Source organism: Staurois parvus, unplaced genomic scaffold (assembly GCF_062004578.1).
Source record: "Staurois parvus isolate SC_StPar_1 unplaced genomic scaffold, SC_StPar_1.0 ptg000905l, whole genome shotgun sequence".
Classification (NCBI taxonomy): Eukaryota; Metazoa; Chordata; class Amphibia; order Anura; family Ranidae; genus Staurois; species Staurois parvus.
Genome location: NW_028318701.1, coordinates 224,182 through 290,006, shown reverse-complemented (window position 1 = coordinate 290,006; position 65,825 = coordinate 224,182). Strand labels below are relative to the sequence as shown.

The 65,825-nt window shown below is 53.9% G+C and overlaps 1 protein-coding gene across 2 annotated transcripts; it reads right to left on the bottom strand.

Moving 5' to 3' along the window:
- Window positions 1–18,801: 18,801 nt before the first annotated feature.
- On the bottom strand, window positions 18,802–61,769 carry LOC149442167 (rho-related BTB domain-containing protein 2-like). 2 transcript variants are annotated; one of them, XM_089656437.1, is made up of 11 exons: window positions 60,368–60,393; window positions 59,740–59,751; window positions 51,677–51,878; window positions 51,443–51,546; window positions 42,476–42,661; window positions 39,750–40,729; window positions 37,507–37,625; window positions 33,264–33,414; window positions 31,170–31,258; window positions 29,154–29,259; window positions 18,802–25,524 (listed from the first exon to the last, which is right to left on the bottom strand). In XM_089656437.1, exons 3-11 carry the CDS (start codon window positions 51,866–51,868, stop codon window positions 25,352–25,354), a joined length of 2,100 nt encoding a protein of 699 aa, XP_089512563.1. In that variant the 5' UTR covers window positions 51,869–51,878; window positions 59,740–59,751; window positions 60,368–60,393; the 3' UTR covers window positions 18,802–25,351. The 2 variants fall into 2 exon arrangements, with proteins under 2 accessions (XP_089512563.1, XP_089512562.1); XM_089656436.1 differs by lacking the exons at window positions 59,740–59,751; window positions 60,368–60,393 and adding an exon at window positions 61,648–61,769.
- Window positions 61,770–65,825: the final 4,056 nt, after the last annotated feature.

Below are 65,825 nucleotides of genomic sequence, written 5' to 3'. Positions count from 1 at the left end.
CACCTTCACATGTATGAAGAGTTTTCTCACCCGTGTGAAGTGGCGTGTATCACCATTACTGCCCATTGAGTGTTACACCTGCATGTTGTCCTGATTGGGGACTCTTTTATGTTTTATGTCCCCGGAGTGACTCCCCGGCTCCCCCTATGTGGACTGATACATTTATATGTTTTATGGTTCATGTCTTTGTTTGTGACTTTCTGTTCCATTTGGGGGGTTTTGTCTGGTTTTCAGCAGCTATTTATGTATTTATTATTTATTGTTTTCAGCGCTACAACTATTAGTGGTTTATTTTATTTATATTCTGACTTTTTTGGTATAAAACGTGGTGTCAGCAGCTTTGATTCGTTTTATCCATCTAAGCGCAGGAGATTTTCTATTGTTTTTTTCATAGCATCATGTGGTGGGGATGTTTTTCTTCAGCAGGGACAGGGAAGCTGGTCAGAGTTGATGGGAAGATGGATGGAGCCAAATACAGGGCAATCTTAGAAGAAAACCTGTTAGAGTCTGCAGAAGACTTGAGACCGGGGCGGAGGTTCCCCTTCCAGCAGGACAACGACCCGAAACATCCAGCCAGACCTACAATGGAATGGTTCCAATCAAAGCATCTTCATGGGTTAGAATGGACCAATCACAGTCCAGACCCAAATCCAATGGAGAATCTGTGGCCAGACCTGAAAATTGCTGTTCCCAGACGTCCTCCATCCAATCTGACAGCTTGAGGGATTCTGCAAAGAAGAACGGGCAGAAATGTCCCTCTCTAGATGTGCAAAGAGACATCCCCAAAAAGACTTGCAGCTGGAATGGCAGCCAAAGGGGGTCCTACAAAGTATTGACTCCGGGGGGCTGAATACAAATGTCCCCCACACTTCTCATGGATTTATTGGTCACAAATGTTGGAACCATTTCTCATATTCCTTCCACTTCACAATTATGTGCCACTTTGTGTCGGCCAATCACATCCAATCCCGATAAATACATTGTAACATGACAACATGGGGGGGGGATACATTGTAACATGACAACATGGGGGGGGATACATTGTAACATGACAACATGGGGGGGGAATACATTGTAACATGACAACATGGGGGGGGATACATTGTAACATGACAACATGGGGGGGGGGGGATACATTGTAACATGACAACATGGGGGAGGGATACATTGTAACATGACAACATGGGGGAGGGATACATTGTAACATGACAACATGGGGGAGGGATACATTGTAACATGACAAGATGGGGGGGGGGGATACATTGTAACATGACAACATGGGGGAGGGATACATTGTAACATGACAACATGGGGGAGGGATACATTGTAACATGACAACATGGGGGGGGGGGATACATTGTAACATGACAACATGGGGGGGGGAATACATTGTAACATGACAACATGGGGGGGGATACATTGTAACATGACAACATGGGGGGGATACATTGTAACATGACAACATGGGGGGGATACATTGTAACATGACAACATGGGGGGGATACATTGTAACATGACAACATGGGGGGGGGGGGAATACATTGTAACATGACAACATGGGGGGGGGGAATACATTGTAACATGACAACATGGGGGGGGGGAATACATTGTAACATGACAACATGGGGGGGGGGATACATTGTAACATGACAACATGGGGGGGGATACATTGTAACATGACAACACGGGGGGGATACATTGTAACATGACAACATGGGGGACATTTCAGGGAGGGGGGGAATACATTGTAACATGACAACATGGGGGACATTTCAGGGGGAGGGGGATACATTGTAACATGACAACATGGAGGACATTTCAGGGGGGAGGGGAATACATTGTAACATGACAACATGGGAGACATTTCAGGGGGGAGGGGAATACATTGTAACATGACAACATGGGGGACATTTCAGGGGGGGGGGGAATACATTGTAACATGACAACATGGGGGACATTTCAGGGGGGAGGGGACTTTTTCAAGGCACTGGAGGGTGAGAGGGGAAGTACAGCCGTGCCTAGCACTTCCCTAACCAATCAGGATGCATTCTGGGTCGGGGATGAATTTTAAGGGGAACTCCAGTGAAAAACACATTAAAAAAAATAGCATTGTCTCCTAAAATCCAAACCAGAGTCTTACCTGAGCACGCCGCCTGCCTGGTCCCCCCGGCCCCTCAACATCGGGGGGGAGGGGCTTCTTCAGGGGTCCTCCCTGCCAAGGCATCTTGTCCCTATGTTGGTGAGGACGAGGGTCTCATCTGCACAACCCTGGTCTGGTGGATGTTGAGGTATGTGGGGGAGGGGACTGTTCAGTTCTAGAACCCTGCTTTCAGAAAGGGAGCCCCCAGATCTGTGGTCCCCTTCATACATGAATGAGGAAGGAGTATTGCGCCCCCCTCGCTGCTCATTCATAAATCACACCATGATAAATAATTCCAAGCCGTGGCCAATCAGGTCGTCCAGAGATGTAGATCTGCCAACCAATCACAACGAGCAACACCTCATGGAAATAAGGACCATACCAAGACTGCCCTCCCATGCCCCCCCCCCCCAGGAACCCCATACCAAGACCGCCCTCCCATGCCCCCCCCCCCCCAGGAACCCCACGCCAAGACCGCCCTCCCATGCCCCCAGGAACCCCACGCCGAGACCGCCCCCCCATGTCCCCCAGGAACCCCACGCCGAGACCGCCCCCCCATGCCCCCAGGAACCCCACGCCGAGAACGCCCCCCCATGCCCCCAGGAACCCCACGCCAAGACCGCCCTCCCATGCCCCCAGGAACCCCACGCCAAGACCGCCCTCCCATGCCCCCAGGAACCCCACGCCAAGACCGCCCTCCCATGCCCCCCCCCCCCCAGGAACCCCACGCCAAGACCGCCCTCCCATGCCCCCAGGAACCCCACGCCAAGACCGCCCTCCCATGCCCTCAGGAACCCACGCCAAGACTGCCCCCCCACGCCCCCAGGAACCCCATAGACTTCAGTTGGGTTCGGGGTTTGTAGGATTCCTATTGGGTTTGGCAAATGTTCAATAAACCCAACTTTGCTCAGATTGCTGATCGTTACTCAGCACTTGTATTGAAATATTTCAGCAAGTTCACCGCTATGACTCCTTGTGTAGTGGGGGGGGGGAGGGGGAGGGGGGGTGCAACTGCTCTTTAACCTATTCCTTCCCAGACACAGGAGTAATGACCTTGTATTGGCTGCTTACCATGAGTATGCCCCCCCCCCCCCCCCCACAGGAGGACAACCCTACTCTCCTTAGCATGTGGGGATGCCTGCGGGCTGAGCTGTCCTGACCTAACCGGTATCTGCTGACAGTGCTCCTGCGTCAGTCCTTACATAACAGACCCCACTCTGCCCCTTGGGCACATGCTTTGTTTCCAGGAGACATCTCCATATAGAGGTCAGAAGGAGGCCGCTACACCAAGAATGAAGGAGGCCCCCACACCAAGAATGAAGGAGGCCCCCACGCCAAGAATGAAGGAGGCCGCCACGCCAAGAATGAAGGAGGCCGCCACGCCAAGAATGAAGGTGGCCGCCACGCCAAGAATGAAGGAGTCCCCCACGCCAAGAATGAAGGAGTCCCCCACACCAAGAATGAAGGAGGCCCCCACACCAAGAATGAAGAAGGCCCCCACACCAAGAATGAAGGAGGCCGCCACACCAAGAATGAAGGAGGCCCCCACACCAAGAATGAAGGAGGCCGCCACACCAAGAATGAAGGAGGCCCCCACACCAAGAATGAAGGAGGCCCCCACACCAAGAATGAGGGAGGCCACCACACCAAGAATGAAGGAGGCCCCCACACCAAGAATGAAGGAGGCCGCCACACCAAGAATGAAGGAGGCCGCCACACCAAGAATGAAGGAGGCCCCCACACCAAGAATGAAGGAGGCCGCCACACCAAGAATGAAGGAGGCCCCCACACCAAGAATGAAGGAGGCCTCCACACCAAGAATGAAGGAGGCCGCCACACCAAGAATGAAGGAGGCCGCCACACCAAGAATGAAGGAGGCCGCCACACCAAGAATGAAGGAGGCCGCCACACCAAGAATGAAGGAGGCCCCCACACCAAGAATGAGGGAGGCCGCCACACCAAGAATGAAGGAGGCCGCCACACCAAGAATGAAGTAGGCCCCCACACCAAGAATGAGGGAGGCCCCCACACCAAGAATGAAGGAGACCGCCACACCAAGAATGAAGGAGGCCGCCACACCAAGAATGAAGGAGGCCGCCACACCAAGAATGACTCTTAACAGTTTAGTGAATCAACAGAAGCAGAAGCATCTCCACACCTCGGCCATCTCTTGAAGGTTGCGGTCACAAGCGGTCTCCTATAGTTCAGAGAGGTCCCCAGAGTCCAGCATCCCATAACAGGAAGGAGGGGCAGAGTCCCCAAACATTCATCAAGTCCCTCCACTTCTCCCAGCATCACCCAAGTGGAATAATCCCCAACTGTCCACAAGTTGTTCTGGTCTGACCAACCCTCAGAAAAATGATCCTCATCATGGTGACCCAACCAGCTCTCCACTTTCCCAATGTAACCATATCCAGAGTCACACTCACCTGTCCCAAAGTTCGGGGTTCCGGTTCGGGGTTCAATTCCGGGTTCCGGTTTGGGTTCCGGTCCGGGGTTCCGGTTCGGGGTTCCGGTTCAGGAACGCTCTCCCAAAGTGCCATCTCAGAGTATGAGCAAAGCACCAGCAGCCGGATCCCTGAGGGCTCCTTTACACTGTGCAGTGCAGAAGGCACGCCCACGCAGGGGCCACCAATGGCACGTAAGGTGCACAGAGAACAATGGCGGAACACCGACAGTGCAGAAGGCACGCCCACGCAGGGGCCACCAATGGCACGTAAGGTGCACAGAGAACAACGGTGGAACACCGACAGTGCAGAAGGCACGCCCACGCAGGGGCCACCAATGGCACGTAAGGTGCACAGAGAACAATGGCGGAACACCGACAGTGCAGAAGGCACGCCCACGCAGGGGCCACCAATGGCACGTAAGGTGCAAAGACAACAATGCTAGAACACCAACAGTGCAGAAGGCACGCCCACGCAGGGGCCACCAATGGCACGTAATGTGCAAAGAGAACAATGGTAGAACACCGACAGTGCAGAAGGCACGCCCACGCAGGGGCCACCAATGGCACAATAGGTGCAAAGAGAACAATGGTAGAACACCAACAGTGCAGAAGGCACGCCCACGCAGGGGCCACCAATGGCACAATAGGTGCAAAGAGAACAATGGTAGAACACCAACAGTGCAGAAGGCACGCCCACGCAGGGGCCACCAATGGCACGTAATGTGCAAAGAGAACAATGGTAGAACACCGACAGTGCAGAAGGCACGCCCACGCAGGGGCCACCAATGGCACGTAAGGTGCAAAGAGAACAATGGTAGAACACCGACAGTGCAGAAGGCACGCCCACGCAGGGGCCACCAATGGCACGTAAGGTGCAAAGAGAACAATGGTAGAACACCGACAGTGCAGAAGGCACGCCCACGCAGGGGCCACCAATGGCACATAAGGTGCAAGAGAACAATGGTAGAACACCGACAGTGCAGAAGGCACGCCCACGCAGGGGCCACCAATGGCACGTAAGGTGCAAAGAGAACAATGGTAGAACACCGACAGTGCAGAAGGCACGCCCACGCAGGGGCCACCAATGGCACGTAATGTGCAAAGAGAACAATGGTAGAACACCGACAGTGCAGAAGGCACGCCCACGCAGGGGCCACCAATGGCACGTAAGTGCAAAGAGAACAATGGTAGAACACCGACAGTGCAGAAGGCACGCCCACGCAGGGGCCACCAATGGCACATAAGGTGCAAAGAGAACAATGGTAGAACACCGACAGTGCAGAAGGCACGCCCACTCAGGGGCCACCAATGGCGCGTAATGTGCACAGAGAACAATGGTAGAACACCGACAGTGCAGAAGGCACGCCCACGCAGGGGCCACCAATGGCACGTAAGGTGCAAAGAGAACAATGGTGAACACCGACAGTGCAGAAGGCACGCCCACGCAGGGGCCACCAATGGCACGTAAGGTGCAAAGAGAACAATGGTAGAACACCGACAGCGCAGAAGGCACACCCACGCAGGGGCCACCAATGGCACGTAAGGTGCAAAGAGAACAATGGTAGAACACCGACAGCGCAGAAGGCACACCCACGCAGGGGCCACCAATGGCACGTAATGTGCAAAGAGAACAATGGTAGAACACCGACAGCGCAGAAGGCACGCCCACGCAGGGGCCACCAATGGCACGTAAGGTGCAAAGAGAACAATGGTAGAACACCGACAGCGCAGAAGGCACACCCACGCAGGGGCCACCAATGGCACGTAAGGTGCAAAGAGAACAATGGTAGAACACCGACAGTGCAGAAGGCACACCCACGCAGGGGCCACCAATGGCACATAAGGTGCAAAAAGAACAACGGTAGAACACCGACAGTGCAGAAGGCACGCCCACGCAGGGGCCACCAATGGCACATAAGGTGCAAAAAGAACAACGGTAGAACACCGACAGTGCAGAAGGCACGCCCACGCAGGGGCCACCAATGGCACATAAATACAGTGTTACAACACCCACAGTGGAGCAAACCAAAGGAAGATATCTACTGCCTCACAAAAATCAGGCAAAGACAAAGAGGAAAAAAAAGAGTACGGAAAGAAGACGAAAACAAGACCAGCTGTATACTGTGGCCCCCGCACCGCAGCTTTATGCGCCTTCCACAAGGGCACTGCCCACGAAACAGATCCTGAGTTATCCGTAAAATATGGTTTTGAAGTTATGAAAAACTTTGGACCGCTTCTGAGGCGATTAAAACCTTCTATATTTTGTGAATGTACTTTCAAAAGGGGGCGAAGCCACGGCAGATTCGGGGTGATCCGCTCAGCAGAAAAAGGCCAAGGTCGGCCAACAATTTCCTCTCCCGAGGACAGCCGGTCCATGGTGTCCTGAAACCAAGAAAACAGGAAAGCCAGAAAAGAAGAGAAGACAAGAAGGCAGGAAAAAAGGGAACACAAAGAGAACGTACAGTGGCCTGGCCATACCACACCTGTGGTGAAACGCACCCTACACTCAACGGACACCAGCTTGGGGTGGCTCTACCACGGAACACATGGCTTCAAATGGATACATCAATAACATAGGCCCCCAGGGGGCACAAAGGCAACAAACATTAAAGATGAAATGGTCAATAACATAGCTAAGTCCCATGTCAGTAGATATAGAAGTCCCCAGGAAGTGGGTCACATCCATGGAGGCCCTCCCGCAAGAAACCCAACTAAGCGGTGGGACCCAACGGGGGAATGACTACAGACAGCAAGAGAACTCAATCAACTCAGCCCAGATGATTCTCTACCCCAATACCCCAGCAAGGCTTTCAGCATATTACCAAAGAAGGGCCAATTCGAGCCCAGGGTTCAGGGCTGGGTTCTCTGCACGCTCAGGTTCCTGTTCTGTGCACGCTCAGGTTCCTGTTCTCTGCACGCTCAGGTTCCTGTTCTCTGCACGCTCAGGGCTGGGTTCTCTGCATGCTCAGGGCTGGGTTCTCTACCTGCTCAGGGCTCTGTTCTCTGCCTGCTCAGGGCTCTGTTCTCTGCCTGCTCAGGGCTCTGTTCTCTGCCTGCTCAGGGCTCTGTTCTCTGCACGCTCAGGGCTCTGTTCTCTGCACGCTCAGGGCTCTGTTCTCTGCACGCTCAGGGCTCTGTTCTCTGCACGCTCAGGGCTCTGTTCTCTGCTCGCTCAGGGCTCTGTTCTCTGCCTGCTCAGGGCTCTGTTCTCTGCATGCTCAGGGCTCTGTTCTCTGCACGCTCAGGGCTCTGTTCTCTGCTCACTCAGGGCTGGGTTCTCTGCTCGCTCAGGGCTGGGTTCTCTGCATGCTCAGGGCTGGGTTCTCTACACGCTCAGGTTCCTGTTCTCTGCACGCTCAGAGCTCTGTTCTCTGCACGCTCAGGGCTCTGTTCTCTGCTCGCTCAGGGCTCTGTTCTCTGCTCGCTCAGGGCTGGGTTCTCTGCTCGCTCAGGGCTGGGTTCTCTGCATGCTCAGGGCTGGGTTCTCTACACGCTCCGGTTCCTGTTCTCTGCACGCTCAGGGCTCTGTTCTCTGCCTGCTCAGAGCCTGGTCCTCTATATGTTCGGTGCTCAGGCTTCAGTTGCCTGCCTGCTCGGGTTCTCTGCACTTTTCCACTAACCACCAATGTAAATTAAGGCCTTCACTGATCAGTAATATAAAAGGACCTTCTTGGGGTCCCCTACCCCACTGATAAATTTGAGGCCCTTTCCCTGAAAAACACCAGTGTAAGGGGCCCCATCCCTCTGCCCATTTCCATAGGGGGCATGTCTACACCAATGTAAGGGGCCCCCTTACCTCTGACCTTTAATATAGGGAGACATCTACACCGAATGCCAATATAAAGGGCCTCTTGCCTCTGACCATTTATATAGGGGGCAAGTCTACACTGAATACCAATGTAAGGGGCCCCTTACCTCTGACCTTTAATATGGGGGGGGACATCTACAAGGAACACCAATGTAAGGGTCCCCCCTACCTCTGACCTTTAATATGGGGGGGGGGACATCTACAAGGAACACCAATGTAAGGGTCCCCCCTACCTCTGACCTTTAATAGAGGGGGCGTGCCTACAACAAAAACCAATGGAAGGAACCCCTTACCTCTGACCTTTTTATATGGGGAAATATCTACACCAAGCTCCAATGGAAGGGGCCCCTTAACTCTGACCCTTTATATAGAGGGCATGTCTACAATGAACACCAATGGAAGGGGTCCCTTCCCTCTGTTCTTTAATAGAGAGGGGCCTGTCTACACTGAGCACCAAAGGGGCCCCTTGCCTCTGACTTATAATACAGGGGGCCCGTCTACACTAAGCACCAATGGAAGGGGCCCCTTACCTCTGACCTATAATACAGGGGGGCCCGTCTACACTGAGCACCAATGGAAGGGGCCCCTTGCCTCTGACCTATAATACAGGGGGCCCATCTACACTTAGCACCAATGGAAGGGGGCCCCTTACCTCTGACCTATAATGCAGGGGGCCCGTCTACACTTCGCACCAATGGAAGGGGCCCCTTGCCTCTGACCTATAATACAGGGGGCCCATCTACACTGAGCACCAATGGAAGGGGCCCCTTGCCTCTGACCTATAATACAGGGGGGCCCATCTACACTGAGCACCAATGGAAGGGCCCCTTACCTCTGACCTATAATACAGGGGGCCCGTCTACACTTCGCACCAATGGAAGGGGCCCCTTGCCTCTGACCTATAATACAGGGGGCCCATCTACACTGAGCACCAATGGAAGGGGCCCCTTACCTCTGACCTATAATACAGGGGGCCCGTCTACACTTCGCACCAATGGAAGGGGCCCCTTGCCTCTGACCTATAATACAGGGGGCCCGTCTACACTAAGCACCAATGGAAGGGGCCCCTTACCTCTGACCTATAATACAGGGGGCCCGTCTACACTGAGCACCAATGGAAGGGGCCCCTTGCCTCTGACCTATAATACAGGGGGCCCATCTACACTTAGCACCAATGGAAGGGGCCCCTTACCTCTGACCTATAATGCAGGGGGCCCGTCTACACTTCGCACCAATGGAAGGGGCCCCTTGCCTCTGACCTATAATACAGGGGGCCCATCTACACTGAGCACCAATGGAAGGGGCCCCTTGCCTCTGACCTATAATACAGGGGGCCCATCTACACTGAGCACCAATGGAAGGGGCCCCTTACCTCTGACCTATAATACAGGGGGCCCGTCTACACTTCGCACCAATGGAAGGGGCCCCTTGCCTCTGACCTATAATACAGGGGGCCCATCTACACTGAGCACCAATGGAAGGGGCCCCTTACCTCTGACCTATAATACAGGGGGCCGTCTACACTTCGCACCAATGGAAGGGGCCCCTTGCCTCTGACCTATAATACAGGGGGCCCATCTACACTGAGCACCAATGGAAGGGGCCCCTTACCTCTGACCTATAATACAGGGGCCCATCTACACTGAGCACCAATGGAAGATCTTACAGATTTCACCGTCTGCTTTTCTTGTCACTTTTTCTCCACTTCCTGGTAATAGAAGTCTATCTCCATCGCTCTGGCCAGGATCTTCCACCTCGAGGCGTAGATATATTTAGGAGGGGTTTCCTGAGCCCTGAAAATTAGTTCCGGGGTTCCTCTGAGGTGAGGCCAGACACCCCGTCCTTCCTATGCTCCACGTTAGTTTCGCCCCGTTTTCGAGTCAGAATGTTTTATTGCTGAAAGGCTTTTGACCTCGAAGCTGAACCTGGAAATCATCCTGCAGCATGAACATTGGCGAACGTTCCCCGAGTCTTCTGGGGGAGTAGCCACTGCCTGTGGATGATGATGAGCCAGCAAGTTGCCACACTGCCTTACATAGACTGGGTCTCCGGAGACAGGACCGCTGACAGCAGCATTCAAAATGGAATCTTTCCCCCACTTCTGCGCCAGATCCAAAATCAGACACTGCCTGCCCATTGAAGTCTTCCACACGGGCAGTAAAAACACCATTGCGGTTGACCGGCATTGGAACCGCCCTTTCCGCCCCACCGAGATTGGAACTGCCCTTTCCGCACCACCCGGATTGGAACCAACCATTCTCCCACCCGGTATTGGAACCTCCCCCTTTCCCCCACCGGGATTGGAATCGCCCCCTTTTCTTACCTGGATTGGAACCGCCCTTTCCGCACCACCCGGGATTGGAACCTCCCCCTTTCCCCCACCCGGGATTGGAACCTCCCCCTTTCCCCCACCCGGGATTGGGACCGCCCTTTCCCCCACCCGGGATTGGGACCGCACTTTCCCCCACCCGGGATTGGGACCGCACTTTCCCCCACCCGGGATTGGGACCTCTCCTTCCCACCACCAGCATTGGAACCGCCCCTCAGCCCCCTGGGATTGGAACTGCCCCCCAGAGATTAGAACTGCCCCTCCCCCCAGAAGAACAGACAGACACGAAGGGGTCATCATACAAAATGTTTATTGTGTTGCAGGCAGCTGGAGGCAAAGTCTCGATCTGCGACGTACAAAGGTAGAAAACGGTAGAAACAGCCCTTGAGTCAGGAAAAATCTCCTCCGGAACTCCCCAAATCCACAAGTCTGTGCCGGGGGGAGGGGACACACCCATACATCCTCCATACCACTGCATGTCCTAACTCCCGCATCGGATCCCTGGAATCCCTATCGGCACCCACACACCGTCTACCAGCCCTCCAGGGCACTGCGCACGGCTGGAAGAACATGGAACCCGCACTGATTACTATGCAGTGCTGCACACCCCTCCTAGCGGCTATACAAACGCCATATAACGCATCCCATTGGGTGACACTTTGGAGTCTATTACATAAAAAAAAAAAACTACAAAGTAACAATTCTAGAGAAGTCCGGATTCAGCAACTCAATGTAACATTGGTGATCATTGGTTCCATCCATCTGCCCATTCCCTCCCGCGTTGGCTCCATCCATCTGCCCATTCCCTCCGGCGTTGGCTCCATCCATCTGCCCATTCCCTCCGGCGTTGGCTCCATCCATCTGCCCATTCTCTCCGGCGTTGGCTCCATCCATCTGCCCATTCCCTCCGGCGTTGGCTCCATCCATCTGCCCATTCCCTCCGCGTTGGCTCCATCCATCTGCCCATTCCCTCCGGCGTTGGCTCCATCGAACTGCCCATTCCCTCCGGCGTTGGCTCCATCGAACTGCCCATTCCCTCCCGCGTTGGCTCCATCGAACTGCCCATTCCCTCCCGCGTTGGCTCCATCGAACTGCCCATTCCCTCCCGCGTTGGCTCCATCCATCTGCCCATTCCCTCCGGCGTTGGCTCCATCGAACTGCCCATTCCCTCCCGCGTTGGTTCCATCGATCTGCCCATTCCCTCCGGCGTTGGCTCCATCGATCTGCCCATTCCCTCCGGCGTTGGCTCCATCGAACTGCCCATTCCCTCCCGCGTTGGTTCCATCGAGCTGCCCGTTCCATCGATCTGCCCATTCCCTCCAGTTGTGAGCCCAGCTCCGCCTAGTGGCTGGACGACGGTACTTTCTACAGCTTTTTATCGAAGATCATTCGCTCAGCGGAAAAAATAAATAGCCGAAGAACATTGGATTGTTACCCCGGTCACACAGATCGAACTTCCATGCAGATTCGCCGGACGAACGGCTATACCGATTTTAATAAATAGACCCCTCCGCTCTGCTGAACTGTAAACGTTTCTGACGCAGGAAGCCGCCGAACATCGCGACGCCAAGGAGCAAAAAGGCTTCATAAAACAATCGCCAAACAAGTCCAACCAGAAGAGTTTCTTCCCAAAAAGAAAATAAAAAAAGTGAGTGGGGCACCGATATGAAAATTCTGGTGCCGAAACCGAAAATTCAGGACGCACTTGGCTGAAAAATGGACCGCTTGTAAAAATGTAATTATTGTGGATTATCTGCGCCGAAGACACTAGGGGGCGCCTTTGCACTGAAGTTTTTGGGGTCTCGACTTGCAAAAATCGCATCTCATAGACTTTCATGCAAAGTCACTAGAGAGTGATTCTGCCTGAAAGTCTATGGGACGCCATGCTGCCTGAAAGTCTATGGGACACCATTCTGCCTGAAAGTCTATGGGACACCATTCTGCCTGAAAGTCTATGGGACACCATTCTGCCTGAAAGTCTATGGGACACCATTCTGCATTGAAGCCACTAGAGGGTGTTTTTTGCATGATAGTCTATGAGACGAGACTTTCGTGTGAAATTGCATCTCGTAAACTTTCATACGGTCTATGAGATGCAATTTTGCACTGAAGTCACTAGGGGGCGCAATTTTGCACGAAAGCCTATGAGACACGACTTAGCATGAAAGTCTAGGTCACGCAATTTTGCATTGAAGTCACCAGGGGGCTGTTTTGCATTAAAGTCTATAAGACTAGAGTTTTTCATGTAAATTTGCGTCTCATAGACTTTCATGTAATCTATGAAATGCAATTTTGCATTGAAGTTACTGAGGGATAGTCTTTCATGAAAGTCTGAGACGCGATTTTGTACTGAAGTCACTAGGGGCGCAATTTTGCATGAAAGTCTATGAGACGCGACCTTACATCGAAATCACTAGGGGGCGTTTTTCCATGAAAGTCTATAAGATGCAATTTTGCATTAAAGTCACTAGAGGGCGTTTTTGTATGAAAGTCTATGAGACGCAATTTTGCATTGAAGTCACTAGGGGGCAGTTTTGAATTCAAGTCACTAGAGGGAATTTTTTGCATGAGAGTCTATGAGACGTGGCTTTGCATGAGTCTATGAGACGCAATTTTACACTGAAGTCACTAGGGGGTGTTTTTGCATGAAAGTCTATGGGACGCAATTTTGTACTGAAGTCACTGGGGGGCGTTTTTGCATGAAAGTCTATAAGACATGTCTGCAAAATGCCGATAACACTATTTTCGGGCGACATATTTTGGGCGCCGATATATCGGTGCATCCTGAAAAACTGTAAACTATTATTTCCAGCCTTCGATCGATCAGACCTCATGGGTTGTGTAAAGCAGAACTCTGAACTACATCGTCTCGCCTCATTGGCTTTGCTTGCACTCAGTCGCCGTGCTCTGTCTTGTACAGGCTCTGGAACTATCCATCACACAACATGCAGAATTGTGCCTGGCGGTGCTCCAGAACTGCAGACTGACAACACGCCGTACAAGATCTGTCCCTTTAACAGCTGAATATTAGGTTTCCCATGGTGCTCTGGGGTATCCTTCTTCATATATTGAATATCATTATTCGATACACAAAGTTCTGCATTATCATTGAAGGGAACCTGTCATTAGAAGACCCCAGACAAGGATTGCAGCACCAATATAAAACCCAGAGTGGGCCTCTAACAGGGTCAATGGTCATCCCACCACCAGCGGCTTCTACTTCCATCTACTAGGACAGGAGAGAAGTTCTGTGGGAGGCGTGGCATTGTCTGCTATGGGTTCCTGAGCTGCCAATGATTGGTGCTGTCACATGAGAGGATGGGGGTGGGTCTTATGACCTCCATACCCAGCAGTACAAGCTAGGTCTCCTCCCTCCCAGAGCAGGAGGGTAAATACAAGCTTCTGGTGGCACCACCGTTGGAGATATTTGGCTTCGGTTTCAACTGTAAATCTAATTCCAGAATGTTTCCCCAACACCAACCTTCAAGGCCCAATTCCAGCTGGACAAATACCCCTCCCCGGAGGCTCCACCCACAAAGCTATTATCTTTTAGCAGGCGTGTCTGGTCCAGTCATGTGATGTGGAGGCCCCTCGTCCTCAGTGGTGGGTGGATTCTGAATGCTGCTGAGAATGCGCCTACACAATACAGTGAGCGTTCCCTCTAGCATTCTCCAGGGAGGACAGCCTGAGGACACACCCCCAGGGGGGCAGGTCCATGACTCCCCAGGGACACACCTCTAGGGGGCATGTCCATGAAAACCCCAGGGACACACCTCTAGGGGGCAGGTCCATGACTGCCCAGAGACACACCCCCAGGGGCATGTTTATGAAAACCTCAGGGGGACATGTCCATGACTCTCCAAAAACACACACCCTGGGAAGGTCCAGGACAACCCAGAAACTCAACCCCAGGGGGCAGGTCCATGGCACCCAGGGATTATCATTCAACCCAGAATTAGAGCAGTGGATACACCCCCAGGAGGCAGGTCCATGACATCCCAGGGACACACCTCTATGAGGCAGGTCTATGACACCCAGGATTTACAGACCCCAGGGAGGCATGTCCATGACTTCCTAAAAACGCACACCCTGGAAGGTCCATGACACCCCAGAAACACATCCCAGGGGGGCAAGTCCGTGACACCCAGGGTTTACAGGAAAAGGGTTGAATAGAGCTGGTTATTCAACCCAGAAGAGGAGCAGCGGACACACTCCCTGGGGCAGGTCCATGACATCCCAGGGACACACCCCCAGGGGGCAGTTCCATGACACCCCAGGGACACCCCACCCCCCCCCCCAGGGGGGCAGGTCCATTATTGCAGTCAGAGCCTTTATTTCTTTATCATGCAGGTCAGAATTTTTTTGTGGAAAATGCTAGAATTGGGCTTTCAATTTCAGGTCATAATGACCCCATCAATGCAACCCCAGAGGCAGACCGCCGCTTCTGAAAAACCGTGCGATTAAAAAGATCGCCAAATCATCAGACGCGAAGCCCGCGCCAAAAAAAAATGCGTAAAGACAGAAGGCAGGTTGTCGCACAATGTGGCGGCGGGTGAGTGCACACCACTGGCCTTTATAACTCAAGTGATACCCATCATGCAATGCGAGAGCTTCCTGCATTACATTGTTCAATGTGGGGTGAGAGGGGCGGAGCTTACACAGCGATGTTTGCACACGGGACAATATGGTAATGGAACCATGCCTCCTAGGCTATACCATTCGTGTTAATAACAGGTTCTCTTTAATTGCCAATTGAAATGGGAGCACCAGAACGCAGCGACTGACAGCAGCTTGGGGGGGGGGGGGTCACCAACCCTACAGATATCATTCCATAGAAATACATAAAAGAGATCAAATATCAATCAGAAAAATTCAGACATTATTATTGGACCCGAAGACACTTAAAGGAAAACTCGTCTTTTTTCATCTTCGTTCTGGGAATGTAATTTTAGGAGTTTATATAGATTTTATTTCTTAGGGGTACCTGGGCTCAGAGATGACCTTCAAGGGGGGGGGGGGGGGGGTAGGTTGGACATTACTGTGGAGTACGGCTCCACTAGGCCAAGAGAAGCAGCATTCTGTGGAACGGACCTTCTTCCTTCAGCCTGAGGCTCAATCTGTAATGGGAGTCATCCGATCTCACAGGGCTTTGTGCACCAAAAACCACCAGAGATGGAAATATGGAACCAAGGAGGAGAAGGAGGAGAACCGCCCCAAGAGAACCCATTCATAGTCCCACCTGGATGTTCTCTAGTAGACTGTATATGTAAAAACCAAACGTGAGGTCCAACGTGTCCTCTACATGGACCAGCACACCCCTCTCTAGATGTTAAATCATATATACAGTACCCTGAAGAAGTCCCCCTCCCCCCTGAAATGTCCCCCATGTTGTCATGTTACAATGTATCCCCCTCCCCCCTGAAATGTCCCCCATGTTGTCACGTTACAATGTATCCCCCTCCCCCCTGAAATGTCCCCCATGTTGTCACGTTACAATGTATTCCCCCCTCCCCCCTGAAATGTCCCCCATGTTGTCACGTTACAATGTATTCCCCCTCCCCCCCTGAAATGTCCCCCATGTTGTCACGTTACAATGTATTCCCCCTCCCCCCCTGAAATGTCCCCCATGTTGTCACGTTACAATGTATCCCCCCCCCCCATATAGTCACGTTACAATGTATTCCCCCCTCCCCCCTGAAATGTCCCCCATGTTGTCACGTTACAATGTATTCCCCCCTCCCCCCTGAAATGTCCCCCATGTTGTCACGTTACAATGTATTCCCCCTCCCCCCCATAAATGTCCCCCATGTTGTCATGTTACAATGTATTCCCCCTCCCCCCATAAATGTCCCCCATGTTGTCATGTTACAACCAGAATCATCAATTAATTTTCTTGGGAATTTTCATTGACGGTTCTGGTTATAACATGACAGAATGTGGAAAGTTTCAAGGGGGAGGAAGACTCTTTCAAGGACCTGTACACACTCACTGGCCACTTTATTAGGTCCACCTTGCTAGTCCCGGGTTGGACCCCCTTTGCCTTCATTCTTCGTGGCATAGATTCAACAAGGTGTTGGAAACATTCCTCAGAGATTTTGGTCCATGTAGACATGAGTTACTTTCGCCTTTCTATCATCTGGAACCAGTCTGCTCATTCTCCTCTGACATAAACAAGGCATTTTCCTCCACACAACTGCCACTCGCTGGATATTTTCTCTTTTTCGGACCATTCTCTGTAACCCCCAGAAATGATTGTGGGAGAAAATCCCAGTAGACCGGCAGTATTTGAAATACTCAGATCAGCCCGTCTAGCACCAACAACCATGGCATGTTCAAAGTCACTTGAATCCCCTTTCTTCCCCATTCTGATGCTCGGTTTGAACTTCAGCAAGTCGTCTTCATGTCTACATGCCTAAATACACTGAGTTGCTGCCATGTGATTGGCTGATTAGCAAGCAATTGAACAGGTGGACCTAATAAAGTGGTGGTGCGTGTATACTGTAGGCAATAGCAAGCTGGGAAACAGCTTGTCTCTACATACAGCCACGCTATATGTCCAAATGGCTGACCTCACATCTACATGACTTTACTGGATTATCCTGTTCCAAAACCATGGCCATTAATATAGGGTTGGCCTCCCTCCCACTCCTTGCAGCTATAACAGCTGCCACAAGTCTTTTGTGGGAATTGGTAAAGTCAGGTACTAATGTTGGACAGAAAGACCTGGCTAGCAAATGGATATCCAGTTGAACCCAAAGGTGTTCAGCAGGGTTAAAGTCAAGGCCCTGTGCAGGACACTTGAGCTCCTCCCCATCAAACAGATCATACCATGTCTTTATGAAGCTGCTCAGTAGGGTTGAGGTCAGGGATCTTGTGAAGGACACCTGAGTTCCTCACCATCAAACTGGTCAGACCATGTCTTTATGAAGCTGTTCATTAGGGTTGAGGTCAGGGATCTTGTGAAGGACACCCGAGTTCCTCACCATCAAACTGGTCAGACCATGCCTTTATGAAGCTGTTCAGTAGGGTTGAGGTCAGGGATCTTGTGAAGGACACCCGGGTTCCTCTACAGCAAACTGGTCAGACCATGTCTTTATGAAGCTGTTCATTAGGGTTGAGGTAAGGGCTCTGTGAAGGACACCCGAGTTCCTCACCATCAAACTGGTCAGACCATGCCTTTATGAAGCTGTTCAGTAGGGTTGAGGTCACGGATCTGTGCAAGAGACCTGAGTTCCTCTACACCAAACAGATCATACCATGCCTTTATGAAGCTGCTCAGTAGGGTTGAGGTCAGGGATCTTGTGAAGGACACCCGAGTTCCTCACCATCAAACTGGTCAAACCATGTCTTTATGAAGCTGCTCAGTAGGATTGAGGTAAGGGCTCTGTGAAGGACACCCGAGTTCCTCACCATCAAACTGGTCAAACCATGCCTTTATGAAGCTGATCAGTAGGGTTGAGGTCACGGATCTGTGCAAGAGACCTGAGTTCCTCTACACCAAACTGGTCAAACCATGTCTTTATGAAGCTGGCTTGGTACAGTCATGGTGGTACAGAAAAAAGGTCTTCCTTAAACTGTTACCACAAGGTTGGAAGAGCACAATGGTCTACAATGCCTTGTTACGCTGTAGTATTACCAGTATCATTCACTGTATGCCTGCACTACATTATCAGGCGGGTAATCCACAAACGTTTGGCTATAGAGTAGGTGTGATAGTTCAGGTCTTGCTAAAATATTGACCATCTAGTGTATGTAGTCATGACTGTGCCGTCTAACTGCCACTAGGACCTGAAGAAAGGATCCCACCAAAGCCTTCATCACACAAGGTATGGAGTTTTCCTGAGCTGCTCGAGGACAATAGGTCTTCAAGGAGGTCTTCAGGACAGAAAGATCTATTTTTGGTCTGGGAATAGTTGAAAAACATCAGCAAAAACCCACCTTCGTTTCATTGACTACAATATGCTGCTTGATTTTTGATCTAGCATAAAAAATCCTGACACAAAAGAGACAAAGGTCTACAATAATCCCACACTAATGGGGATAAACGGACTAAAAACTAAAATGGGGGCCAAAACTGCAGCACAAATAAATGGTTAATTTCTATTGAAATAATGACTTACAACATGATTAGAGGGATAAAAATTCACAGGAAAGTCTTTCAAGATGCCTTCATAAAACTAGCAAAACCTACCTACAAAGTACGTCTGAAATATTGTGCAACGATTAGACCGATTGTACTTACAAAATGAGTGTTCATTCACATTACAAAAAATGGTGCATGTTGAGTTTTTGAACCACTGACTGGAACTGCCTAATCTAAGTGATAAGGACCTTCAATATCTGTAAGAAAAGCTCACTTGCACGCCAAAAGGAGCACATCTAAAGCAAAGGCGGCCTACCAGTGGGGCCCATGCTGTAAGGTGATGCTCTAGTGAAGGGCACGGGACTGTCCGCTAGGCTATGTACAAGCAGTAAATGTGAACACACTAATGTCAGCAATCAGTCTTTGGTCAGTGAAAGCGTGATTCCATTAAGAGAAGACCATCAAATACAGAAACCAACTCAACAAGCTGAACGTCTACTCAAGGAGGCATTCTCACTTGACAGGATGGACACTGGATTATGTGAACCACATCAAAGTGGCCATCTGCCAGGTCTTTGCATGTAGCCAACCACGGTAGCTAGTTGTTGAGTGGCTTAGACAAATGATTCCACTTCGTATAAGTGGCAATCTTGAGTCAAGCTGGCCCAAGACATTAAAATGGAACCTCAAACCTGTATTAAGTTCAGCATAGGACTCCACTGATTGATTATCCTATGAGCAAAGCCTACATGCTGAGCAAAAACTTTATCATTTCATCAAAATAGACGAATGGCAAAACCAACTCAACAATTTGAACATCTACTCATGGAGGCATTCTCACTGGACAGGATGGACACTGGGTTATGGGAACCACATCAAAGTGGCCATGTGCCAGGTCTTTGCATGTAGCCAACCACGGTAGCTAGTTGTTGAGTGGCTTAGACAAATGATTCCACTTCATATAAGTGGCAATCTTGAGTCAAGCTGGCCCATGTCATTGAAATGGAGCCTCAAACCTGTATTAAGTTCAGCATAGGACTCCACTGATTGATTATCCTATGAGCAAAGCCTACATGCTGAGCAAAAACTTCATCATTCCATCAAAGTAGACTAATGGCCAAACCAACTCAACAACTTGAACATCTACTCATGGAGGCATTCTCACTTGACAGATTGGGCACTGGAGTATGTGGGCCACATCAAAGCATGTCCAACAGTGGTCATATACAGGGTCTCTGAATGCAGGAAACCATGGTAGCTAGTTGAGTGGCTTTGACAAGTAATTACACTTTGTAGAAGAAGCAAATTTGGGTCAAGCTGGCCCAAGACATTAGATGGCACTCAAAACGTGATAAGTTCAGCATAGGACTCCAAAGACTGATTATCCCATCAGCAAAGCCTACATACTGAGAAAAAAAACTTCATATATATAATTATCTCTGCATAACAGACTATTGGCCAATAGATATTCCCCCCCCCCCAAGGAAAGACTGGCCTGAGCTATTTGTTGATGTCTAAGCTCATACCATGACTCAATCCCACCACAATTCGTAATACTGGACAACCATCAAATGTCAACGTGGTCAACTAGGCTGCTTCATTGCAACAAAATCACCTCATTTCATTTTTCACACCCACTACAAAAAGGCACACAATGTTCCCTTATATGAGCTTATAGGAAATAAAAAATATATAAAAACAAATGAACCACAAATAACCAATAAAGTATTGTGAGAGGGTGGCGAAGGAGCAAGAGGAGGTGCATCAGAAGGAAACGAGATCATTTGTCCAGTTCTGTCGGGTTGGAAAAGGCACAAAGGTCGTGTTGCAGGATTTTCTCTTTTTTTTTTTTTGCAGGACGGGTTTTGTGCTGTAAACATGTGAGAGAGCGGTCTTCCATGGAGAGGTGACTGTACCTCTCCCCTGTGACCGGGAGAAGGACCATAGCTGGTGTCTTGGCAGCTCGGGTGAAGGATTGAGGCAGTATAGCAAAAGATGCAACAACAACAGCATTCTAGAAAAGATTTCCCTTCTGTGCAGAGAGGTTTAGCCCCCTGGAGAGAGCGTCGAAGGCCACGGCATGCACCATTCCAAATCTTGTCCTTCACGTGAGACCAAACTTAGAGAAAAAGAAAAAAAAAGCCACAGCATGCACTGAACCAAAGTCTCTCCCCCAGCTGAGACCAGAGTTTAGGAGAGCAGGTGGAGGTCATGCAGCAAACCCTTTCATTTCCCGCAGGTGAGGCCAGATCTCTAAAAAAAAGGAGAGCAAAAAACCCAAAAGGCCACAACCTGCTACTGAACCACAACCTCTCTCTGCTACAACACTGTGCCCACTTATCCACTGAAGGAAATGTTCTCCACACGAAAAGGCTGGAGATCCAAGGGTAGTCAATAAAGTCCTGCTCATGAAATATTACAGTTCTGCAAGGCTAAACCTCCAGTAAGCATGAAGCCATCACATTTGTGCATGCAATAAGGCAACGGTACTCAGTGAGAGAGGAGATAAAGAGCTCCACAAGCTACTTATGGACAGAGTAGCCTTGCTTTGGTCAGGTCTCCACTCCACCATGCAATCACTGCTGACAGCGGAGGTTGAGCCTCTATTACTTCATGCAATCACTGCTTACAGCCAAGGTTGGGTCTCCACTCCTCCATGCGGAAAATGGAGGTTGGGTCTTTACCACCCCCCCCCCACTCCATGCAATCACTGCGAACAGCTGTGGTCGGTTCTCCATTACTTCATCCAATCAATGCCGACAGCTGAGGTTGAGTCTCCATTACTTCATGCAATCACTGCTGACAGCCGAGGTTGGGTCTCAACTACTCCATGCTGCTGAAAATGCAGGTTAGGTCCTCTCCGTGCAATCATCTGACAACGGTTGCCTCCTGAAAACTTCTCTATAAAAAAAAAATCCTGAAGCCAGTGAAGTGTAAACATATCTGACCCTACACACTTATACCAGGTATCGTTATACAGAGAAGTCATCTAGATTTGACAGTACAACCTAAAAACGACCACATGCAGCCACTATGCAAGGTAGATGACCAATGGAAGGTTCCTCAACAATTCACGGCAGATGACCAACGAATGGTTCCTCAACAATTCATGGTAGATGACCAACGAATGGTTCCTCAACAATTCATGGCAGATGACCAACGAATGGTTCCTCAACAATTCATGGTAGATGACCAACGAATGGTTCCTCAACAATTCATGGCAGATGACCAACGAATGGTTCCTCAACACCAATGATGACTTACGCCCAGAGCAGTGAGGAAGATGGCATAGAGCAGATGGTTTCCAGTAACTAGGAGGGTGTGCATGAGAATAATGGACTATGGTCATATGACAAGAAGGCAAAGAGGAGAAGCAACGGAGGACCATGATTCATCAATACAAGATGATCTCCTCATCCTTTTCGGGGTTAAGGCTTACAAAGAAGCTCTCGTGGGAAGATTTGGCACATGCTACAAGCCAAGAGGAACCCGATTCACAAACCAACGGCTCCAAGCTGCATATCCACATCACAGCAAGGCAGAATGGGCCCCGTCCATGCAAAATATAGAACCAAATAAATGCACATGTGTATACCTCAAAGCACACACTTCCATGCATCATCACATCATGTAACAAGGACACTGAACACTGAGAAACACGTATGTAACGGGCACAACGAGGCAGTGGTGAAGATGCAGGGATGGATGCTGTGATGTCATGAGTGATGTAACAGGCAGCAGAGCGCAGAGAAATCTGAGGAGGCTGTTCATAAAGATCACCAAATTGATTTTACTTCATTTTTCTTTAGTTCCATTAACGTTGAAAAAAATGTTAGTATATCTAAAGCCAAAAAAAAATATAAAAATAAAAAAAATCTGTGCTCATTTTATCAGACTTGACTTCACTTCCTGTGCTGCAGACACAACAGGAAGTGAGAGGGAATCTCTACAAAGCAAGACGAGTTGTCACTGGAGCCGGTGTCCCCATTAAAGATTTCCCCTCTATACTTGTTTTGGCGTCAACTCCAAATTGTGAATTTCCCATTCCATTCAAATCTTGGGACAATGTCACCTGGACAGACGGAAGGCTTAATCTAGGAGTGGCCACCGGGACAGAAAGATAGAGGGGTAAATCCAAGGGTGGCCACCGATAGAGATGTTCAGTCTAGGGGTGGTCACTAGGACAAATAGAGGGATGAATCTAGGGGTGGCCACCAATAGAGATAGAGAGGTTCAGTCTAGGCGTGGCGACCAGGACAGAAAGATAGAGGGATGAATCTAGGGGTGGCCACCAATAGAGATAGAGGGGTTCAGTCTAGAGGTGGTCACCGGGACAAATAGAAGGATGAATCTAGGGGTGGTCACCGGGACAAATAGAGGGATGAATCTAGTTGTGGTCACCGGGACAAATAGAGGGATGAATCTAGGGGTGGTCACCGGGACAAATAGAAGGATGAATCTAGGGGTGGTCACCGGGACAAATAGAGGGATGAATCTAGGGGTGGTCACCGGGACAAATAGAGGGATGAATCTAGGGGTGGTCAATGGGACAAATAGTGGGATGAATCTAGGGGTGGTCAATGGGACAAATAGTGGGATGAATCTAGGGGTGGTCACCGGGACAAATAGAGTGATGAATCTAGGGGTGGTCACCGGGACAAATAGAGGGATAAATCTAGGGGTGGTCACCGGGACAAATAGAGGGATGAATCTAGGGGTGGTCACCGGGACAAATAGAGGGATGAATCTAGGGGTGGTCAATGGGACAAATAGAAGGATGAATCTAGGGGTGGTCACCGGGACAAATAGTGGGATGAATCTAGTTGTGGTCACCGGGACAAATAGAGGGATGAATCTAGTTGTGGTCACCGGGACAAATAGAGGGATGAATCTAGGGGTGGTCACAGAGACAAATACAGGGATGAATCTAGGGGTGGTCACCGGGACAAATAGAGGGATGAATCTAGGGGTGGTCACCGGGACAAATAGAGGGATGAATCTAGTGGTGGTCACAGAGACAAATAGAGGGATGAATCTAGGGGTGGTCACCTGGACAAATAGAGGGATGAATCGAGGGGTGGCCAAGGTGAGCACCGAATGCAGGATCCAGTGCCCGAAGTAAACCCTCCAGGCTGGCCTCGCTGTTGCACGGTCTGGGTTAAGTTCCCAACATGTACATAGGGGGTATCCAATCTGAAAACTGCTTTCAAGTGCTGAGACTCGTAAGGCTCTGAGATGAAGTAGAGAAGAAAAAATTACAGAATGGTTTAGAAAGCTTTTCCACATAAGAGGTCCTTCAACTGGAAGAAAGGTCCATCAACTGAAGTCCTCGTGAGGCTCTGTGATGGAATGGTTTAGAAAACTCCTCCATAGAAGAGGATCATCAACTGAAGAAAAGGTCCATCAACTGGAGTCTTATAGAACTGAGTTACATGGGGTGCACTGGGAGGTGTTCCCACCAATGTACAATCGGCTGAAGGGATCGGCATAGAACCCCTTGCCTAGGACTTCCTGGACTGTCCGATTAAGAGAAACTTTTTGGCTTTAGATGTACTTTAAAAAAAAAGTCAAAAAGCAGTTAAAAAAAATTGAGGAACCTCTGCAGCACCCTAACAAAACTCTGTTTCCATTTTTCCTGCACTGAATATGTATTTCCCACGATATAAAAAACCAAGAACACCAGTTGGATCTTGATGAACAGCCTCCCGAAAGGTCCAAGCGGCTAAGCTGCCACCATGGGTTTGGAGGCATGAGGCGCCAAGGTGCGGAAATACGACCACACAATGGGCTTTATACCACGTAGGACGTCGGGCCCTTCCACGTCAGCATGCTGCATTGTATAGCGATACCGAGTACCTCTGCTAGCCCTTAGTGCTCTTCAAGCTGCATAATAATCGAGTCTCTCCACTCGGGTGAAAACACTGAGCTGTACGTAATACTGGGTTACTATGTAAACGGGTCGTGTATACGGATACCGAGTATCTCCACACATTTCAAGCGCTGTGATCTATGTGACTGCATTGCTGCCGTCAGGGACCGCAAAACACTGCTCTGTGCACCTGCCCCATCAGATCAACATTTCTTAAGCTCCGCCCCTGAGGAGCCCAGAACAGGACTGGGATCTGCCATGTGAACGGAGCAGATCTGAGGTGGGAGAGGGGCATTCTGTTATACAGCGTCACTCAACGGACAGCAAAATAGGCGAGTCCAGAACTAGATCGTCGAGAACTCTGTAGTGGATCAATAGTTGTAGAGATTTCTGTCCAAGTGCCCCTCCACCCATCTCCTCAGATCCGGAAGGTTGGAAGTGGTTATCTCGGGCTGTGTGGCGCCCTAGAAGTGCAGGCCTGTAAGTATAGTGCAATAATACTTCATCTCGCTGGTCTTCAGGGTGGAGGGTTGGCACAGGCAGTCACAGGGGAGTCAAAAAAACGGGGAAACCTCTGGCCTCCTAGAGAAGGTTTTATCTTCTGTCGGCAGGAGGGTCCTATGTCTCCGGCCACCACAGAAGGCACAGGAAGAGTCTCCGGGAAAAGAGGGGTTCAGGAAACGGAGGACGAGGAAGGGCGCCAAAAACACCACTTGTTCTTGCTGTGCTGCTTGCGGATGAGCTCCTCCTCCTTTTCGCGCTCCTTCTTACAGCGGAGGTAACGGTCTTCCTCTTTCAGGTACCACACCGGAGGCCACCGAAAACGCTCAAAGTGGCTTTTGTTTTCTGGGGAGACAGAGAGCACATCGCTGTTAAGGGCTGATCTCCCGGCTCCCTCTATTCCTCACAACTCCGCCCCCTTACTCACCTAAAACCACCCACACTTCGCTCCAGATTCTTCTCTCCACCTTCTTTGGGTGTCCATGTTGCTGGTTGTGCGACACGGACACTTCCTATTGGCTGTCCAGCGGAGGGGTCCTCTCAGAATCCAGAAGAGAAGCCTGCAGAGGCGACAGGCCTTGCCGGTGAGGACATCTGCCCCTTCCCCGGCAAAGCACTTGTCCCCATGTTGAGAATGACAAGGGCCGCTTCCCCACAACCTTAGCCCGGTGGATGAGGTCTACCGGTGGACGCGGAGGGGCTACGGGTGGACGCGGAGGGGCTACGGGTGGACGCGGAGGGGCTACGGGTGGAGGGTCTACGGGTGGACGCGGAGGGCCTACGGGTGGACGCAGAGGGCCTACGGGTGGACGCAGAGGGCCTACGGGTGGACGCAGAGGGCCTACGGGTGGACGCAGAGGGCCTACGGGTGGACGCAGAGGGCCTACGGGTGGACGCAGAGGGCCTACGGGTGGACGCAGAGGGCCTACGGGTGGACGCAGAGGGCCTACGGGTGGACGCAGAGGGCCTACGGGTGGACGCAGAGGGCCTACGGGTGGACGCAGAGGGCCTACGGGTGGACGCAGAGGGCCTACGGGTGGACGCAGAGGGCCTACGGGTGGACGCAGAGGGCCTACGGGTGGACGCAGAGGGCCTACGGGTGGACGCAGAGGGCCTACGGGTGGACGCAGAGGGCCTACGGGTGGACGCAGAGGGCCTACGGGTGGACGCAGAGGGCCTACGGGTGGACGCAGAGGGCCTACGGGTGGACGCAGAGGGCCTACGGGTGGACGCAGAGGGCCTACGGGTGGACGCAGAGGGCCTACGGGTGGACGCAGAGGGCCTACGGGTGGACGCAGAGGGCCTACGGGTGGACGCAGAGGGCCTACGGGTGGACGCAGAGGGCCTACGGGTGGACGCAGAGGGCCTACGGGTGGACGCAGAGGGCCTACGGGTGGACGCAGAGGGCCTACGGGTGGACGCAGAGGGCCTACGGGTGGACGCAGAGGGCCTACGGGTGGACGCAGAGGGCCTACGGGTGGACGCAGAGGGCCTACGGGTGGACGCAGAGGGCCTACGGGTGGACGCAGAGGGCCTACGGGTGGACGCAGAGGGCCTACGGGTGGACGCAGAGGGCCTACGGGTGGACGCAGAGGGCCTACGGGTGGACGCAGAGGGCCTACGGGTGGACGCAGAGGGCCTACGGGTGGACGCAGAGGGCCTACGGGTGGACGCAGAGGGCCTACGGGTGGACGCAGAGGGCCTACGGGTGGACGCAGAGGGCCTACGGGTGGACGCAGAGGGCCTACGGGTGGACGCAGAGGGCCTACGGGTGGACGCAGAGGGCCTACGGGTGGACGCAGAGGGCCTACGGGTGGACGCAGAGGGCCTACGGGTGGACGCAGAGGGCCTACGGGTGGACGCAGAGGGCCTACGGGTGGACGCAGAGGGCCTACGGGTGGACGCAGAGGGCCTACGGGTGGACGCAGAGGGCCTACGGGTGGACGCAGAGGGCCTACGGGTGGACGCAGAGGGCCTACGGGTGGACGCAGAGGGCCTACGGGTGGACGCAGAGGGCCTACGGGTGGACGCAGAGGGCCTACGGGTGGACGCGGAGGTCTACAGGGGACAAGTGAAGGCCCCCAGATATCTGTCCTACAAGAGGGGCTCATTCACACAGGTTCCGGGGGGCCTGTAAAGCATGCGTCCGTGAACCCTTAAGGGGTACATAACCCGAGGTTGCGAAAAAAAAAACCCAATACAAAAACACACACCAGTTATAAAGTCAATTATTTGAAAAATTAAAAAAAATGTCCAAAATCTAAATGTCCTCCAATTGTCCCGCTGAGGGACATCTCCCCACCCAGCTTCTGGATGTAAACAAATGTGGACAATGACGTCATCGGGGATCCCAGGCCAGGTTTGTTTACATTCAGCTGCCAGAAGAGGAGCAGCAATTCGCGGAGTATTGGCAGGAGGAGATCGGTGTGCAGGGGGCCATCGTGTTTTGTTTCGGCAGCCATCACTGGTCATGCACCGGCAGATACCCACTCCCACCGGCGGTCCCAGAGGAAGTTCTTCCTTCTCCCTACCCACAACCTCCTGGGACACGTCACCGGTGTCAGGCGGGGGCGGGTCCATTCAGAAAGTGGGGAGTCGGCTGTAAATCTTCAGAGTCATCGCCGGCTTCCACAGTTAAACATGGCGGCACCAGAAACCTGAAGACCAGAGAAGAACCGGCCCGGGGGAGGACAGCTCTGGATCTCTCGACGGGTAAGCGTCTTTTTATTAATAGTCAGCGACTTTTTTCACAGCATTTTTACCATTTTTTTTTTTTTTGTATTAAATAAAAAAAATAAAATTAAAAAAAAGTCAAGTATTAAATTATTTTATATTAAAAGATCGCAAACTAAAATTCTGGGCTACAAATATATTTTAATACTGGAACTGTATCTGCCAATTACAGTATTAGACAGAAGCACCCCACCGCAGTCTGGAGTGGAGCAAGAGGTACATTTTTTGATACATTTTTAAGCCCAACTCTTTTTTTATTAATTTTTTTATTTAAAAAAAAAAAAAAAATCAAATGAACTTTATCTGTCAATTGCAATAATAAATAATAATAAATGTATTAAATTATTTTAAAATATTAAAGATGGCAAATTTAAAATGTTTAAAAAAAAAAGAAAAAAACAAAAAAGAAACAAAAAGGATTTTATTAAATCTTGGAACTGTATCTGCCAATTGCAGTATTAAACAGAAGCACCCCATCACTTCCATGGATGTGCTCCTGGCTTCACTGTTTAGGGCCAGTCTGGAGTTGAGCCAGAGGTCAATTTTTTTGATACATTTTTTTAATAATCCAACTCTTTTTTTATTTAACAAATTTATTCAATTATTTTATTATATTAAAAATGGCAAGTTCAAATTATTGTCTAAAAGAAAAAAAAAAAAAGTATATTTTTCAAATCCTGGAACTGTATCTGCCAATTGCAGTATTAAACAGGAGCACCCCACCACTTCCATGGATGGTTAGGGCGCCAGTCTGAAGTTGAGGCGGGGGGTCAATTTTTTGGGTACATTTTTAAAACCAACTCTTCTTGGATTATTTTTTTTAAATTATTTAATAAAGGTTTTAAATTATTTTATAATATTAAAGATGACAAATTAAAATTGTTGAAAAAAAAATTCCTTTTTTTTTTTTCTTTTTAAACAATTTTAACCCCTTGAAGCCGGCACCTCCCGGCCCTTTAAGGGTTTCAGAATCCGGGAGGTGCCTGGAACTGTATCTGCCAATTGCAGTATTAAACAGGAGCACCCCATCACTTCCATGGATGGTCATCCGGCTCCTGTGCTCACTTCCTAGGCCGAATCCACATGGGACACGCATATGGTGGCCCCACGAATGGGCTGCCCTACGCATGACGTACCATAGAAGCTCCCGCCCCTCTTGGGTCATGGAGATTGGGAAGGCAGCGAAGGACGAGGATGACACGGGAACATACAACCCCCCCCCCCCCTCCACACGCACTCACCGGGTGACATGTACTTCATCTCGCGGGGGAACTTGCGGCACACGGCGTTGTAGTTGGTACAGATGTAATGGAGGCACCAATCAGCCAACTGCCTGGCATTGTGGAACTGCGAAGAGCAATAAGAGGACCATGAGGGCGGAGCCTCAAACAACCAGCCAATCAGATCTCTGCGCACCCAATTCAAACAAAAACTTTACTTCAGAACAAAAAGTTACAACTTCAGATGTTTTCGTGGCCGGGATTTCTCTTCTAGACTCCTCCCCTCCCTGAGACTTCTCTGTACTATTCTATAGACTCCTCCCCTCCCCGGGATTTCTCTGTACTATTCTATAGACTCCTCCCCTCCCCGAGACTTCTCTGTACTATTCTATAGACTCCTCCCCTCCCCGGGATTTCTCTGTACTATTCTATAGACCCCTCCCCCTCCCTGAGACTTCTCTGTACTATTCTATAGACCCCTCCCCCTCCCTGAGACTTCTCTGTACTATTCTATAGACTCCTCCCCCTCCCTGAGACTTCTCTGTACTATTCTATAGACTCCTCCCCCTCCCTGAGACTTCTCTGTACTATTCTATAGACTCCTCCCCTCCCCGAGACTTCTCTGTACTATTCTATAGACTCCTCCCCTCCCAGGGATTTCTCTGTACTATTCTATAGACTCCTCCCCAGGATTTCTCTTCTGTACTATTCTATAGACTCCTCCCCTCCCCGAGACTTCTCTGTACTATTCTATAGACTCCTCCCCTCCCCGAGACTTCTCTGTACTATTCTATAGACTCCTCCCCTCCCCGAGACTTCTCTGTACTATTCTATAGTCTCCTCCCCTCCCCGAGACTTCTCTGTACTATTCTATAGACTCCTCCCCTCCCCAAGACTTCTCTGTACTATTCTATAGACTCCTCCCCTCCCCGAGACTTCTCTGTACTATTCTATAGTTCCTCCCCTCCCCGAGACTTCTCTGTACTATTCTATAGACTCCTCCCCTCCCCGAGACTTCTCTGTACTATTCTATAGACTCCTCCCCTCCCAGGGATTTCTCTGTACTATTCTAAACTCCTCTCCTCTCGCTCTCCTGTTCTGGAATTCTTATAATCTGCAGCTCACTTTGACAGAATTCTGTGTATAGATGCACACAGCCTGGCTTGGGAGCACACCCCCGCACGTGGGCCCCAACAGTAGGCGGCTTGTTATGGGGGCAGACATAGAAGAAGACAGCGCCAACAGGGGACCGCTGAATAAAAGGTCAGGGGGCACCCTGTGCAATAGCACCATTTCACCCTCATAGGGGAAGCTACCATGTCGTAGGGCAGGGTTCCCCAGCCAGGCTTCCTCCAGAGGTTGCTGGGGGTTCATCGAATGACGAGAAATTTCTGGTTCTCAGATAAGTTCCTATTGACACCACTGATCTGTTATTCTATCTGGACTGGGAAATCGCCCCAATGATTACCACTGACCACACTCCTCCCACTGACCACGCTCCTCCCGCCGACCACGCCCCTCCCGCCGACCACACCCCTCCCGCCGACCACGCCCCTCCCGCCGACCACGCCCCTCCCGCCGACCATTACACTAAGGAGTTGCAGAGATCGTATGTTAGTGTAGCCAATGGCAGGGCTCTGCAGAGCATTTCATCTGACATTATATAAAGATCCAATCCGAGGAGGCGAGGACAGAGGAGGAGGAGGAGGAGGCGAGGACAGAGGAGGAGGAGGCGAGGACAGAGAAGGAGGAGGTGAGGACAGAGGAGGAGGAGGAGGCGGCGAGGACAGAGGAGGAGGAGGCGAGGACAGAGGAGGAGGAGGCGAGGACAGAGGAGGAGGAGGAGGCGAGGACAGAGGAGGAGGAGGAGGCGAGGACAGAGGAGGAGGAGGAGGCGAGGACAGAGGAGGAGGAGGAGGCGAGGACAGAGGAGGAGGAGGAGGCGAGGACAGAGGAGGAGGCGAGGACAGAGGAGGAGGAGGAGAGGGCAGAGGAGGAGGAGGCGAGGACAGAGGAGGACCAGAGGATGACACTGACCTGAGCGATCTCCAGGTAGAGGAGGACCTGTCCGTCTATATCCATCCCCTGCACATAGCAGGCCAGGAGCTCGTCCACCGTGTGTTGTTCTAGAACAGAGAAAAGACACGTCACGCCCCAGGGAATGATGGGAAAAACATGGCCGACTTCTACTGCAGACATTACAGAGCAGCTGGAAGGAACAGTATTGTGAAAACGGCAATCAATCTGCTGGCAACCACGTGTATGACATCACCATGTGGGAGGAGCCACTCGGCAAACGTCGCTGGAAAGTATTGATTGCTCAGGACGTGTCTGGAGGTCGTATAGATAATCCATAGAGGACACAGCCAGCTGGGACACAACACCCCCCACGCCAACATACAGAGGGATGCAGAGCATTACACCCCCCTCACAGCCCCGCAGAGCATTACACCCCCCACACAGCCGACTGGGACACAACACCCCCCACACCAACATACACAGAGCCCCGCAGAGCATTACACCCCCCACACAGCCAGCTGGGACACAACACCCCCCACACCAACATACAGAGGGCTGCAGAGCATTACACCCCCAACACAGCTGACTGGGACACAACACCCCCCACACCAACATACAGAGGGCTGCAGAGCATTACACCCCCCACACAGCCAACTGGGACACAACACCCCCCACACCAACATACACAGAGCCCGCAGAGCATTACACCCCCCACACAGCTGACTGGGACACAACACCCCCACACCAACATACACAAAGCCCCGCAGAGCATTACACCCCCCACACAGCTGACTGGGACACAACACCCCCACACCAACATACACAAAGCCCCGCAGAGCATTACACCCCCAACACAGCCAGCTGGGACACAACACCCCCCACACCAACATACACAGAGCCCTGCAGAGCATTACACCCCCAACACAGCCAACTGGGACACAACACCCCCCACGCCAACATACAGAGGGCTGCAGAGCATTACACCCCCCACACAGCCCCGCAGAGCATTACACCCCCAACACAGCCCCGCAGAGCATTACACCCCCAACACAGCCGACTGGGACACAACACCCCCCACACCAACATACACAGAGGGCTGCAGAGCATTACACCTCTTCAGCTGTGATTTCCTCTGTCATCAATGGAACATCTCCACCATTTAGGCCTGGAGTAGAGTCCATCTTGCCTCGATCAAGTTCTTTCCTCTCAAGAAGTTCAGCATAAAAGGACCCCACGACCTCCAGGATCCCTGACCTGGACTTTGTCAAGGAACCTGTACTATCCTCAAGGCCAACGACCGTCTTACCTGCTACACCTTGTTTGCAGTTCTGGTAAGGGTCGAGCAAGTGGTACTTCCCATAGTCCCTCTCCAGAACCAAAGAGGCATGCCGGTCATATTGACACTTCCCGAGGAGGAGTTTCACCTCAGAGATCGCCTCAGGGTCTCCTCTTCTCGAGCCAAGAATATCCAGCTTCCTCCACAACCTTTGGTAGGTCATGTATCTATCAAACTGCTTTCTATTGGCTAGGTCCTGGAAGAGTCCAGCGATCCTCTTTTTGGTCAGCTCCCACCACTCAGCCTTGCTGCTACAAAAGTCCAGGATGGTCACCTGAGCCTGAAAGACTTCCTCAAAAGATTGTCTAACATGTTGTTTGTCGAGAAGAGTACAATTCAATCTCCAGATGTCCTTGCCCCTCTGAGGGGAGTCTAAAGCATTCAAGACCACAGATAGCATACAGTGACTCCACACCTTCATCCTCCCCCGGGGCAGATAGACCACCAGCCCCGGCTTGTACTGAGGCAGGCATGTCACCCGGCAGCCCAGGGGATGGCTGTGAGCTCCCCGCAGGAGAAGACACGCTGGCCTCCATGGCTTTCCCAGGAAGGAGTCAGGAGGGCTGAGAAAGATTTCATCACATTTCCCTCTCACACACAGGAGCACCTTCCGAATCTCAAAAACGGACAGGAGAAACTCCTCCCTCCTGACATCTGTGCTGCTGAAGGACTCCGCCTCTTCCTCTAACTCTCCTCTCCAGGAATACTCTGCACTGTATTGTACATGGCCACGTCTCTATTATAAAGGTCTATAGTATTCCAAGATATCACCTCACCAGTCAGGGCCTGTAAATGGGGAAGACACAGCCGGTTGCTGAGCACCAAGAGCTCCATAGAGCCAAGTTGGGGCCCCGGACAGAAGTGGCCCAGGTAGAGATACTCCAGGACGGCACGCAGGCAGGAAGTGGAAGTGCCGGGCAAAGAGACCTGTAAAATAGAGCAAAGAATTACAATCACCAATATTAGCTGCTCATCATTCAACATCTCCAGTATGACCTCCAGCCTACACCTCCTACTGCTCCATCAGAGTACATCCTCTGTCCATACCGTGACCTCCAGCGTACACCTCCTACTGCTCCATCATAGAACACCCTCTGTCCATACCGTGATCTCCAGACTACACCTCCTACTGTTCCATCATAGAACACCCTCTGTCCATACCGTGATCTCCAGACTACACCTCCTACTGCTCCATCATAGAACACCCTCTGTCCATACCGTGATCTCCAGACTACACCTCCTACTGTTCCATCATAGAACACCCTCTGTCCATACCGTAATCTCCAGACTACACCTCCTACTGTTCCATCATAGAACACCCTCTGTCCATACCGTGATCTCCAGCCTACACCTCCTACTGTTCCATCATAGAACACCCTCTGTCCATACCATGATCTCCAGCCTAAACCTCCTACTGTTCCATCATAGAACACCCTCTGTCCATACTGTGATCTCCAGCCTACATCTCCTACTGTTCCATCAGAGTACACCCTCTATCCATACCATGATCTCCAGCCTACACCTCCTACTGTTCCATCATAGAACACCCTCTGTCCATACCGTGATCTCCAGCCTACACCTCCTACTGTTCCATCATAGAACACCCTCTGTCCATACCATGATCTCCAGCCTACACCTCCTACTGTTCCATCATAGAACACCCTCTGTCCATACCGTGATCTCCAGACTACACCTCCTACTGTTCCATCAGAGTACATCCTCTGTCCATACCATGATCTCCAGCCTAAACCTCCTACTGTTCCATCATAGAACACCCTCTGCCCATACCGTGATCTCCAGCCTACACCTCCTACTGTTCCATCATAGAACACCCTCTGCCCATACCATGATCTCCAGCCTACACCTCCTACTGTTCCATCATAGAACACCCTCTGTCCATACCGTGACCTCCAGCCTACACCTCCTACTGTTCCATCATAGAACACCCTCTGTCCATACCGTGATCTCCAGCCTACACCTCCTACTGTTCCATCAGAGTACATCCTCTGTCCATACCGTGACCTCCAGCGTACACCTCCTACTGCTCCATCATAGAACACCCTCTGTCCATACCGTGATCTCCAGCCTACACCTCCTACTGTTCCATCATAGAACACCCTCTGTCCATACCATGATCTCCAGCCTAAACCTCCTACTGTTCCATCATAGAACACCCTCTGTCCATACTGTGATCTCCAGCCTACACCTCCTACTGTTCCATCAGAGTACACCCTCTATCCATACCATGATCTCCAGCCTAAACCTCCTACTGTTCCATCATAGAACACCCTCTGTCCATACTGTGATCTCCAGCCTACACCTCCTACTGTTCCATCAGAGTACACCCTCTATCCATACCATGATCTCCAGCCTACACCTCCTACTGTTCCATCATAAAACACCCTCTGTCCATACTGTGATCTCCAGCCTACACCTCCTACTGTTCCATCAGAGTACACCCTCTATCCATACCATGATCTCCAGCCTACACCTCCTACTGTTCCATCAGAGTACACCCTCTATCCATACCGTGATCTCCAGCCTACACCTTCTACTGTTCCATCAGAGTACACCCTCTATCCATACCATGATCTCCAGCCTACACCTCCTACTGTTCCATCATAAAACACCCTCTGTCCATACTGTGATCTCCAGCCTACACCTCCTACTGTTCCATCAGAGTACACCCTCTATCCATACCATGATCTCCAGCCTACACCTCCTACTGTTCCATCAGAGTACACCCTCTATCCATACCGTGATCTCCAGCCTACACCTCCTACTGTTCCATCATAGAACACCCTTCGCCCATACCGTGATCTCCAGCCTACACCTTCTACTGTTCCATCATAGAACACCCTTCGCCCATACCATGACCTTCAGCCTAACCCTCATTGAATGCCCTCTGCCCATACTGTAATCTCCGGTCCGCCCCCTAGCCCCCCACCACGCACACACACACACACTTTTCTGTCATAGAACACTCTCTGCCCATAATGTGATCTCCGGTCTACAACAACCCCCCCACCCCCTTCCCACACACACTTTCCTGTCATAGAACTCTCTCTGCCTGTGACACAACACAGCAGAGAGGAAACTGATCTGCATTGAGGGAAACCAAGACTCCCCGCATCTGATCTTCCAACAAGATTACAAAGTTCCACTTTTATCGCGGTGTTACACTTTGTATGAACCCGTTAATGGGACTTCTGGCCCGGAAAACTCCTCACTTTTACATCTATTTATTTCCCTGGAGATAAGTCTGGAGGGGTCCTTGAGCGGTCATGAAGACCTCCATCAGTGAGATGGATATCAGACATACGATCAAAGATAAAGGCTGTGGAAGTTCTGGTCAGCTTGATCCTCAGCTACGCCGTCTTAGACCACCAAAGGCTCTTTAAGTCTGACTTCCAGCCTTCACATCCGTCTTGAACGGTTTTACGGCTCCTCTCCTGGACCGAGTCTGCTGACTCCGATTTCAGGGCACACTGAGCCTCTCAATGTGCATTAGCAGCCACGAGCTTGTTTTCATTTGGTTTTGCTGGCCCCCGGCTTTTCAGTAAAAGATCTGGGCATCCGCAGAGCGGGTTGCACTCCTTTCCACCCCTCCCTCAATGGATCCTCATGCTCTAGCGTTCCTGGGCTCTCCTGCTACTCCCAGGACCAGAATAACAGCGGTTGGTGACTGTTGAGGAGATTGTGGGTCATCTGTTCCCCGATCTTCTCTGCAGGGTGGGAACCCAAAAGAGCTCAGTCCTGAGTACTTTCAGGTTCACAAAATCCCACCTAAAAAGCTGGTTTACAGTGGAGCAAGCACAGAGCTGGGCTCGGTCATCTGGAGCAGAGGGCAGGGGAGACATTAGGGATCTGATGTCTCCATAAAGAGAACCGGTCTCCTGCCCGATGCCATCACATAGGGGGCTTCTTGGCCTCTTTGTGGAAGCAGGTAAAAATGCACATGAAAATAAAACGATAAATTCAGAGAGAGTCAAAGCATACCCCCCCCCCCACCCCTCATCACCCCAAGTACACTCATGTAAAATGCAAGTGTACACATAGGGTGCTTACATGTATGTAAACATTAGCACAGCACATGCAGGGTATTGCTGCGCATACCAGAGCGAGAGAGGCGATTTGTTTGGTGTCTCATTTACAGGTAAAGTGACACCAAACACTGATTTAAAAAAAAAAAATAAATAAAAAAAAATACAGTAAATTCGGCTCATTACAGCTCAAGCCCCCGATGACGTCATATCTGACAAAACCGCTTGTTGTGGATCCGACGCCTGTGACGTCACCACGCATTTCGTACCAGGACATGATCTGCATACCTTCCCAGGACTTTTCTCTGTACAGTGCTGTGGTTGTTTTTACATTTCACGTGCGGCTTTATATCATTTACAAACATTTGATGAAGTGATGTCATGCTGGGCGGAGCATTTCAGCTCTTCTTTATCTCATGTGTACTCCCCTGAACGGGCTGTGACGTATATGGTGGATGGGATTGGCGACACTATAGAGCCGGTGACTGGAATCTGCCAATCTCAGGAGTTATAGGACCTCTCATTTAAGGAGGTCCATATCCTTTGGGTAAGCCTGCGGTCAGAAAATATACAACGTTCCAGGGGTTCCGAAAGTAGTTTTGAAGCCCAAAAAATAAAAAATTAAAGAACTGTTCCGGAGGGGAAGTGGTGAAGGACAGCAGGACAGATATGACATCTACATCTAAGGTGACCCCTCAGAGGACTCCACACAAGAACCCTCAGAGGACTCCACACAAGAACCCTCAGAGGACTCCACACAAGAACCCTCAGAGGACTCCACACAAGAACCCTCAGAGGACTCCACACAAGAACCCTCAGAGGACTCCACACAAGAACCCTCAGAGGACTCCACACAAGAACCCTCAAGGGACAGAGTATTCTTTATACGCTTTTCATACACTTCCACACATCCATCCAATGGCCCTTTCCCGTAGAACGCGCTTTTTCCTCGCTACCATCAAACATAAAAACTTACCCCTGGTGTGAAGCTCTCTCGGAAGGAACCTCGGAACAACGCCACCATCCAGTCACAGTTGGCAATCAGCAGAGGCTTGTGGGCCGGAACCGAACCATCATCCACTGTAAACAGCACGTCTATGGAGGGGGAGAGAAGGACCAAGAAGGATATCAGGAGGGTGGAGATTCCAGAGGAAATAATGAGAGGAACTGGGCAGCACGTCCACTGATACGTTCCACCTCTCGCTGGACCTCATGGCAGATCTAAGTAGCTACATGTCCTTGTGTCACTGCACCACTGATAGATCTATCTCATGGTGGTCACAATCAACTGGACCCATTCTGTACCGGCTGCAGAAAAACTGTATTGCACGAGGAAGACTCATGGATGCACTCATGGGAAAGACCAGCTACAGGAACCTCCTCTTCCCCAAAGTACTACACAGTCCACCATGACTAAGCCCTGATCAAAGGTGACCTTGTGCCAGTGGTCTGCAAACTGTGGCCTGTGGCTTCATGCGGCCTCTGTCCTTGCCTTTCATTGGACCTTGGGACACTACTCATACTGACACCAATGATGGAGCATTATTTCCCCCACTGACACCAACGATGGGGCACTGTTCCTCCCGCTGACACCAACGATGGGGCACTGTTCCTCCCGCTGACACCAACGATGGGGCACTGTTCCTCCCGCTGACACCAACGATGGGGCACTGTTCCTCCCGCTGACACCAACGATGGGGCACTGTTCCCCCCGCTGACACCAACGATGGGGCACTGTTCCCCCCGCTGACACCAACAATGGGGCACTATTCCTCCCACTAACACCAATGATGCGGCACTATTCCTCCCACTGATACCAATGATGGGGCACTATTCCTCCCACTGACACCAATGATGGGGCACTATTCCTCCCACTGACACCAATGATGGGGCACTATTCCTCCCACTGACACCAATGATGGGGCACTATTCCTCCCACTGACACCAATGATGGGGCACTATTCCTCCCACTGACACCAATGATGGGGCACTATTCCTCCCACTGACACCAATGATGGGGCACTATTCCTCCCACTGACACCAATGATGGGGCACTATTCCTCCCACTGACACCAATGATGGGGCACTATTCCTCCCACTGACACCAATGATGGGGCACTATTCCTCCCACTGACACCAATGATGGGGCACTATTCCTCCTCCTTCTGACACCAATGATGGGGCACTATTCCTCCCACTGACACCAATGATGGGGCACTATTCCTCCCACTGACACCAATGATGGGGCACTATTCCTCCCACTGATACCAATGATGGGGCACTATTCCTCCCACTGACACCAATGATGGGGCACTATTCCTCCCACTGACACCAATGATGGGGCACTATTCCTCCCACTGACACCAATGATGGGGCACTATTCCTCCCACTGACACCAATGATGGGGCACTATTCCTCCCACTGACACCAATGATGGGGCACTATTCCTCCCACTGACACCAATGATGGGGCACTATTCCTCCCACTGACACCAATGATGGGGCACTATTCCTCCCACTGACACCAATGATGGGGCACTATTCCTCCCACTGACACCAATGATGGGGCACTATTCCTCCCACTGACACCAATGATGGGGCACTATTCCTCCTCCTTCTGACACCAATGATGGGGCACTATTCCTCCTCCTTCTGACACCAATGATGGGGCACTATTCCTCCCACTGACACCAATGATGGGGCACTATTCCTCCCACTGACACCAATGATGGGGCACTATTCCTCCCACTGACACCAATGATGGGGCACTATTCCTCCTCCTGACACCAATGATGGGGCACTATTCCTCCTCCTTCTGACACCAATGATGGGGCACTATTCCTCCTCCTTCTGACCACAGGTGCTATGTATTTTTCTTTATTCCCATTGATGCTGGGGCATTTTCTACTCCCACTGGTCACAACCCCGCCCCCTAAAGTCTGAAGAACAGAAAAACTGGCCCTTAGTGTAGAAGGTTTGTAGACCCCAGCCTTCCCATCAGCCAGGAGCCTTCTCCGGCTTGGGGACACACCCAACATTCATAGCCACCATATATGGTTGGCCCATACACTTGTGACATATCAGAACCTAAAAATGGAGACACGCCTGTTGAAATTCGATTTACGTTGTTACCAGTAAGATGGCCGCCTTTGAGGGCGTGTGGAATAGATTACAGGAGAGACGAGACCAAGATTGAGCTACAACCCCCTTCGTACAGTACCTGAGAAGAGGCCGCGGTTCAGGCATTCTCTGATCCGGTTGGCTCTCCGCACATGAAAGGCTTTGGTGATCTCCTGGTTCATGAAACCTTCTTTGTTCAGCAGGTTGGACACCATCATTCGCAGGTCGAACACTTCTAGGGCTTCGGCTATGGTAGCGATCTGCATGAGGTCCGCCCTACACTGGTTGAGGTGCCCCGTGTACAGGTACTCCAGAACAGCTCGCAACGGCTCCACATGAATGAGTGAATCCATCTGGACCACCAGCATCGGCCTCTCCCGCTGGGTCAGAGGATCTTCGACGACGTTCATTTGTACATCAATAAACCCTCTACCCCACTCTTCCAGCTTCCGGCCCCACCCAAGGGGAGGTATCTCACCCACATGCGTGACATCAACCTCAGAAGTCCTGAAAGAACATGGGGGGTTTCCAAGTTGTCCATTTAAGGCCTCGTGTTTACAGTCAGCCATCATACTCCTAGTCCAGGAAGGTCCGGCTCCACCAGGTACCCTGAAGATGTCATATTTGGAAGTTTCCTGCTTCTCCTCCTCATCCATGGGTGCCAACTCCAAGGTGAAGAGGTCATAGAATTTGGAGCAGGCCGTGGCCAAGTAGACTTTATGGGCAAATATCTTCTGCCCGTCCTGCAGCTGGAACGCCACGTCGGCACACAGAGGGGTGGAGAAGAGAGCAGCAGGGCCCTGGCCGCTACACTGCGGAGGATCGGGCAAGTGGATGATGGGGGGAGGTGGCTTAGGAGGTAGGAACGGGGCTTGGAGTAATGGGCGCTGGACTTTCTTTAGGTGGGATTTCCAAAACTGTAAGTGCCTCCGGGAAATGAGTGCAGCTCGGATGGCATTATCAAAGACATCCTTTACCCCGAACTGGGCCACCACACTGGTCTCGTAGTACGGGATCCCCAGCTCCTTGGCCACTTCATGCCCGATCTCCGGAGAAAGGATATCCGTGGGTTTTATGGGCCTAGAAAAAGGGACAAAGCAAGATCACCATCAAACCATGAAGGAGCTTCAGACTCTGCAACACAAAGAAGAGACAATACTTCGGTCCCTACGGGGAAGGAGAAGATCGATGGACTCTACTAGAGTATGCCAAAAACGGGGACAAAGAAAGTGGAAGTGCCCAGAGATCTCAGTGCTACTGTTAGAAAAGCATTGTGGCACACAGGAATTTGGGGTGGTCACCCTGGGGGATGTCACCCCCTACTGCCTCCCCAATACTGTTCTGGGGGATGTGACCCCCTACTACCTCCCCAATACTGTTCTGGGGGATGTGACCCCCTACTGACTCCCCATTACTGTTCTGGGGGAAGTGACCCCCTACTACCTCCCCATTACTGATCTGGGGGAAGTGACCCCCTATCGCCTCCCATTACTGATCTGGGGGAAGTGACCCCCCTATCGCCTCCCCATTACTGTTCTGGGGGAAGTGACCCCCTATCGCCTCCCCATTACTGTTCTGGGGGATGTGACCCCCTACTACCTCCCCATTACTGTTCTGGGGGAAGTGACCCCCTACTACCTCCCCATTACTGTTCTGAGGGAAGTGACCCCCTACTACCCCCCCATTACTGTTCTGGGGGAAGTGACCCCCTACTACCTCCCCATTACTGTTCTGGGGGAAGTGACCCCCTACTACCTCCCCATTACTGTTCTGGGGGATGTGACCCCCTACTACCTCCCCATTACTGTTCTGGGGGAAGTGACCCCCTACTACCTCCCCATTACTGATCTGGGGGAAGTGACCCCCTACTACCTCCCCATTACTGATCTGGGGGAAGTGACCCCCTACTAGCTCCCCATTACTGATCTGGGGGAAGTGACCCCCTATCGCCTCCCCATTACTGTTCTTGGGGATGTGACCCCCTACTACCTCCCCATTACTGATCTGGGGGAAGTGACCCCCTACTACCTCCCCATTACTGTTCTTGGGGATGTGACCCCCTACTACCTCCCCATTACTGTTCTGGGGGAAGTGACCCCCTAACACATCAGGCGTTTCTCAGTAACAGGCAGCACAGTGGTTAGAACTTCTGCTTTTCAGCACTAGGGTCACTCTTGACACTACCTGCATGGAGTCTGCGTGGTTCCCTGTGCTTGTATGTTTGCCCTCCAGGTACTCTAGTTTTCTTTCCCCAAAGGTAAGTAGGTATCCAAGGTGGGGACCATAGGATATAAGCTCCAAGGGGGCAGGGACCTAAACTGTCAGCAATACATAAATATTCCGGGACTGTAGAGGGAAATATCTGCTAGTGTCCTTCCCTACTGCTGAGGTCCCCACTGAGGACTGGAAGGCAACCAGAGGGGTTACCACCCATGTGATCATCAGGTCAGCTAGCCCAAAGTAACTGCATGCGGTCTGAAGGCGCTCTTTAATAATTAATCCTGAAGATGATCGTTTTCATGTTAAATGCTGTAATTGTCCGATACAATAACAGTACTAAGAAGTATTTAACATTTCTTGCACCTTTGTCAGGCTGTAGGCAGATTAAAGCCTTAGATGTCCTTATTAAAGCCACTGAAAATGTAGACAAATTAGAGTGATTGTCAAGTTCTCAGACCCGTGCTTGGCTTGTCCTACTGGTACCGGAACCATGTTAAAGGGGAGACCTGTCAACGGGACATCAGCCCAACCGTCTGCTAGGGAGAAGTTCTGAAAACAGAGATTTGGAACGCACACCCCATCAACACACAGGAACGGGTGACTTACTTAGCCAAGGGGCGACGTGCGCGGTTCACAGCGTCCAGATCGGCGTATCGCAGGTCCAGCTGACACCCGACCAGCACCACCGGGGTCCGAGGACAGAAGTGTTTGATCTCCGGGAGCCACATGGTCTTGACGTGGCGCAGGGAGTACGGGTTGGCCAATGAGAAGCACAGAACCACAACGTCCGATCTGCGGAGAAGACATCGAGTGTTAGAGGGACAGAAGAGGAAAGGTGTCCCAGGTGGGATATCCAGGATCCTGGATCCTATGAGGTCAACGTATAAAATGACGGAAGGGATATCCTGCCTTTACACAGTGCCCATACTAGAGGCCTACCAGGACCGAAGAACTTCGAGCGAGCTCTGCAGACATACTACAGGAGAGGGTCAGAGACTGCAGACATACTACAGGAGAGGGTCAGAGACTGCAGACATACTACAGGAGAGGGTCAGAGACTGCAGGCATACAACAGGAGAGGGTCAGAGACTGCAGGCATACAACAGGAGAGGGTCAGAGACTGCAGGCATACAACAGGAGAGGGTCAGAGACTGCGGGCATACAACAGGAGAGGGTCAGAGACTGCGGGCATACTACAGGAGAGGGTCAGAGACTGCGGACATACTACAGGAGAGGGTCAGAGACTGCGGACATACTACAGGAGAGGGTCAGAGACTGCGGACATACTACAGGAGAGGGTCAGAGACTGCGGACACAGTACAGGAGAGGGTCAGAGACTGCGGACACAGTACAGGAGAGGGTCAGAGACTGCGGACACAGTACAGGAGAGGGTCAGAGACTGCGGACACAGTACAGGAGAGGGTCAGAGACTGCGGACACAGTACAGGAGAGGGTCAGAGACTGCGGACACAGTACAGGAGAGGGTCAGAGACTGCGGACACAGTACAGGAGAGGGTCAGAGACTGCGGACACAGTACAGGAGACGGTCAGAGACTGCGGACACAGTACAGGAGACGGTCAGAGACTGCGGACACAGTACAGGAGACGGTCAGAGACTGCGGACACAGTACAGGAGACGGTCAGAGACTGCGGACACAATACAGGAGACGGTCAGAGACTGCGGACACAGCACAGGAGACGGTCAGAGACTGCGGACACAGCACAGGAGACGGTCAGAGACTGCGGACACAGCACAGGAGACGGTCAGAGACTGCGGACACAGCACAGGAGACGGTCAGAGACTGCGGACACAGCACAGGAGACGGTCAGAGACTGCGGACACAGCACAGGAGACGGTCAGAGACTGCGGACACAGCACAGGAGACGGTCAGAGACTGCGGACACAGCACAGGAGACGGTCAGAGACTGCGGACACAGCACAGGAGACGGTCAGAGACTGCGGACACAGCACAGGAGACGGTCAGAGACTGCAGACGTAGTACAGGAGACGGCCAGAGACTGCAGACGTAGTACAGGAGACGGCCAGAGACTGCAGACGTAGTACAGGAGACGGCCAGAGACTGCAGACGTAGTACAGGAGACGGCCAGAGACTGCAGACGTAGTACAGGAGACGGCCAGAGACTGCAGACGTAGTACAGGAGACGGCCAGAGACTGCAGACGTAGTACAGGAGACGGCCAGAGACTGCAGACGTAGTACAGGAGACGGCCAGAGACTGCAGACGTAGTACAGGAGACGGCCAGAGACTGCAGACGTAGTACAGGAGACGGCCAGAGACTGCAGACGTAGTACAGGAGACGGCCAGAGACTGCAGACGTAGTACAGGAGACGGCCAGAGACTGCAGACGTAGTACAGGAGACGGCCAGAGACTGCAGACGTAGTACAGGAGACGGCCAGAGACTGCAGACGTAGTACAGGAGACGGCCAGAGACTGCAGACGTAGTACAGGAGACGGCCAGAGACTGCAGACGTAGTACAGGAGACGGCCAGAGACTGCAGACGTAGTACAGGAGACGGCCAGAGACTGCAGACGTAGTACAGGAGACGGCCAGAGACTGCAGACGTAGTACAGGAGACGGCCAGAGACTGCAGACGTAGTACAGGAGACGGCCAGAGACTGCAGACGTAGTACAGGAGACGGCCAGAGACTGCAGACGTAGTACAGGAGACGGCCAGAGACTGCAGACGTAGTACAGGAGACGGCCAGAGACTGCAGACGTAGTACAGGAGACGGCCAGAGACTGCAGACGTAGTACAGGAGACGGCCAGAGACTGCAGACGTAGTACAGGAGACGGCCAGAGACTGCAGACGTAGTACAGGAGACGGCCAGAGACTGCAGACGTAGTACAGGAGACGGCCAGAGACTGCAGACGTAGTACAGGAGACGGCCAGAGACTGCAGACGTAGTACAGGAGACGGCCAGAGACTGCAGACGTAGTACAGGAGACGGCCAGAGACTGCAGACGTAGTACAGGAGACGGCCAGAGACTGCAGACGTAGTACAGGAGACGGCCAGAGACTGCAGACGTAGTACAGGAGACGGCCAGAGACTGCAGACGTAGTACAGGAGACGGCCAGAGACTGCAGACGTAGTACAGGAGACGGCCAGAGACTGCAGACGTAGTACAGGAGACGGCCAGAGACTGCAGACGTAGTACAGGAGACGGCCAGAGACTGCAGACGTAGTACAGGAGACGGCCAGAGACTGCAGACGTAGTACAGGAGACGGCCAGAGACTGCAGACGTAGTACAGGAGACGGCCAGAGACTGCAGACGTAGTACAGGAGACGGCCAGAGACTGCAGACGTAGTACAGGAGACGGCCAGAGACTGCAGACGTAGTACAGGAGACGGCCAGAGACTGCAGACGTAGTACAGGAGACGGCCAGACTGCAGACGTAGTACAGGAGACGGCCAGAGACTGCAGACGTAGGTCAGGAGACGGCCAGAGACTGCAGACGTAGTACAGGAGACGGCCAGAGACTGCAGACGTAGTACAGGAGACGGCCAGAGACTGCAGACGTAGTACAGGAGACGGCCAGAGACTGCGGACACAGTACAGGAGACGGCCAGAGACTGCAGACGTAGTACAGGAGACGGCCAGAGACTGCAGACGTAGTACAGGAGACGGCCAGAGACTGCAGACGTAGTACAGGAGACGGCCAGAGACTGCAGACGTAGTACAGGAGACGGCCAGAGACTGCAGACGTAGTACAGGAGACGGCCAGAGACTGCAGACGTAGTACAGGAGACGGCCAGAGACTGCAGACGTAGTACAGGAGACGGCCAGAGACTGCAGACGTAGTACAGGAGACGGTCAGAGACTGCAGACACAGTAGAGGAGACGGTCAGAGACTGCAGACACAGTAGAGGAGACGGTCAGAGACTCTAGAAATACTACTTTTGTAGGCCGGAGACATGAACACTGCCAGAGATCACCGTTATTCCATTCCTCCCAGAAGTTACATTGGATATTTTTCTCGGTGAGATCGGTTATAAAAGATCAGAGGAATAAAACCATCAAAGACGGGTATTATAGAAGTATGGCCGGTCACCACTCTCTGCTCAGCGAAGACAGAGAACGGAGCGATCGTGTAATCTCTCAGTCTTAGAGCCGGCGGGGGACAGAGAACGGAGCGATCGTGTAATCTCTCGGTCTTAGAGCCGGCGGGGGACAGAGGCAGCGTCAGAACGATGGCGCGGACACCCCGGTGAGGGTTCGTTTCTTCCCCCCCAATCTCGCACTTCTCCTTTAAGCTGGTCTAAAGAATATTTTCCTATCACAGGCCGGAGAAAGCATGAACACACAGAAGAGTGTAGCAGTGGCCCCGGGGGGCCACAGGGTTGTACATAAGAGGGGTCTGTGAACGCACAGTCTGGTTGGTCTGTAATTGCAGCGAGACGGAAAAGACTTGTATATCCGGAACCAACTGACCTGAGACAGGAAGCAGCAGAAAGAGAGGAAACGAGGTGTCGTGGGGGGCCACAAGGCAATGTACACAAGGGCTGCCTGGGGACCGTGCTGAAAGGTCAGAGAGTTCTGTATGGGACACACTCGTAACATTTCCACCATCTAGAACGGCTCCAAGAGAGAGACCACAAAGTGGCCGCACTGCTCTTCACACACAATCACTTCTCTACTTCTCTGTAATTAAAATTGATTTGTAGCCAATAAAAAGGAAGGAATAGGCCAGGCTGATTGTCTACGTTCTGCTCCCACGCTGGTGTCAGCTCAGACTCTGAGGGACGTCTCTGGGTGTGTTTATCTGACTCTCAGGGGAACGTAGCTAGGTGGTTTTATCTGACTTTTCAGTATGGGTTCCCCATAATCAGCTCAGACCTTGAGGAACATCTCTGGAGGCTTTTACCTGATTTTTCAGTATGGGTTCCCCATAATCAGCTCAGACCTTGAGGAACATCTCTGGAGGCTTTTACCTGATTTTTCAGTATGGGTTCCCCATAATCAGCTCAGACCTTGAGGAACATCTCTGGAGGCTTTTACCTGATTTTTCAGTATGGGTTCCCCATAATCAGCTCAGACCTTGAGGAACATCTCTGGATGTTTTACCTGACTTTTCAGTATGGGATTTCCATAGTCATCTCAGATTCTGGAGGACGTCCCTGGGTGATAGGTTTCTCCCTGTCAGCTTAGACTATGAGGGACATCTCTGGATGGTTTTATCAGACTTTTCATTATGGGTTTCCTGTAATCAGCTCAGACCTTGAGGAACATCTCTAGGGGCTTTTACCCGACTTTTCAGTATGGGTTCCCCATAATCAGCTCAGACCTTGAGGAACATCTCTAGGGGCTTTTACCTGACTTTTCAGTATGGGTTCCCCATAATCAGCTCAGACCTTGAGGAACATCTCTAGGGGCTTTTACCTGACTTTTCAGTATGGGTTTCCCATTGTTACTTCAGATGCTGGAGAACATCTCTAGGGTTTTTTACCTGACTTTCAGTATGGGTTCCCCACTGTCAGCTCAGATTTCAGAGGACACCTCTGGGTGATGCATTCCCCATTGTCAGCTCAGACTCTGAGGGACATTTCTGGATGTTTTACCTGACTTCTGAACATGAGTTCCCCACTATCAGCTCAGATACTGGAGAATGTCTCTGGATGTTTTATCTGAGCTGACAATGGGGAACCCATACTGAAAAGTCAGATTCTGGAGGATGTCTCTGGATGATTTACCTGAGCTGACAATGGGGAACCCATACTGAAGTCAGATTCTGGAGGACGTCTCTGGATGTTTTATCTGACTTTTTAGTATGGGATTTCCATCGTCATCTCAGATTCTGGAGGATGTCCCTGGGTGATAGGTTTTTCCCTATCAGCTTAGACTATGAGGGACATCTCTGGATGGTTTTATTGGACTTTTCATTATGGGTTTCCTGTAATCAGCTCAGACCTTGAGGAACATCTCTGAGGGCTTTCATTTGACTTTTCAGTATGGGTTTCCTATTGTTGGTTCAGATTCTGGGGGACATCTCTGTGTTTTTTTTATGAGTCACTCACTGTCAGCTTAGTCTCTGGAGGACATCTCAGGGGGTTGTGTTCCATACCGTCAGTTTAGAGTTTGGAGGACATTTCCGAGGGTTTTTATCAGACTTTCTACTATGGGTTCCCCATTGTCAGCTCAGATTCCAGAGAACTTCTCTTGATGTTTTATCTGACTTTTTAGCAGGGATTCCCCATAGTCAGTTTAGACTCTGGAGGACATCTCTGGGTATTTTTATCTGCCGTACTACAACTGCAGCCTCTGACCGTCTCCTGTACCCTGTCTGGAGTCTCTGACCGTCTCCTGTACCGTGTCCGCAGTCTCTGGTCATCTCCTGTACTATGTCCGCAGTCTCTGGTCATCCCTGTGCTGTCCGCAGTCTCTGGTCATCTCCTGTACTGTGTCCGCAGTCTCTGGTCATCTCCTGTACTGTGTCCGCAGTCTCTGGTCATCCCTGTGCTGTCTGCAGTCTCTGGTCATCTCCTGTGCTGTGTCCGCAGTCTCTGGTCATCTCCTGTGCTGTGTCCGCAGTCTCTGGTCATCTCCTGTGCTGTGTCCGCAGTCTCTGGTCATCTCCTGTGCTGTGTCCGCAGTCTCTGGTCATCTCCTGTGCTGTGTCCGCAGTCTCTGGTCATCTCCTGTGCTGTGTCCGCAGTCTCTGGTCATCTCCTGTGCTGTGTCCGCAGTCTCTGGTCGTCTCCTGTACTGTGTCCGCAGTCTCTTGTCGTCTCCTGTACTGTGTCCGCAGTCTCTGGCCGTCTCCTGTACTGTGTCCGCAGTCTCTGGTCGTCTCCTGTACTGTGTCCGCAGTCTCTGACCGTCTCCTGTACCGTGTCCGCAGTCTCTGACCGTCTCCTGTACTGTGTCTGCAGTCTCTGGTCGTCTCCTGTACTGTGTCCGCAGTCTCTGACCGTCTCCTGTACTATGTCTGCAGTCTCTGGTCATCTCCTGTACTGTGTCCGCAGTCTCTGGTCATCTCCTGTACTGTGTCCGCAGTCTCTGGTCATCTCCTGTACTGTGTCCGCAGTCTCTGGTCATCTCCTGTACTGTGTCCGCAGTCTCTTGTCATCTCCTGTACTACGTCTGCAGTCTCTGACCGTCTCCTGTACTGTGTCCGCAGTCTCTGACCGTCTCCTGTACTGTGTCCGCAGTCTCTGACCGTCTCCTGTACTGTGTCCGCAGTCTCTGACCGTCTCCTGTACTGTGTCCGCAGTCTCTGACCGTCTCCTGTACTGTGTCCGCAGTCTCTGACCGTCTCCTGTACTGTGTCCGCAGTCTCTGACCGTCTCCTGTACTGTGTCCGCAGTCTCTGACCGTCTCCTGTACTGTGTCCGCAGTCTCTGACCGTCTCCTGTACTGTGTCCGCAGTCTCTGACCGTCTCCTGTACTGTGTCCGCAGTCTCTGACCGTCTCCTGTACTGTGTCCGCAGTCTCTGACCGTCTCCTGTACTGTGTCCGCAGTCTCTGACCGTCTCCTGTACTGTGTCCGCAGTCTCTGACCGTCTCCTGTACTGTGTCCGCAGTCTCTGACCGTCTCCTGTACTGTGTCCTCAGTCTCTGGTCATCTCCTGTACTGTGTCCGCAGTCTCTGGTCATCTCCTGTACTGTGTCCGCAGTCTCTGACCGTCTCCTGTACTGTGTCCGCAGTCTCTGACCGTCTCCTGTACTGTGCACGGCACCCTTGGTGATGATGTTGGGGGCGGCATCATATGAAGAAAGCTGACCCAACCCCCCCCCCCCCCCCCCCGACTGTCCTCTGCAGGAGGAATAAACAAGACCGACCGAGAACGGTCCCTATTACTTGGGACTGGCCAACCCAACAGACCTGTGTAATGATCTATATAGCAGGGGAGAGTTAGTGAGAAAGAAGGACCATGGGGAGGACTGTAGGGACTGGGAGGGATATACAGGACTGCATGGAGGACTATAGGGACAGGGAGGGATATACAGGACTGCATGGAGGACTATAGGGACAGGGAGGGATATGCAGGACTGCATGGAGGACTATAGGGACAGGGAGGGATATGCAGGACTGCATGGAGGACTATAGGGACAGGGAGGGATATACAGGACTGCATGGAGGACTATAGGGACAAGGAGGGATGTACAGGACTGCATGGAGGACTATAGGGACAAGGAGGGATGTACAGGACTGCATGGAGGACTATAGGGACAGGAAGGGATATACAGGCCTGCATGGAGGACTATAGGGACAGGGAGGGATATACAGGACTGCATGGAGGACTATAGGGACAGGGAGGGATATAAAGGACTGTTGGATGGAGGGAACCTCTAGGGGGAGTATACAGAGCCGTATACAGCAGGTGGAGCTGTGAGAAGGATGCTCATGGGACCGGCCAGGAACCTCATTAAGGTCACATGACAGGAGAGCCGGTCCCAGCCTGAGACCTCCAATACGGAAGGTGTAGTGTGAGGGGACCGGGACCGGTCAGCAGTGTCTATACGATGGAAACATATACCATAGCAATGTGTATGAGGTGAACACCCGTCCTCTCATACAATCCATATCATGTGACCCGAGCAGAGGACCCGTCAGCCATCATCGGGTGTGAAGGGAGTGACTTTGGGTGGGGGGCCCAGGGAACACAGCTCACTTTGGAGAGGTGGGGAGACCCGTCTCAGCTCCCCATATCCCTATTATGTGTAAGTCCCCCTGTGCCTGTTAGGGGTGCGGGGTGATCTGTCCTAGTATTGTGTGGTCATGTATAGGTGGGGGGGGTGTTCATTGTTCACTGCCACATGCTGCATCCCATTGTTCTATTGTGTGTCTTGCTTGTGTTTGTACTGGCTTGGTGGGGGGTGTTTCCAGCAGCCCTTCCCCCTGATGGGACGGCCTGCTGATGTGTTTCCTGTTCCTGGGTGTATTGCCCCGCTCTGTGTATATATCTTGTAATTGTACTGGCTTGGTGGGGGGTGTTTCCAGCAGCCCTTCCCCCTGATGGGACGGCCTGCAGATGTGTTTCCTGTTCCTGGGTGTATTGCCCCGCTCTGTGTATATATCTTGTGTTTGTACTGGCTTGGTGGGGGGTGTTTCCAGCAGCCCTTCCCCCTGATGGGACGGCCTGCTGATGTGTTTCCTGTTCCTGGGTGTATTGCCCCGCCCTGTGTATATATCTTGTGTTTGTACTGGCTTGGTGGGGGGTGTTTCCAGCAGCCCTTCCCCCTGATGGGACGGCCTGCTGATGTGTTTCCTGTTCCTGGGTGTATTGCCCCGCCCTGTGTATATATCTTGTTTGTACTGGCTTGGTGGGGGGTGTTTCCAGCAGCCCTTCCCCCTGATGGGACGGCCTGCTGATGTGTTTCCTGTTCCTGGGTGTATTGCCCCGCCCTGTGTATATATCTTGTATCTATGTTAAAATAAAGCAGTTCACTTCCTGTTTCAATACAAGTCTGGTGCTGTCTCGTCCTGTATGGTCAGCGGTGGTGTCCGTGGATCTGTGTTCGGACAGGGAAGCGGGAGTCTAACAGAAATACCCCAGTGCAGTCCGGGTCCGGTTCCGTTACACTGGGTCATTCCCGGGCCGCTCACCTCCCGTAGGCGAATCTACGGTCCTTGTGATGGTCCCCGAAGGTGTCCCAGAGCCGTAGCGAGACGCTGACCTCGTCCACCACATCGCGGGATCGCTCCAGAACCTGAGGATAGGGATTGGACAACCAATCAACGATCTGCAGACTTTCCTATCACACCCCTGTACCTAGGCTCCTCCCACATGGGAAGGTCACACGATCAATAGATTCAAACGCAGAGGAGACCCCTCGTTACCTCCTGGCAGACGCGGTACTGGTCGATGGCCCACACGGTGGGGACATGGGTAGCCAGGAGCTGGTACTGGGTGAGAGTGGCATTACAGGCGCGGGCGCAGATCAGTCGCGTCTTCCCCACCGCGTTGTCTCCGACTACCACACATTTGATGGTCTCGACATTGGGGCGCTCATAGTCCAAGTCTATATCCATGAAGATGAGTCTGCGGAGAGACGGGACGTGTGAGATGGACGCCATTGAAATCTGATGTACACACAGCGACCAACAAGACCACCCACCCATGAATGAAGACCACTCACCCATGAATGAAGACCACTTACCCATGAATGAAGACCACCCACCCCAGACTGAAGACCACTTACCCATGAATGAAGACCATCAACCCCAGACTGAAGACCACCCATCCATGAATGAAGACCACCCACCCCAGACTGAAGACCACCCACCCCAGACTGAAGACCACTTACCCATGAATGAAGACCATCAACCCATGAATGAAGACCACCCACCCCAGACTGAAGACCACTTACCCATGAATGAAGACCATCAACCCATGAATGAAGACCACCCACCCCAGACTGAAGACCACCCACCCATAAATGAAGACCATCAACCCCAGATTGAAAGCCACCCACCCCAGACTGAAAACCACTTACCCCAGACTGAAGACCACCCCAGACTGAAAACCACTCACCCCAGACTGGGGACCACCCACCCATTAATGAAGACCACCCACCCCAGACTGAATACCATCCACCCCAGACTGAGGACCACCCACCCATGAATGAAGACCACTCACCCCAGACTAAAGACCACTCACCCCAGACTAAAGACCACTCACCCCAGACTAAAGACCACCCACCCCAGACTAAAGACCACCCACCCCAGACTAAAGACCACCCACCCCAGACTGAAGACCACCCAACCCAGACTGAAGACCACCCAACCCAGACTGAAGACCACCCAACCCAGACTGTAAACCACCCACCCCAGAATGAAGACCACCCACCCCAGAATGAAGACCACCCACCCCAGAATGAAGACCACCCACCCCAGAATGAAGACCACCCACCCCAGACTGTAGACCACCCACCCATGAATGAAGACAGATCATTACATAGATAACCAAGTTCCGTCCTACAACCCTCACCGCTCTCCTCCTACAATCCTCACCGCTACCGGTCCCCTCCTTAAATCCTCATAGGTCCCCTTCTACAATCCTCACCACTCCCCTCCTACAATCCTCACCGCTTCCGGTCCCCTCCTACAATCCTCACCGCTCCCGGTCCCCTCCTACAATCCTCACCGCTCCCCTCCTACAATCCTCACCGCTTCCGGTCCCCTCCTACAATCCTCACCGCTCCCGGTCCCCTCCTACAATCCTCACCGCTCCCCTCCTACAATCCTCACCGCTTCCGGTCCCCTCCTACAATCCTCACCGGTCCCCCTCCTACAACCCTCACCGCTCCCCTCCTACAATCCTCACCACTCCCCTCCTACAATCCTCACCGCTTCCGGTCCCCTCCTACAATCCTCACCGCTCCCGGTCCCCTCCTACAACCCTCACCGCTCCCCTCCTACAATCCTCACCACTCCCCTCTTACAATCCTCACCGCTCCCGGTCCCCTCCTACAATCCTCACCGCTCCCCTCCTACAATCCTCACCGCTCCCGGTCCCCTCCTACAATCCTCACCGCTCCCCTTCTACAATCCTCACCGCTCCCGCTCCCCTCCTACAATCCTCACCGCTCCCCTCCTGAAATCCTCAAACCTCCCGGTCCCCTCCTGAAATCCTCACCGCTTCCGGTCCCCTCCTACAATCCTCACCGCTCCAGGTCCCTTCCTGTAGTCCTCACCCCTCCCGGTCCCCTCCTGCAGTCCTCACCGCTCCCGGTCCCCTCCTGCAGTCCTCACCGCTCCCGGTCCCCTCCTGCAGTCCTCACCGCTCCCGGTCCCCTCCTGCAGTCCTCACCGCTCCCCTCCTGCAGTCCTCACCGCTCCCGCTCCCCTCCTACAATCCTCACCGCTCCCGGTCCCCTCCTACAATCCTCACCGCTCCCCCTCCTACAATCCTCACCCCTCCCGGTCCCCTCCTACAATCCTCACCGCTCCCCCTCCTACAATCCTCACCCCTCCCGGTCCCCTCCTGCGGTCCTCACCCCTCCCGGTCACCTCCTACGGTCCTCACCCCTCCCGGTCACCTCCTACGGTCCTCACCCCTCCCGGTCCCCTCCTACAACCCTCACCGCTCCCGGTCCCCTCCTATAACCCTCACCGCTCCCGCTCCCCTCCTACAACCCTCACCGCTCCCCTCCTACAACCCTCACGCCGCTCCCCTCCTACAACCCTCACCGCTCCCCTCCTACAACCCTCACCGCTCCCGGTCCCCTCCTACAACCCTCACCGCTCCCCTCCCACAACCCTCACCGCTCCCGGTCCCCTCCCACAACCCTCACCGCTCCCGGTTCCCTCCCACAACCCTCACCGCTCCCGGTTCCCTCCTACAACCCTCACCGCTCCCGGTTCCCTCCTACAACCCTCACCGCTCCCGGTTCCCTCCTACAACCCTCACCGCTCCCGGTTCCCTCCTACAACCCTCACCGCTCCCACTCCCCTCCTACAACCCTCACCGCTCCCCTCCTACAACCCTCACCGCTCCCCTCCTACAATCCTCACCGGTCCCCTCCTACAACCCTCACCGCTCCCGGTCCCCTCCTACAATCCTCAAACCTCCCGGTCCCCTCCTGAAATCCTCACCGCTTCCGGTCCCCTCCTACAATCCTCACCGCTCCAGGTCCCTTCCTGTAGTCCTCACCCCTCCCGGTCCCCTCCTGCAGTCCTCACCGCTCCCGGTCCCCTCCTGCAGTCCTCACCGCTCCCGGTCCCCTCCTGCAGTCCTCACCGCTCCCGGTCCCCTCCTGCAGTCCTCACCGCTCCCGATCCCCTCCTGCAGTCCTCACCGCTCCCGCTCCCCTCCTACAATCCTCACCGCTCCCCCTCCTACAATCCTCACCCCTCCCGGTCCCCTCCTACAATCCTCACCGCTCCCCCTCCTACAATCCTCACCCCTCCCGGTCCCCTCCTGCGGTCCTCACCCCTCCCGGTCACCTCCTACGGTCCTCACCGCTCCCGGTCACCTCCTACAACCCTCACCGCTCCCGGTCCCCTCCTACAACCCTCACCGCTCCCGGTCCCCTCCTACAACCCTCACCGCTCCCCTCCTACAACCCTCACCGCTCCCCTCCTACAACCCTCACCGCTCCCCTCCTACAACCCTCACGCCGCTCCCCTCCTACAATCCTCACCGCTCCCGGTCCCCTCCTACAACCCTCACCGCTCCCCTCCTACAACCCTCACCGCTCCCGGTCCCCTCCTACAACCCTCACCGCTCCCGGTCCCCTCCTACAACCCTCACCGCTCCCCTCCTACAACCTTCACCGCTCCCGGTCCCCTCCCACAACCCTCACCGCTCCCGGTTCCCTCCCACAACCCTCACCGCTCCCGGTTCCCTCCTACAACCCTCACCGCTCCCGGTTCCCTCCTACAACCCTCACCGCTCCCCTCCTACAACCCTCACCGCTCCCCTCCTACAACCCTCACCGCTCCCCTCCTACAACCCTCACCGCTCCCCTCCTACAACCTTCACCGCTCCCCTCCTACAACCTTCACCGCTCCCCTCCTACAACCCTCACCGGTCCCCTCCTACAACCCTCACCGGTCCCCTCCTACAACCCTCACCGCTCCCGGTCCCCTCCTACAATCCTCAAACCTCCCGGTCCCCTCCTACAATCCTCAAACCTCCCGGTCCCCTCCTGAAATCCTCACCGCTTCCGGTCCCCTCCTACAATCCTCACCGCTCCAGGTCCCTTCCTGTAGTCCTCACCCCTCCCGGTCCCCTCCTGCAGTCCTCACCGCTCCCGGTCCCCTCCTGCAGTCCTCACCGCTCCCGGTCCCCTCCTGCAGTCCTCACCGCTCCCGGTCCCCTCCTGCAGTCCTCACCGCTCCCGATCCCCTCCTGCAGTCCTCACCGCTCCCCCTCCTACAATCCTCACCGCTCCCCCTCCTACAATCCTCACCCCTCCCGGTCCCCTCCTACAATCCTCACCGCTCCCCCTCCTACAATCCTCACCCCTCCCGGTCCCCTCCTGCGGTCCTCACCCCTCCCGGTCACCTCCTACGGTCCTCACCGCTCCCGGTCACCTCCTACAACCCTCACCGCTCCCGGTCCCCTCCTACAACCCTCACCGCTCCCACTCCCCTCCTACAACCCTCACCGCTCCCGGTCCCCTCCTACAACCCTCACCGCTCCCCTCCTACAACCCTCACCGCTCCCCTCCTACAACCCTCACCGCTCCCCTCCTACAACCCTCACGCCGCTCCCCTCCTACAATCCTCACCGCTCCCGGTCCCCTCCTACAACCCTCACCGCTCCCCTCCTACAACCTCACCGCTCCCGGTCCCCTCCTACAACCCTCACCGCTCCCGGTCCCCTCCTACAACCCTCACCGCTCCCCTCCTACAACCTTCACCGCTCCCGGTCCCCTCCCACAACCCTCACCGCTCCCGGTTCCCTCCCACAACCCTCACCGCTCCCGGTTCCCTCCTACAACCCTCACCGCTCCCGGTTCCCTCCTACAACCCTCACCGCTCCCCTCCTACAACCCTCACCGCTCCCCTCCTACAACCCTCACCGCTCCCCTCCTACAACCCTCACCGCTCCCCTCCTACAACCCTCACCGCTCCCCTCCTACAACCTTCACCGCTCCCCTCCTACAACCCTCACCGGTCCCCTCCTACAACCCTCACCGGTCCCCTCCTACAACCCTCACCGCTCCCGGTCCCCTCCTACAATCCTCAAACCTCCCGGTCCCCTCCTGAAATCCTCACCGCTTCCGGTCCCCTCCTACAATCCTCACCGCTCCAGGTCCCTTCCTGTAGTCCTCACCCCTCCCGGTCCCCTCCTGCAGTCCTCACCGCTCCCGGTCCCCTCCTGCAGTCCTCACCGCTCCCGGTCCCCTCCTGCAGTCCTCACCGCTCCCGGTCCCCTCCTGCAGTCCTCACCGCTCCCGGTCCCCTCCTGCAGTCCTCACCGCTCCCGGTCCCCTCCTGCAATCCTCACCGCTCCCCTCCTACAATCCTCACCCCTCCCGGTCCCCTCCTACAATCCTCACCGCTCCCCCTCCTACAATCCTCACCCCTCCCGGTCCCCTCCTGCGGTCCTCACCCCTCCCGGTCACCTCCTACAACCCTCACCGCTCCCGGTCCCCTCCTACAACCCTCACCGCTCCCACTCCCCTCCTACAACTCTCACCGCTCCCGGTCCCCTCCTACAACCCTCACCGCTCCCCTCCTACAACCCTCACCGCTCCCCTCCTACAACCCTCACCGCTCCCCTCCTACAACCCTCACCGCTACCCTCCTACAACCCTCACGCCGCTCCCCTCCTACAATCCTCACCGCTCCCGGTCCCCTCCTACAACCCTCACCGCTCCCCTCCTACAACCCTCACCGCTCCCGGTCCCCTCCTACAACCCTCACCGCTCCCGGTCCCCTCCTACAACCCTCACCGCTCCCCTCCTACAACCTTCACCGCTCCCGGTCCCCTCCCACAACCCTCACCGCTCCCGGTTCCCTCCTACAACCTCACCGCTCCCGGTTCCCTCCTACAACCCTCACCGCTCCCGGTCCCCTCCTACAACCCTCACCGCTCCCGGTCCCCTCCTACAACCCTCACCGCTCCCCTCCTACAACCTTCACCGCTCCCGGTCCCCTCCCACAACCCTCACCGCTCCCGGTTCCCTCCCACAACCCTCACCGCTCCCGGGTTCCCTCCTACAACCCTCACCGCTCCCGGTTCCCTCCTACAACCCTCACCGCTCCCCACTCCCCTCCTACAACCCTCACCGCTCCCCTCCTACAACCTTCACCGCTCCCCTCCTACAACCCTCACCGCTCCCCTCCTACAACCCTCACCGCTCCCTCCTACAACCCTCACCGCTCCCCTCCTACAACCCTCACCGCTCCCGGTCCCCTCCTACAACCCTCACCGCTCCCCTCCTACAACCCTCACCGCTCCCCTCCTACAACCCTCACCGCTCCCGGTCCCCTCCTACAACCCTCACCGCTCCCCTCCTACAATCCTCACTGCTCCCCTCCTACAATCCTCACCGCTCCCCTCCTACAATCCTCACCGCTCCCGGTCTCTCCCTACTCTGTTCTCTCTCTGCTCTCTCTCTCTCCCCAGACTCTCCCCCTCCCCCTGGTCTCTCTCTCACCCTCCCCCCAGTCTCTCTCTCTCCCCCTCACCCCGGTCTCTCTCTCTCTCTCTCCATCACCCCGGTCTCTCTCTCTCTCCCCCTCTCCCCCCGGTTTGTCCCCATCACCCTCCCCTCCGGTCTCTCCCTTTCACTGCCCTGTTCTCTCTCCTCCCAGACTCTCACCCTCTCCCCGGTCTCTCTCTCTCCCACCCTCCCCCCGGTCCCTCTCCCTCCCCGTTCTCTCTCTCACCCTCTCCCCGGTCTCTCTCTCTCCCACCCTCCCCCCGGTCCCTCTCCCTCCCGTTCTCTCCCCTATCTCTCTCTCACCCTCTCCCCGGTCTCTCTCTCACCCACCCCCCCGGTCCCTCTCCCTCCCCTGTTCTCTCTCCGGTCTCTCTCTCTCCCCCGGTATCTTTCTCTCACCCTCCGCCCCACAGTCTCTCACCCTCCCCTGGTCCTCTCCCCCCCCTCGATCTCTCTCACCCATCCTCCCCCATCCTCTCTCCCGGTCTCTCTCTCACCCTCCCCCCGGTCTCTCTCTCACCCTCCCCCCGGTCTCTCTCTCTCTCCCCCTCACCCCGGTCTCTTCTCTCTCCCTCACCCCGGTCTCTCTCTCTCCCCCTAGTTTCTCTGTTTTCTCTCCCCCGGTCTCTCTTTCACCCTCCCCCCGGTCTCTCTCTCCCCTCACCCCGGTCTCTCTCTCTCTCTCTCCCTCACCCCGGTCTCTCGCTCTCTCCCTCACCCCGGTTTGTCCCCATCACCCTCCCCTCCGGTCTCTCCCTTTCACTGCCCTGTTCTCTCTCTCCCCCCAGACTCTCACCCTCTCCCCGGTCTCTCTCTCACCCTCCCCCCAGTCTCTCTCTCTCTCTCCTACCCTCCCCCCGGTCCCTCTCCCTCCCCCCGGTCCCTCTCCGGTCTCTCTCTCCCCCGGTATCTTTCTCTCACCCTCCGCCCCACAGTCTCTCACCCTCCCCTGGTCCTCTCCCCCCCCCGATCTCTCTCACCCATCCACTCTCCAGTCTCTCTCCCCCTCCCCCCGTCTCTCTCTCTCATCCTCCCCCCGGTCTCTCTCACCCTCCCCCCGTCTCTCTCTCATCCTCCCCCCCGTCTCTCTCTCATCCTCCCCCCCGTCTCTCTCTCATCCTCCCTCCCTCCGTCTCTCTCTCATCCTCTCTCCGGTCCCTCTCACCCTCCCGGCTCTCATCCTCCCCCCCCCCCGTCTCTCTCATCCTCCCTCCGGTCCCTCTCACCCACCCCCCGTCTCTCTCTCCAATCTCTCTCTCACCCTCCCCCCCGTCTCTCTCTCCGGTCTCTTCCTCACCCTCCCCCCGTCTCTCTCTCCGGTCTCTCTCTCACCCTCCCCCCTCTCCCTCCGGTCTCTCTCATCCTACTCCCCGTCTCTGTCATCCTCCCTCCCCGGTCTCTCTCTCTCACCCCCTCAGTCTCTCATCCTCTCTCTGGTCTCGGTCACCCTCTCGGTCTCTCATACTCCCCCCCCCCCCCCCCGTCTCTCTCATCCTCTCTCCGGTCCCTCTTACCCTCTCTCCGGGCTCTCTCACCCTCCCCCCCCCTCTCCCGCCTCTCTCTCACCCTCCCCCCTCTCCCTTCAGTCTCTCTCTCACCCTCCCCCCGGTCTCTCTCATCCTCCCTCCCCGGTCTCTCCCGATCTCTCTCTCTCACCCCCTCAGTCTCTCATCCACTCTCTGGTCTCTGTCACCCTCCCGGTCTCGCATACTCCCCCCCCCCCCCCCGTCTCTCTCATCCTCTCTCCGGTCCCTCTTACCCTCTCTCTGGTCTCTCTCTCACCCTCCCCCCGGTCTCTCTCATCCTCCTCCCCATCTCTCTCTCTTCCCCGTCTCTCCCGATCTCTCTCACCCCCTCAGTCTCTCATCCTCTCTCCGGTCTCTCTCTCATCCTCCCTCCCCTCTCTCTCATCCGCTCTCCCCCCCTCCCCCATCCGTTCTCTCGTCTCTCTCCCTGGTCTCTCTCACTCTCCCCCATCTCTCTCCGGTCTCTCTCTCACCCTCCCCCCAATTTCTCTTTCACCCTCCACCCCGTCTCTCTCATCCTCTCTCCAGTCTCTCTCTCCCCCCTCTCTCTTATCCTCTACCCGGTCTCTCTCACCCCCCCGGTCTCTTACTCTCCCCCCCGTTCTCTCTCACCCTCCCCCCTGGTCTCTCTCACCCTCCCCCTCCGGTCTCTCTCATCCCCTCAGTGTCTCTCACCCTCTCTCCCGTCTCTCACCCTCCTCCCGTCTCTCTCACACCCTCTCCTCCCCCGGTTCTCTCTCATCCCCCCAGTGTCTCTCACCCTCTCTCCCGTCTCTCACCCTCTCTCTCACCCTCCTCCCGTCTCTCTCACACCCTCTCCTCCCCCGGTTCTCTCTCTCATCCTCCCCCCAGGTCTCTCTCTCACCCGTCTCTCTTGCTCTCACCTCTCTCATCCTCTCTCCGGTTTCTGTTCTTCTCTCCCCGTCTCTCTCACCCCCCCCCCTCTCACCTTATCCCTGATCTCTTTCTCACCCTCCCCCCGGTCTCTCTCATCCTCTCCCCGATCTCTCTCTCACCCTCCCTCCCGGTCTCTCTCTCACCCTCCTCCCGTCTCTCTCACCCTCTCCTCCCCCGGTTCTCTCTCTCACCCGTCTCTCTTGCTCTCACCCCCCCCCCCTCTCTCATCCTCTCTCCGGTTTCTGTTCTTCTCTCCCCGTCTCTCTCACCCCCCCCCCCTCTCACCTTCTCCCTGATCTCTTTCTCACCCTCCCCCCGGTCTCTCTCATCCTCTCCCCGATCTCTCTCTCACCCTCCCTCCCGGTCTCTCTCTCACCCACCTCCCGTCTCTCTCACCCTCTCCTCCCGTCTCTCTCACCCTCTCCTCCCCCGGTTCTCTCTCTCACCCGTCTCTCTTGCTCTCACCCCCCCCCCCTCTCTCTCATCCTCTCTCCGGTTTCTGTTCTTCTCTCCCCGTCTCTCTCACCCCCGTCTCTCACCTTCTCCCCGATCTCTTTCTCACCCTCCCCCCGGTCTCTCTCATCCTCTCCCCGATCTCTCTCTCACCCTCCCCCCGGTCTCTCTCTCACCCTCCCCCCGGTCTCTCTCTCACCCTCCCCCCGGTCTCTCTCTCACCCTCCCCCCGGTCTCTCTCTCACCCCCCCCCTCACCTTCTCCCCGATCTCTTTCTCACCCTCCCCCCGGTCTCTCTCATCCTCTCCCCGATCTCTCTCTCACCCTCCCCCCGGTCTCTCTCTCACCCTCCCCCCGGTCTCTCTCATCCTCTCCCCGGTCTCTCTCTCATCCTCCCCCCCGGTCTCTCTCTCACCCTCCCCCGGTCTCTCTCATCCTCCCCCCGGTCTCTCTCTCACCCTCCCCCCGGTCTCTCTCTCACCCTCCCCCCGGTCTCTCTCTCACCCTCCCCCCGGTCTCTCTCTCACCCTCCCCCCGGTCTCTCTCTCATCCTCCCCCCGGTCTCTCTCTCATCCTCTCCCCGATCTCTCTCTCACCCTCCCCCCGATCTCTCTCTCACCCTCCCCCCGATCTCTCTCACCCTCCCCCCGGTCTCTCTCATCCTCTCCCCGATCTCTCTCTCATCCTCTCCCCGATCTCTCTCTCATCCTCTCCCCGGTCTCTCTCTCACCCTCCCCCCGGTCTCTCATCCTCTCCCCGGTCTCTCTCTCACCCTCCCCCCGGTCTCTCATCCTCTCCCCGGTCTCTCTCTCACCCTCCCCCCGGTCTCTCTCATCCTCTCTCCGGTTTCTGTTCTTCTCTCTCGGTCTCTCTTCTCCCCTCACAGTGGCGGCCCCGTTACTCGCTGCTCTCGGCCAATCAGCGCTTGCTCTCTCCGGCCAGCCAATCACAGCCGCACCAGCTGACTGACAGCCAAACGCTAGCAGGACTGCGCGTGTCCGAGCCCGCCCACTTCACCCATCCTCACCAATCAGCGGGTGCCGAGCGGAGACACCGCCTCTTTTTTCCTATTTATAAACAAGGGACGGCTGGTCCCGCCCCCTTCCAGACACATTGAGACGCTCCGCCTACTACACCCACACTCACCAATCATGACCTGCGGCGCCCTGGGGATCCGCCCCCTGGCTTTCACAATTAGAGAAGTGTGGCCACGCCCTTCTAAGCTCCATCATTCGCCGCTCGGCACGTGACCTGCCAGATGTTCGATTCCCGCAGCTCCGCCCACTGCGGCCACGTGGAGGAGTGTGACTGAGGAGTCCATAGACTGGATCACAGCGCCCCCCACCGTCTGCACCCCCCGCCACACGGCGCTCACCGGCGATGCTGACATGGCTCAGGGCCGGGGGGCTCAATGTCTGACCGGACTGCCCGATAACCTGAACCGGATTGTGTCCCTGCATGGACCTCCTGGGGGAGGGTCCCATAAATGGGGGGCTCTGATGGACCCATAAATGAAGGGGGGCTCTGATGGACTCATAAATGAAGGGGGGGGGGGCTCTGATGGACCCATAAATGAAGGGGGGGCTCTGATGGACCCATAAATGAAGGGGGGGCTCTGATGGACCCATAAATGAAGGGAGGGGGGGCTCTGATGGACCCATAAATGAAGGGGGGGGGCTCTGATGGACCCATAAATGAAGGGGGGGCTCTGATGGACCCATAAATGAAGGGAGGGGGGGCTCTGATGGACCCATAAATGAAGGGGGGGGCTCTGATGGACCCATAAATGAAGGGGGGCTCTGATGGACCCATAAATGAAGGGGGGGCTCTGATGGACACATAAATGAAGGGGGGCTCTTATGGACCCATAAATGAAGGGGGGGGGGGGCTCTGATGGACCCATAAATGAAGGGGGGGCTCTGATGGACCCATAAATGAAGGGGGGGGGGCTCTGATGGACCCATAAATGAAGGGGGGCTCTGATGGACCCATAAATGAGGGGGGGGGGGCTCTGATGGACCCATAAATGAAGGGGGGGGGCTCTGATGGACCCATAAATGAAGGGGGGGGCGCTGATGGACACATAAATGAAGGGGGGCTCTGATGGACACATAAATGAAGGGGGGCTCTGATGGACACATAAATGAAGGGGGGGGGGGCTCTGATGGACCCATAAATGAAAGGGGGCTCTGATGGACCCATAAATAAGGGGGGGGGGCTCTGATGGACCTATAAATGAAGGGGGGGCTCTGATGGACCCATAAATAAGGGGGGGGGGCTCTGATGGACCCATAAATGAAGGGGGGCTCTGATGGACCTATAAATAAGGGGGGGGGGCTCTGATGGACCCATAAATGAAGGGGGGCTCTGATGGACCTATAAATAAGGGGGGGCTCTGATGGACCTATAAATGAAGGGGGGGCTCTGATGGACCCATAAATAAGGGCGGGGGGGCTCTGATGGACCTATGAATGAAGGGGGGGCTCTGATGGACCCATAAATGAAGGGGGGCTCTGATGGACCTATAAATAAGGGGGGGCTCTGATGGACCTATAAATGAAGGGGGGGCTCTGATGGACCCATAAATAAGGGGGGGGGGGCTCTGATGGACCCATAAATGAAGGGGGGCTCTGATGGACCTATAAATAAGGGGGGGGGGGCTCTGATGGACCTATAAATGAAGGGGGGGCTCTGATGGACCCATAAATAAGGGGGGGCTCTGATGGACCCATAAATAAGGGGGGGGGGGGCTCTGATGGACCTATAAATGAAGGGGGGGCTCTGATGGACCCATAAATAGGGGGGGGGGGCTCTGATGGACCCATAAATGAAGGGGGGGCTCTGATGGACCTATAAATAAGGGGGGGCTCTGATGGACCTATAAATGAAGGGGGGGCTCTGATGGACCCATAAATGAAGGGGGGGGGGCTCTGATGGACCCATAAATGGAGGGGGGCTCTGATGGACCCCCAGCCTTGTGTGTTCTGTCAGTCTCTGACCAATCACCTGTCGTTAGTAACTCCGCCCATCTCACCCAACCTTTCCTCCAAGTCCCCCCCCCCTCACTCATCTTCACTGACTCCTCATCATTCACTCTCCTCCTTCCTCTCCTCTTCATCATTCACTCTCATCATCCTACTTTATTCATTTATAGCCTCACTTTCCTCCTCATCCTTTCTATCCTCCCCATCCCTCCCTTTCTCCTCATCCCTCCCTTTCCTCCTCATCCTTTCTATCCTCCCCATCCCTCCCTTTCTCCTCATCTTTTCCTTCCTCCAGCATCCTTATGCATTTATAATCTTCCTTTCCTCATCATCATTCACTTCCTCTTCATCGTTCATCCTTCCCTTCCTCATTCTTATCTTTCTCATCATGTTTCCCTTCCTACTCATCCTTTTTTCCTCCTCACCATTCACTCTCCTCCTTCCTTTTCTCTGCAGCCCATCCTTCCCTCCCTGCCCTACCCATCATCATCATCCTTCCCTTCCTCATCTTCTTTTCCTTCCTCTTCATTCTTCCCTTCCTCCTCATCCTTCCTCCTCATCCTTCCTCTTCATCCTTCCCTTCCTCCTCATCCTTCCTCTTTATCCTTCCCTTCCTCATCATCCTTCCCTTCCTCATCATCCTTCCCTTCCTCCTCATCCTTCCTCTTCATCCTTCCCTTCCTCCTCATCCTTCCTCTTCATCCTTCCCTTCCTCATCATCCTTCCCTTCCTCATCATCCTTCCCTTCCTCATCATCCTTCCCTTCCTCATCTTCTTTTCCTTCCTCCTCATCCTTCATTTCCTCTTCATGCTTCTTGTCCTCATCATTGCCTTCTGCATCATCCTTTTCTTCCTCTTCATCCTTCCCGGTTGTGACAGGAGTGACTTTGGGTGGGGGGGCCCATGGAACACAGCTCACTTTGGGTGGGGGGGCCCATGGAACACAGCGCACTTTGGGTGGGGGGGCCCATGGAACACAGCTCACTTTGGGTGGGGGGCCCATGGAACACAGCTCACTTTGGGTGGGGGGCCCATGGAACACAGCGCACTTTGGGTGGGGGGCCCATGGAACACAGCTCACTTTGGGTGGGGGGCCCATGGAACACAGCTCACTTTGGGTGGGGGGCCCATGGAACACAGCGCACTTTGGGTGGGGGGCCCATGGAACACAGCGCACTTTGGGTGGGGGGGCCCATGGAACACAGCGCACTTTGGGTGGGGGGCCCATGGAACACAGCGCACTTTGGGTGGGGGGGCCCATGGAACACAGCGCACTTTGGGTGGGGGGGCCCATGGAACACAGCGCACTTTGGGTGGGGGGTCCATGGAACACAGTTCACTTTGGGTGGGGGGCCTAGGGAACACAGCTCACTATGGGTGGGGGGCCCATGGAACACAGCTCACTATGGGTGGGGGGCCCATGGAACACAGCGCACTTTGGGTGGGGGGGCCCATGGAACACAGCGCACTTTGGGTGGGGGGGCCCATGGAACACAGCGCACTTTGGGTGGGGGGCCCATGGAACACAGCGCACTTTGGGTGGGGGGCCATGGAACACAGTTCACTTTGGGTGGGGGGCCCATGTAACACAGCTCACTTTGGGTGGGGGGCCTAGGGAACACAGCTCACTTTGGGTGGGGGGCCCATGGAACACAGCGCACTTTGGGTGGGGGGGCCCATGGAACACAGCGCACTTTGGGTGGGGGGCCCATGGAACACAGCTCACTTTGGGTGGGGGGCCCATGGAACACAGTTCACTTTGGGTGGGGGGCCTAGGGAACACAGCTCACTTTGGGTGGGGGGCCCATGGAACACAGCTCACTTTGGGGTGGGGGGCCCATGGAACACGGCTCACTTTGGGTGGGGGGCCCATGGAACACAGCTCACTATGGGTGGGGGGGCCCATGGAACACAGCGCACTTTGGGTGGGGGGGCCCATGGAACACAGCTCACTTTGGGTGGGGGGTCCATGGAACACAGTTCACTTTGGGTGGGGGGCCTAGGGAAC

Excerpts from the sequence above, each read along its gene's own strand:
- LOC149442167 (XM_089656436.1), bottom strand. The coding sequence starts at position 51,868 with ATGGATATAGACTTGGACTATGAGCGCCCCAATGTCGAGACCATCAAA. Across the intron at positions 51,547-51,676 it reads AGTACCGCGTCTGCCAGGAG|GTTCTGGAGCGATCCCGCGA; the intron begins GTAACGAGGGGT and ends CCCTATCCTCAG. Across the intron at positions 33,415-37,506 it reads GAGAGAGCTTCACACCAGGG|GTCTCTTTGCCCGGCACTTC; the intron begins GTAAGTTTTTAT and ends TCTATTTTACAG.